This window comes from Molothrus aeneus, chromosome 6, assembly GCF_037042795.1.
Source record: "Molothrus aeneus isolate 106 chromosome 6, BPBGC_Maene_1.0, whole genome shotgun sequence".
Classification (NCBI taxonomy): domain Eukaryota; kingdom Metazoa; phylum Chordata; class Aves; order Passeriformes; family Icteridae; genus Molothrus; species Molothrus aeneus.
This window is the reverse complement of record NC_089651.1, coordinates 38,185,619-38,257,707: the sequence shown is the minus strand read 5'-3', so window position 1 is coordinate 38,257,707 and position 72,089 is coordinate 38,185,619. Positions and strand designations below refer to the sequence as shown.

The 72,089-nt window shown below is 43.6% G+C and overlaps 1 protein-coding gene across 1 annotated transcript; it reads left to right on the top strand.

The window, feature by feature from the left end:
- Window positions 1-19,514: 19,514 nt before the first annotated feature.
- On the top strand, window positions 19,515-45,670 carry NKX2-1 (NK2 homeobox 1). The gene is made up of 3 exons (XM_066551314.1): window positions 19,515-19,531; window positions 40,689-41,065; window positions 41,836-45,670. Exons 2-3 carry the CDS (start codon window positions 40,699-40,701, stop codon window positions 42,504-42,506), a joined length of 1,038 nt encoding a protein of 345 aa, XP_066407411.1. The 5' UTR covers window positions 19,515-19,531; window positions 40,689-40,698; the 3' UTR covers window positions 42,507-45,670.
- Window positions 45,671-72,089: the final 26,419 nt, after the last annotated feature.

The following is a 72,089-nucleotide window of genomic DNA, read 5'->3' as shown; positions in this document are numbered from 1 at the left end:
TGTGAACATTTATATTTGCTACCTGGTGGACTTCAGGTAGCAGAATGCAAATTATCACCAGTCTAGAGCTACTTTGCTTTCAGATAATCATGAAAGACCCCAATCAATCAGTACCAAAAAGAAGGTTTTGCAGCAGGTATAGCTAGAAATCGCTTCAATGCTCTAGCTGCATATGCCAGCCACCAGGTAAATGACTTGCCTAGAAGAGTTGCTGAATTTGGGGTAGACACAGCTGCAAAGGTAGTTAGTGGGGAGGCTGTGCAAGAGCACAGGCTGCATGGTGTGGTCCCACAGCCCACAATGCTGATGGCAGGTGTGGGCTCTCCTGGGCTGCCTGAAAACTCTGTGCCAAGCTGCACGTAACACTCTGTGTTTTTATTTCTAGCGGCCCCAACCTACAAGTGTGCAGCTCTCCTAAGGCAGTGATGATAGCAGAAGGGCAGATCCTCACCCTTCTCCCCAGCACCCTTTTCCCTGTGTTATGGCAGCATGAAAATCACCCATGCTGTCTGAGGTCCTCCTTCTGGTCACTGTCCTTTCTCCTTCTAGCACGGACTTCACAGAAAATGGGGGCTGCTAAGGACATCTTCAGACTTCCAAGGGCACCTTGTAACAGCTGGGAAAAGAGTTGAAAAATCAGGAGGCTGAGGAAATGTATGTGTGACTGTCTTGCTTTTTCTTTCCTCTTTCCTTGCTCTCTCTCTCCACCATCAGGCTATGCCTACTATGGAATCAGGCCAGTAGCTGCTCCTAACAGCCTCACTTTGCATTTTTCACTATTGTCACTGTATCAGCCAATCATGTAAAAAAAATCACATATTGACTTGGCAGGTGCTTCTGTTTTGAACATGATTAAATAACTTTTTATTGTCATCTTCAAAGCATTTTTACGGTCATTTACTGAGTGAAAGGGGCTCTGATTTTGTGAGTATCTGCCAGAATATGTTTGATCCTGTCATCATTTCTTCAGAAAATCACGCGCCTGTAGCTAGAGCGCAAGATATGGTAAGTGCATGAATTGTCCATTGCACTCTGCACTTACAACACTGCCTTCATTGTCAATGATAACAACAGCAGGGGAGAGATCTTGGGAGTTAAACTACCCGCTGTTTTCTCCTTGATGTTTGAGCTCTTGGATGCTGCATGAATCTCAGAGAAGCGAGGAGTCACTTCTTTGTTGATGCCCGATTTTATGGGTTGTTTAAACTGGTATGCTGTTGTAATTAGAGCTGACAAGAATGGAGGATTTCTATTTCAGAGGAGATGCTGGGTGTTTCATTGTGCATCCGCATGGCAGAATTACAGCACTGATGGAGACCTGGGCCATGCTTCACTGCTGCTCTTGGAGCTGCTCTGTGGCCTTCCCTTGGACACCCCATTTTGAGTTTCCCATCAAGCTCCCACATATTGAGCAGTATTCACATGTACCCCTCAAATTTCCCAATTCCACTGAATCAGCACTTTGCTGCAAAACACCAGTCAGAGCACTCCCTGTCAGCATGATCTATCTATGCAACAGCCTTCATTGACCTTCATCTGGGCTTACAGTTTTTGTGCACATCAAAATAGAAGTACTTCTTTCTAGATGAGTTAGGCTAGTAATATTGTGTGCATGAAGCAAAGAGAGTTACAAGTAGCGCATCTCTGTTTAAATTTAGCAGTAACCAGCTGGCCACATTCTGTAGGAAGCAGGAAGGGAGGAATCACAGGGAGGAAGGGATCTGATGAAAAATCAAGCAGAGGCTATAAAAACATTTCTCTAAAATGGCAGCATAATGAAAAAGGGATGCCAAGCAAAGAGCTTACTGATCATCTGTGTATCACTCATAACATACTCCAGCTAGCTCAGCCTTTGGTTTGGAGGGGACATGCAGGTGCTGGGAAGGATCGCTTCCCACGCATGGCATTTTCTGCGGGATTCTTTTCCACAGACAAAACTTATTTGTACTTCATTAACACCCTTTGAGAGAGGGTGTTAAAGCACAAGGTGAAAAAGGCATAAAGTTGATGAAAATGAGTGTCAGCATTCCTGAGAACAACCAAAATGAGGCTGAAAGCAGAGGTTTGACTCTCAAAAAAACCCCTATGGACTAAGTGGCTCCATCTTTCCCTCATTTTCATGATCCTTAGTCCCCCAGGACTACTGCACCTGAACTATTGCTCTGCCATCTGTATTTCTTACAATGCTGGCTGTGTCAGAACCTCCCTTTGGCAGCCATTACTTTTCCTCTCATAAAATTATTAACAGAGAAATGAAGCTTGTGTAAAATCAGTTCTCATGGAACAATTTGAAAGACAAAAGAGGCAGTTAATAATAACAATGACCTTTGACATAGCAACAAAGCAGCTCCTCACATCAGGAGGGAAAAATAATTTGTTTTCAGGACTTCTTCCTTTTGGTTGGAAATGTAAAAGGAACGAGACTGTAAGAGATAGCTAAGACTCACTTGACTATCTCTAGCTGTGCTGGGTCTGGCTGAGCTGGAGTTGATATTTCCCACAGCAGCCCTCACAGTGCTGTGCATTGCACAGGTAGCTAGAAAGATGTGGATAACATACCAGTGTTCTGGCTACTGCTGGGCAGGGCTGGCACAGCATCAGTGATGTCTCTCAACTTTCCCCCCACCAAGGGGCTGGGAGTGGGTGAGACCCTGGGAGGGGGCACAGCCAGGCCAGCTGATCCTAATTGATGAAAGGGATATCCCATACCATGTGACATCAGCTCAGATATAAAAGTGAAGGAAAGGAGGAGGAATGAGGAGGGGGTAGGGGTAGGGGTAGGGGTAGGGGTAGGGGTAGGGGTAGGGGTAGGGGTAGGGGTAGGGGTAGGGGTAGGGGTAGGGGTAGGGGTAGGGGTAGGGGTAGGGGTAGGGGTAGGGGTAAGGGGTAAGGGGTAGGGGTAGGGGTAGGGGTAGGGGATTTGTTATGCTGAGTGTTTGCCTTGTAGAGCACCCACTGCAGGTGCTGAGGCCCTGTTTCTCAGAGAGTGGTTGAACATCACTTATTGATGGGAAATTGAGAATAAACTTTTTTTTCTCTTTGAGTAAGAGCATGCAGACTTCTGCTTTAGTAAACTACCTTATCTCAACCTGTGAGTTGTTTTCTGTCTTATTTTCTCTCTCCTGTTCAGCTGGGATGGAGAGTGGTAGAGCAGCTTGGTGGGCACCAGGTATCCAGCCAAGGTCGACCCACCACACTAAAGGAATATTTCTGGCTCTGTTACTGTGTTTATGTGCCTGAGCCACATGTTCAAGACCATGTACAGTAGTATTAAAAATCAATGAGTCAGATCTCAAAAATCATAAGGCTAACATAAATAATCATGAGATTTAAAGAAAAAGGGATAACCTTTTTGCTTTCCAGTTTCTGTTTGAAGAACAATTTTGTCACATTTTAAATGTTTGATCTATTTTGCCTTTTCAGAAGAGCTCTTCAAGCTCAGTGAGAACTAAAATGGCTTGTGTTTGCATGTATTGTCACTTCATCATTTGACCTCAAGGACTCGGACACTGAAAATATTACAGTGGCAGACCTGTGAAAATCCTGGGTTGATGAATTTTACATTTTCAAAGTCCTGCTGTAAAATATTCTTCCCCTCATGTGGCTGCAGTGGAAAGGTCCCTTCAGCCTTATCCCTACCTTTAAAAGCATCATAAACCAGCTATTCAGATGGTGCTCATCACCATAGCAGCAGGAACATCATCCATCCATCCATCCATCCATCCATCCATCCATCCATCCATCCATCCATCCATCCAAACCCAGATGAGGGTTTGACCTGATTAATTTACTCACCTGACATTGATGTATGCTTAATATACATTTTCCCCCATTTAAATGTACACAGCTCTAGTCCACAGCCTTTGACTAATGTGCTATCTTTATTTCTCAGAACAGCCATTTGCCAGTGTCTGCATTCCAAATTAGCAACAGATCCTTTGAAAGAGTGATTCCCCACCCACATATTTCCCTTCAAAACCCAACTCATGGGTATTGACCCTCTGGATTGATTGGAACAGCATCCATGAAGTTGCAGGCCCAGCCATGCCACAAATGTGGAAAGATTCACAGAACTTTGACTGTGCCCCTTTCACAGGCCAGAAGCCACATGGCATTCCTAAAGCCCCTTAACACCTGGTCCTCCAGGACACTTGTATGTTACAACAAGTGTTGGACTCCTTACATTAACAGCTAATGCCCTACTGTCAAAATGAGAGTGAAATCAAGGTGAGAGAAAAAGTAAATGAAAGTGAAAGAAGAGAACATGCACACAGAAAGAGAGGAAGCAAAAGTGCATTGTCCTGGGGCAGCCACGTGCAGTTCTTGGGAAATCTGGAGTCTAAGAGGTGACCACTGCAGGGACAGACCATGTGCAGGTGAAATGGCTGAAGTAAGCATAAGGAATGCAGTCATTGAGGGTGTGATTTTTGTGTGCTCTGTAACTGTGGGGCAGTGCCATGGTACTAGCATTTCCAAACACTCCTGTCAACCTCTGCTGCACTGCAGAGAGGGGCAGTCTGGACAGCACATTCACAGCTGACTAACCAGGGCTGGTCGGGAAGCCAGTCTTTACCTCATGAAAACTGTGGATGATGGAGAGATTCATCCTGGCCTGTCAGGATATGGTGCCTCCCATGCTTGCTTGATCACAGGACTATCCAAAAAAGCTTTCCTCCTACTTTTCTGGTCACCCTTCTGGGTGCCTTTGCTATTTGATCTGACTTTGTGAAGTCAGAGCAGCATATATAGAGGTAGGTCGTGTGGAAGAAGAATCTGACATATTATATTTGCTGAAATATCTTTCTTATCTACTAATTATTGTACAGAGTAAAAGCAAAGGGTTTTTTTCCACCTTGCTAATCAGGAAAGAGGTAGATCTTAGCAAAGAGACAATTATGAAAATCAGGAAGCAATTTAATTGTCTGAAAACAGCTTAATTACGAAGAATATAATTTTCTTAAATGATAGTAATCATTTTCCTGGGGATTAAAGAATAGCAGATCTTAACTTCAAGGAAAATAACTTTTGCTATCAGAAACAAATGCAATTGAAAAATAATGGAAAGAAATAAGTAAATATTAACACTTTTTTCATGTTGTAGTGTGTCTGTGGTTTGGGGGGTTTTTTGTTTTGTTTTGTTTTTTGAGGTTTTTTCTGTTTGTTTGGTTTACTGTCTAGATATGGAACCAGTATTTATCTGTAGCAGAACAGCTTCTAAACCTATCAGCAGGGGAAAGGCTCCACATTGCTGTAGGAGCTTTCTAAATGTATGGCAATAAACAATCATAACCCCCCTCACTGGCCAAAAGATAAGAAAAATAGTACAGTAAGCAAGTAAATGCCTTGAGGATGCAGTGTTGCTGGACACTACAGACTTCAGAGAACCAGCACTCAACACTGTTAGGGGTGTACTTAGAAGCCTAAATATACAGCCTAAAAGCTCCTGCATCGACCTGTACTTTTAGAGTGATAGGTAAGGCCTGTCTTGTTCAGGGGAACACTTAATCTCTTCCTTAACTTCAGTGAAAACCTCATGATCTGCCTCATGCTTATCCAGATGCTATCTCTTGGGAGAAATAAATATAAATAATGACTGTTCCATACACAAATGCATTTTAGTGTCTTTATTTGCAAAGTTCACCCTTCAAACACCAGGACATTGCAGAATTTTGGCAGCCCCTTGGGCTTATTTACACTTATATAAACTTAGGCTACTGATCATACTGAATTTCTGCAATGGAATCTCTGCCTCAGCACACAACGTGGCTGGAATTCCTTAAGAAGACAATTGCACAATGTTTTGTATTTTCCAGCTCTTCACATTATTTTCCCCAAGTTAAAACATACGCACATGGCAGAAAATATTTTCTCTCTCCTGTTAATAACATGGTGAGACATTGGAAGAGGTTGTCCAGAGAAGCTGGGAATGCCTGAACCGTGGAAATACTCAAGACTAGGTTGGATGGGGCCCTGAGCAACCTGGTCAAGTGGAGGACGTTCCTGCCCATGGCAGGGGTTGGAACCAGAGCATCTTTAAGGTTCTTTCCAGCTCAAACCATTCCATGATTCACTGATTCAATGGCAAGATGGCTGAGTAATCTATCAGTTTGTTGAAGCTAGAGGGGCCATCCATTTCCCTTCCCATCCCTGGCAGTCAAAGTGTACAGGAGAATGTGAGTAAAAAGGGCAACCATGAAATGCAGTCCATGTTCCTTTGAAAAATGCTTCTTTAAAAAATATGTTTCCATGTTGCCACAGGAAAGCAGTATATCAAGGATTGAAAAATACTGGTCCTACAGAAGGAATAGGGAAAAGATAGCTGGGAAGCAGAGTCTGAAAGAGATCTAGTAAATCAGTTCAGTGGAAACTGACCTACAAATAGAGGGTAAAAAGCTAACGTAATCCTTGGATTTTGAAGAAAAGTTAGAAAGCCAGAGGAGGAAAGTGATTTCTCTCCACCTCTGTTTCTGACGAGATCAGTGCTAGTTCACTATGACGACTGACTGTATCCATATCTTCTGAATACATTGCAGGAGAACATGCAAACAAGATTCACAAACCAATCCAAATAAAAAGCTAAAATACTTGAAAAATGATCTCTGTTCAGCTTAACAAAAGCAAGACTGAAACATCATTTCATTGTATCATAAAGATTTCTTCCCAGAGACACATAGAGTTATCATGAAAATAATTATGATAAGAGACATATGGGATTTTATTCCTGAACCTTTTGCAGTAATAGGGCTGATCCACAGGATCAGCTGTGCTCTAGTCTTCCTAGAGGACACCCTCTTCATTCTAGGCAGAAAGAACAAAAATGGAGGCTGAAAGCCAGACAAAGCCAATCTTGGAGCAGCTCAGGCCATCAAGAATGTGCAAGTAATTCGCCAAGGTAAGAACTCTTAATGAAGATGCCCCTCTGCAATGCACGTTTAGATCACACTCAAGGCTCAAGGCAGAATGACATGGAATGACTGCTGACACACAGGAGGCCTGGCAACACGATTAATTACCTTCTGATTTTATTCTTGTCAGTGTAAATCAGTGCACAAGCAATACTACTAATAGGTCTGGGCTGAACACTGGGGCTCTGAGTCCAGTTTTGCAGGCTAGATCTTCACAGCAGGCAAGCAGGACGTCTTTGAGGAGAGCTGCAGAAAAGAGGATCTAACCCCACTTTCCAAGGTAAACTCAAACTCAAGCATTGCATCTTAAATCTTAACCTTCCCACTCAACCATTGTGATTGGAGAAGCTGTTGTTTTGGTTTGCATTTCTTCTTGTAAAGCAGGTTCTTTTTTTCAGGCTGAGTAGCACCTTTTACCAGCAGTGCTCAGGCTGAGACTAAAAATCCTTCTTGTAGACTAAGTCACTACTTAATGCAAGAATGGCTGTGGCAGAATCTGGCTGCAGTGCTGCTCTTGTGTTGAGGAGCACTTTAGTCACCATCAACCCTTGTTTGTTTTCATCAGAGAATCACTTACAGAGTCAAGAAGTTCTTCATGCAGGCATACAAGATCTAAGAAAATATATTATGTAAAATGTGTCTTAAATTACATTTAAAGGAGTTTTTTTAAGCCACACAGGTTCTTAACTGGTTATGTGAATGCTGATGTTTCGTTTTTATCCTTCATGCCCTCTTCCTGCTTGGGGTCGGCAGCACAGAATGTGAAAAGCTCCTCTGACACCTGCTCAGCCTCACTGAATTCTTTTTTAAGATGCCAGTGCAAAAGCATTTACTTTTTTGTTTCAAATTGCAGCTGTGGGATTCCCATAATTTTCTTTCTTTTTTTTTTCTTTTTCTCCCCAGGACATTTCTAGTTGTTTAACTCTCTTTCTGAACTAGAGCAGAGATTTTGTTGTTGTTTTGGATTTCCTTGCAGAATATGGATCCCCAAGCACAATCCCTCCTTGCAAAGAGGCTGCCTATGTGGAAACCAAGGGACAGGTGCATGAGGGAAGAGTTGTTGAAATGTGGTTGCCCATGTCTTGAACTCTAGCTGAGGATGCATAATTTCAAAAAGCAACCCTCTCCCAAGGAAGACAGTGCAGCTGCATTCATACCTCACACAGGCTGAAAACCACAGTGGGAACAGATCTGCTCGTGGGATCCATAGGGATGAAAAGGCATGATCAGTTCACAGAAAAAACAGACAACCTGAGAGCATCTCTAGAGATGTCAACAAATAACTGCAGGAGCAAACCCTGGCCCTTTCCACCGTGCAGGGACTGGCACAGCCAGGCATGGAGGACACACATATTTCCTGTGAGAGCACTCCACTTGTGTTGGCACCTCCAGATCTGCAAGGTCCCACAACCTGGGGAAAAGAGCTGTTTCAGCAGGGGTTGAACTGTGCAGTCAGACAATGCAATTTCCACCAAATCATGGCACTTTTCAGTCTGTAATCCCAGTGAGAACAGCAAATCATTGGTAATCTACAGAGAGGTGAATAGGAGCATATTCCATAAGTATGGAAACTGTACACTGAGATAAGTGTGAGGGTGAAAGCAATGGCTACAGCTACAGAGAAATAATAGAAACTAATAATAAAAAGGGAAATATGGTGGATAACAAGCTGACCATCAGCCAACAGTGTGTCCTTGCAGCCAGGAGGAACAGTGGTATCCTGGGGTGCATGAAGAAGAGTGTGGCCTTTGGGTTGTTGGAGGTGATCCTCCCTGTTTACTCCACCCTTGTAGGGGAGAAAGGATTAAAACCAGAAGATTTGGCAGAGAGGAGGGAATAGCTTTGTGCAAAGTGACCAATGCTACTGGGAATGCTAAAAATGTTGGTGTGGGAAAACTCCATTTATTATGCCTGGTGTGTTCATCCTCTGCCTGTTTGAGTAGAATTGCTGCATAGACTCTCACAGACAGGTTTGAGTCTCCTGCTGGGAGAAAGAGAGATCATAAAAGCACATCACCTTATGATGAAGTGCACAAGGTAAAGCCCTTTGATATATTCCCCCTGCTGCTGCCCACTAGGATGAGCTAAGCTTAATGGAGCCTGTGTCCCCACATGTCTCTTTTCTCTAGGATGAGCTAAGCCCAACAGAGCCTGTGTCCCTGTGTGTCTTTGCTGCCCAGTGTACAAGGGAGGTAATGAAATAAATCTACTCTTTGCATTTCAGCCATGGTTTGGTGGTTGCCCTGGTTAGCTGCATGTCTATACTCACACAGCCCTAGTAAGGCCACCTCTGGGGTGTTAGATTCAACACTGGTCTTCACAGTTCAAGAAAGACAAGGACCTACTGGAAAGGGTCCAGCAGAGCCCACAGAGATGAAAAGGGCTCTGTGGCTTCTCTCTTATGAGGAAAGACTGCAGGAGCTGAGCCTGTTTAGTCTGGAGAGAAGACTGAGGGGGGAATCTCATCAATGCATATAAATATCTCAAAGGCAGGTGCCAAGAGAATGGTGCCAGACCCCTTGCTTGTGCCCAGCAATAGGATGAGGGGTAAGGGCCATAAATTAAAGCACAGGAAGTTCCTCCTCAGCATAAGGAACAACTTCTTTACATTGAGGGTGGTAGAGCACTGGAAGGTCATGGAATCTCCCTCTCTGGAGACATTCAAAACCCACCCGGACACATTCCTGTGATAGATGATCCTGCTTTTGTAGGGAGGTTGGACTAACTGATCTGCAGAGGTCTTTTTTAACCCTAACTCTTGTGTTTTTCTGTGAAAACTCTTGTGTTTTTCTGTGAAATCTCTTCGTGTGGGCATGAGTAATATGTGAGGACACTTCTGTTTGCCTTGCTGGAGTCAGTTCAACATAGAAAGAGGTTATCCTACCCCTGCTAGAACAAGTAGGTGGAGCATCTACACCAGAACAAACCAGAGACTTAACAGAGCATGAGAATTAATTTCCAGCCTAGCATATGATACAGGATATTGTTCAAACCACCCAGACCAAACATTTCTCTAGTTTGTGACAATAAGACAAGGCACAGCAGCAGGTAGACAAGTCATCAAGCCAGTGTACCACCTCAGGGCAGGTCCCATCAGTTACTATCAGTCGTTACTAGTATTTGTAAGAGGACCAAGAAACTTGAGCTAATAAAGGTATCCCTGCTCCTAAATGGAAAATTGAATATGAGGCTATCCACTGTTCTGAGATTTTGATATGATGAGGTGAGAACAAGCAGAGCCTCAGAAAAACTAGTTATTGTGGAGATACTGAGCATTGCACAACACAGCTGGGCTACTAGAAGTGGAAAAAGAAACCATCAGCATGGACTACACTACAGGTTGTACATGTCTGAATAAATGATAGGGCTGTCCTGATCAAATAAAAATGGCTTCATAGATGAATCCACACTCCTATGGCCATGCAAAGAAGCATGAAACAGAGATTTTGCCTAGGAAGGTGTAAGAAGAAATTTTATAAAGTGGATACAGACTTATTTGAAGTCTGTGGAGGCAGGAGCATGGCTGAGAGGATGGGGAGATAAATCTCTCATGAACCATTAGCATGGAATAGGATTAAGTATGCTAAGATTGAAATGAGAAGCCTAATCATTTGAAGCTGACAGCTTTAAAATCTTACAAAACCCCAGTGTGATGCTGGGAAGAGACCAGGACAAAATGGGGATATTTTGTAATTTTAGGTAGTCACAGTAGATGGTCCACTCAGTTCACAGTAAAATTAAAATTAATCAGGGTCTAATGAGAATTGCCCACAATATCTGCCTTTAAATACTGGTGAGCAGGATGAGGGCAGTGACAGCCAAACCTCCTACAGCCAAGAGAAAACCTGGACAAAGGACTCATTCTCAAAACATCACAGATCAGTGATTTGTGAGCTGCTGGACCAAAATCCTCTTTCAAAAGACCCCCAAAACTCTGCTGCTACACGATCTGGCTTCTTCAAAACAAAAATCCAAGCAGCAAAGTAGATATGGCTCCAGCTAGCAAAGCAAAAACCACAATGATGACCTGATGGGGCAGTCCCAGTTCTGAGTCTTATTGCTTAACTCAATCTGTCCAGCCAAGGTTATGCTGCTATTTTGGAATTAAAATGGAACGAAGAGAAGTCAATGGCAGGAATCAGCAGGGAGGAACATCAGCAAGGAGCAATGAAGGGGGCAAGATATTGCATTGTGGAGATGATTAGGCACCTAAATGCCTGGGCTTTTAGCCTTTTGTAGAAGGCTACTTTCCTTGCTTAGCAAGTGTTGACATCACTGAAAAAGCCTTTAGGTTTCTTAGCCTGCCTAACTGCCAACTGCATTAATAATTTTCTTTCACTTTTCTAAAAACTTAATTTCCTTCTTGTTACTTTTATTTTCCACCTAAAAGTAGTCACAACTGTTGATATGGTGAGTTTGCTACTGTGTGTTCTGTTTTAAATAGGTGAAGCTTTTTATTTCTAAAAACATTGAATGAGAGTTTATGCTTGATGTACAAATACATATGTTCAGGACATTTAAGTACATAAGTTTCTCATAATTTGCATGTAGTACCGCCTGAAATCAAGGGGAAAATTTCCCTGACTTAGCTGTAGTTCCTTATGTAAAAAGTTGAATATCCTGTGCATGGAAGGTCAATACCACAACCAGAAAGCAGATATTCAATGCTAATTTTTAAAGATACTTCCAAAAACAGGAATGAAAATTACACCTAAAATGCTAAATTACGAGCTCTAGACATGGATCAATATGTTCTACTGCAATACAAAGGAAGAGATGGGGCTTTTTTCCTGTGAATTAAAGGTTTGTATTATGCAAAACTCACTCGCTATCTGCCTAATCCCCTAGAGGGCAGCATGACCTAAAAATAAATTAAACGGAGCTAGGCAATTAGGATTTTCCAAAGGCTAGTTATGTTAAATAGGATTACATTTCCTCTTTCCCCTGGCAAATTTCCACAAAGGTACAAGAAATAGAAGGGAGATACTTAGAGTTTCCAAATTATATGAGAAAACCAATATGAAAAGGTTGGCAATATAATCCTACTTTAATTTCTTTAGCTCATATAATACACATATTTAATTTTGCAAACTGTCAAAGCCAAGTGTGGTGTACTTAAGCATCCTCTTGGGTGGTTTCCTAAGAAGGGTTTTATGGCTTTGGTTTTGGATGGTCTCTTTTCCCTGTGCTAGCCTTTAGATTTTGCCTGTCTCTACCATTGATCGAAAGGCTTGATCCGGAGGTATCCAAGCACAGGGGAGGTAGGGAGCAGTGGCTAATTAATCAGGCATTTCTGGGATTTGGTGCTCTAAGGTAGTCCAAATGTTCCTCACATTGCTACAATCACCCAGTCCTCCAGGCTCCTTTTGTTGTCTGAATGAGGAGGGATATGTCTTTATCAAAATGAGGAGGTCTATATCCTGTGAGCGTTGCTTTGTATTACATAGTGCATGAGAATCACAGAACACCTTTGTTTTCCAAGTATGAGCTTCATGTTTGACATTAATGGAAATAATGAAGAGCAAGTTCAATCACATAGAGACTGTTTGTCTAATATAAATACAGCTCCCATTAGTTTCATTCACTTCCCATCCAGAGCTCTACTTTCTGGTTCACCAAGGTTCTATGTCCTTAATTTTCTGAGCAGGGAGAATTCACACACACCCCGACAGAGCATCTTTGGTACACACAACTTTGGTACACACAGCTCAGCTATAATTAAATTTAACAATCATAGAATCATAGAATCCACTGAGTTGGAAGGGACCCATCAGGACCATTGAGTCTAATTCCTGACCCTACAAAAGGCACTCCAAGAATCACAGCATGTGCTAGAGAGTGTTGTCCAAAGGCTTCTTGAACTTGGACAGGCTTAGTGCCCCTTGACCACTTGACCACTTTACTGGGGGTCCTCTTCCAGTGCCCAACCACCCTTTATGTAAAAAACCTTTTCCTGATACCTATCCTGACCTTTTTTGGATAAACCCCCCCTGACTCGGCTTCATGCCCTCATGAGAATGTTGAAGATTGCAATGAGATCTCCCTTCAATCTCCTCTTCTCCAGGCCAAACAGACCAAGCCACTCCTCATACAGTTTCCCCTCCAGACCCTTCAACATTTTTGTGGCCCTTCATTGGATGCCGTCTAACTTAATGTCTTTTTTATATTGTGGCACCCCAAACTGCACATAGGATTCAAGGTGAGGCTGCCCCAGTGCAGAGCAGAGCAGGACAATCCCCTCCCTTGCCTGGCTGGTGATGCTGTGCCTGATGCACCCCAGGGCAGGGCTGGCCCTCCTGGCTGCCAGGGCACTGCTGGCTCAGGTTCGCCTTTTCTTCAACCAGGACCGCCAGGTCCCTTTCTGCAGTGCCTGACCTGTGAGCCAGTTGCTCACCCATCCCATGATGTGTTTATCCAGCTGTGAGCTGACATTTTGTCCAGAAGGATCCTGTGAGAAACAGTATCAAAAGCTTAAATAAATTCAGAAATTCATCTACTGACTTTCCTAGATCAACTAGGTGGGTTATCCTTTCACAGAAGGAAATCAAGTGCAATAAGCAGGGCAATGGAGGGGAAAAAAATCCAAATGGACATAAGTTTTGTAAGCAGCCCTTAAAAAACACCATCATCCTGCCAGAAGTTACAACCTCTCAGTTCACATGAAGTCCATGATGTCTTTTTGTCAGTGTTTTGGCTGAAATGGGTTTTCAAGGTCTGAAGGCTATCTTCTAGAGGTGACACCTCTGCTTGGCTGTTTCAAAAAATTGCAGCAAGTGTAGCCAGAGGACTAGTAACAGTCATGACTTTTTAAATGGCAGACCCCATTCAGTTAACAGCTCCACAGGAGCTTTTCCAGCCAGCTGAAAAACAAGCTGGAGAAGGAAGGATAATGGTCCAGGATTATCTGATTTGAAGTTAAATTGATGGAAAAGAAGGTAAAGATGCCTTCTAACAAAAAGGTGCTATCTAGATGTGCACATTTTTATGCTGGTGTCAATTGCAGAAAGTATTTTTATTTACACTGGTCCCAGACATGCTCAAAGACAAATATAGAGATTCTTTGCATGAGGAAGAACAAAATAAATATGTGTGGGCAAATTAATAAAAACCCCCTACCAAGGGCAAGATTGATTATCTCAGTATATTTGGAACTACTTCACTCAAATTCCAACAGGAAAATATTGCTTCAGTCCTTTTATACTGCATACAGAAACACTCTGATATAATAGCTACAAGGTTTCTGGAATACCCTTTGCATGTGAAAAAGCATTTCTGAAGAAGTAGCTGACATAAAAAATTACTTACATTGCTAAATGTGACTGTTGGATTTGATGACACGTTTTAGGTTAACTAGTTTACATTTCTTTTGAAGTGAATTTCCTAGCGACAATGTTTGCACTATTCACCTGCCTCATCAAGGCCTGTTTAGAATACAGTGCTTAATACAGTTTTTAACCCATTATAAAGCCATGCACAGATAATTTAAAATGATCATAACAACTAACAAACACGTAATCAAGGAGCTCTTAAAATGTATTAAAATTCAGGTCTCTCGCTATTAGCAAAACCGCTTCATTAACATATTAAGACAATGTTCATTTGATAATTAGCTTCTGTTTCCTTTGCGTCCTGGCAGCTAAATCCTTCCTATGAAGCCAGAGGGGAAAAGTTTATGCTTCTACAAGGTAAAGTTTAGGTTGCATCCTTACTATTTTTAATCAACTTCCACATTTCCTTCTGGTACTCTGTTTTGGAAATGCTGCAGATTAAAGCCCACTTCATGGTGAACGTGGGACTTCAGAACAAGGAAAATGATGGGCTCATTTTCTTCTTTGGATTCATGCTACTCTAGTAACATAGGGATAAAGGGAATTTGGGTAAGAGCATTCCTTGTGTACTCCCTCTCTGGTGCACTTGTGCCCCATGTAGAGATCAGAAGTAGAGGAGAAAAATGAATGTGTCTCAGCCCACAGATTGAGAGCAGTATCATTGCTCTCTGTCCTTCTCCTAATCACCAGTTGCTCATTCCAAACAGTGTTTTTCAAGAGAAAAGAAAAATTAAGAACTATTATTCAAGCTAAAGAATGAAGCATTTGATTCCAGATTTTTTCTGACTTCAAATGTCAGCCACATCTGCTGAGACACCTCTGAGCTGCACATGCAATGTTGCATATGTTGCCACTGCAGCAACAGCCAAAAGAAGTAGCTTGTTTATAGTGAAGGAAGAGAGCAGGATTTATTTACATGAGAGGCTCCAGCTCATGCCCTGGATGCGTCCCTCATCACCATCACATCACCAGCAGTTTCCAGGGAAAAGTTCTCTTCTCATCCTCTCTCACAGATTTGCAATATACAAATAGCCTGGCACTCCTGAATATACAAACTAGATAAGGAGGCTATGACTCTCTTATGTATTTAATTTGAATATGTTCTGAAGCCTAAATATTAATTACATACATGTTTTACTCTTTAAAATAACAGTTACTGGATGCTTCAAGTATAAACATCCAAACTGTTTAGGAGGGTCTTGCAAGGTGGCGTGGCTGGGTTCTAAACAGAAATGGAATAAGTGTAGGTGAACATTAAGTGATGCACATTAAACAATCCTGTCATAACTTCACATATAATATTATGGGTTCAGAGATGACTACTCAGGAATGGCATTTTAAACCAGATGGTTATGAAAGGAAAATGCCATCTTAGTGCTTAGTAAGGGAAACAATGTTAAAATTGCCAAGGAGAGGAAAAGAAAACAAAGAGGAAAGCATATAAAATCATCTGTATCCTGAACAGTATGTACAGTATAGTTCTGGTTGTCCTTCTGAAAAAGGACATAGAGAAGGTCAGCATAGGTATGATTTTTTATTTCCTACACAGCCTGAAAAAAAGAAACAGAGTGACAATATACTGGAGGCGTATAAAGTCCTGAGTGCCAAGAAGAGGACAGATAGAAAGTGATGATTATCCCTCTCCCAGTAAAAGAGCAAGTGAGCATCCCATGATTTTGGCAGGTATAAACAAAAAAAAAAAAAAAAAAAGGAGGTGGTTCTCCACAGAATTTCATTAAACAAAAGAACTTTTAAATCAAAAATGTGTGCTAAAACTGTGCATGAATTCAGGAAAAGACTGGAAAAGTTCAAGTATCAGAAACTCAAAAAATATTAAATACCCATCTGGCTCAGGAGACTTCTGAGCCACAAGTTGCTGGAGAACTGGAAAGTTATTTTGGAGGCACATCACTACATGTTTTTCTTTTTACCCACTTTTTCTCCTTCATATATCTACTGTAACCATTATAGGATATTGTCTAGATGAACCTTTGATCTGACTTAGCACTGAAGCTCCTATATTCTCAAAATCTTATATGAGATGAGATTCTGCTCTGGGAAAGCCCTCGCAGTAAGAATTTTGACATGCCCTCAGACAAATGACTATATCTGTCCAGTTTAACAGAAATTAAATGGGGCCACCAGAGAGAGGAAACTGCACTAACTACCATTCAGTCATTTTGGTTTTTCTTTGTTCAGACCACTTTTTGTAACTGCTTCAGATATCTGCTGTAATGATGAGGAGATACAGTAGTGTCATTGATGTGTTCTCATTATTGGTGATTTTTTATTATATTTTTGTTTCAATTTTTGTTATTAAATTACATGCACTGAATTACAGAAAAGCTAAAAAATTACTTTGACTTCCACTAGCACAGACATAGACTGAAATGAACAGGGAAGGGGTTGTATCTTTTCATATATATGGACACAGAAGTTAGATGTCAAGCAGAGGTGTTAGATAATCAGTCTTTGCATCTTTTGTATCTTTTCCCTTAGAAAGTACTTATCTCTGCCTTGATATTAAGCACAGCTGGAGAAGAATCCATCTATTTTCAACCATCCATTTGTCTCTGAGATGTATGGGAACAGCACTTACAGAAGACAACAACCCAGAACACAGCACAAAAAATAAATTAAAAGAGGGTAAATGAAGTTTTTAAGCTTATGCCACATTCCCTTCCTTTCTTCTGACACATCACTAGAAGTCCTAAGTGGACATTTTCTTTCCTCTTCAAGGTTTTCCCAATGTCTTTCTCTGGGTCTGCCACAATTTTTGGGGCATGGAAACAACCTTCGCTGGTCTGCTGTGGGCTCCCCTTGTAAAGCCCAGCAGGGACCAGCCTGGTCACCCACTCTGGCTCAGGCCAGGCTGTCAAAGTCAAAGGAGGACTCAAATCATCACAGAAAACACTCTTACCACAGTGCCCATGACAGCTCACTCTCCTTTCTCCACATCTTGAGCATTTATCACACAGTTGTTTCTGTTTCTAAAGGAACATGGGCCTTGGACAAGAGGAATTGGATCAGGTGGCTCCTGGGTATAGTGGAGGTGAATCTCTACATGAGGGAAAGCACTTTGGGGCAGTGTTTTTTGAGGAAGCTGCAATAAGTTCAAGTCTTTTCCTCCCATGGAATGCTGTTTGGCAGTGGCATTTGGGAAAGCTACTGTTCATACCTTTTTATTTAACCAGCCAGGTCCTGGTTGCCCTCATGAACATGAGGTCATGGCATGGAGGTCTGGAACCACTGCTATTGCCTTTGGAGACCAATTCAGCTACATCAGGGAGCAGCCATCAGTTCTGAGGTACTCACAGTGTGTAACCGATACAGCAAGTTTCAGGTAACTTTCATTAATTTCAACTGGCATTGAGAATGCACCAGGAGGACAAAGACTTTCCTCCGTCTAAAAATGCAACATACTTGACCTTGGCACAAACAGAGTTTTTCCAGATGCTGTGATATATTTAACCTTCAGTTTTAGTTTCAAAAACTAAGTCTTGAGGTGTTAAAAACCCTAAATGTTTTTTAATGGAAAGTGAGAGAAAACAGCAAATCAGCCACAGAGAAGGCTCTGCCGAAAATTGCAGCTGCATCACTGTGACTGGGTAAAAAAAAAAAAAATGTTTTTAAAACAGAAACTGCTGATATGGCTTTTGATGAAGCCTCTGCAGCAGCTGTGATGGCTTTTAACTTTGAGTTTTCAGTGAGGAAAACATGATATTTCTTGCATTGTCATTATTATGAATAACACAGGCGGGTTTCAAAATGTGAGGCCAGGTTGAGGAGCAGATGTAAAGTTAGCTGTGCCTTGAACTGGACCGAATAGCAGGGGCTCAGCAGCTTGCTGGACGTGGTAAGTACAGGAAACATTGAGGTTGTCAGTACACAGCTCAGTTTAACTTCAGCACAAGGTGATGTTGGTGTTGGCTTGCAGCAGTGACACCCAGGATAATGTCTTTGAGTAGCTGCCTCCAGGGATGCCAAGGTACCACACGGTGAGAACAAAGCACAGAAGTACAAACCCAGTGTGAGAAGATGCCTGGTATGCCTCAGGGAATGCTCATCCCTTCCTGGCATATAAGAACATGTGCCCAGTGCCTCACGTGCTCTTCCTCTCATGGCAGAATTGCTCAGCCTCTTGACTCTCCACACAGGAGACAGTGGATCCAGGGCAGAGTATCCCATGAAATCTCTGCAGAAAGGGAGATTACCCCTTCCAAATTGGACTCTCTTTTGTGCAAAAAAGAACAACGAAGCAGTTGGTTTCAAGCATCACGTCTCTTTAATAGTATCTGCTCTTGGGAGAACAGAGGGCTGAGAAATGCTTCTGGCAAAAGGTGGCTGAAGAAAACATAGCTTTATGAAAAGTGCTGGCTTTGAGAAATGAACATTTTCAAAAATGAAGAAAATATTTCTGATTTTCTGGCTAGTTTTTCTTGAATTTCTCCTAAGGAGAAGGAAAGGATCTTGAAACTCATAGGTTCTTCATATTGATCTCTCAAGAAGACCCTGAATTTTCACCCTGGAAGCACATCTATGCTTGCATACCTATTCTCTGTCTAAGAGAGCTGGCAGTAGTAGTTGCTTTCTTTGAATATGTAAGTTAGCAAGAATGGCAATAGGGGTATACTACTGGAAAATACAGTTCAGTTTTTCAGAGATGGTAACCTTGAACCCATTCTGATTCCCTGCTAAGACTTATTATATAAATATGATTTGGGATTCGTTCATGCATGAGCTACGGATCATTCTCCAAGTAACATTTTGTATTTCTTCCACCTCTTTTGAATTTCCTTCGTTACTCCCCATGCAAAATTCCTAGACCTGGCGAGAGATGGTGGAAGGAAGAAAGGGTGTGGCCATGTCAACAGCGCTTCATGCTAATAGCAAAGGGAAAGATTGGTCAGAGATCAACAAATGCCAAGGACACACATCACCTATTGAAAAGTTGCAAAGGCAGCAAGTCTCCTTTGTCAGTTATTCTGGGAATAGATGTTAACGCTTCCACTGCAGATCTGCTCTTTATTGGCAGCTTGTTGAAATAAGAGAGTAAGTTTATTGGAGCTAGAGTTCCTGATTGGAGGAAAATGAGGTAAGGGGATTAGGCCTTTTCCCTTTTTGGAGGGCTCTGGAGGTAATTTTGATCATTCCTGTATTTTTTGTCTGTAGGAATGGGAAAAGCAAGACACCACTGAAGATCAATGGATATGATATGAGACCACCAACTGACCAAAGTCAAGACCCTGTGCCTGACTCAGTGCTGAATCTTTGACACTAAATTAAGCATTATGCTGTGTAAGATGCTTGCATTTATTATCTTTAATCAGTATCTTTGTTTAGACTTATTTTTTGGGAGTCACTGAAGTGATCTCACCAGTGTCATGGTGAGACCTATAGGCAGCTAGGTACCAATATAAGCTACCAAATACTGCACAGAATATCTGGTCCAATGCTTTACTTTGAACTTTTAAAAACAGCATTTCTTGGAAACTCAGGTGAAGGAAAAGAGAAAATATTAAGAGAAAAATTGTCTCCTTTTTTTGTCCTTCCTCACTGAACAGGGTAGAAATTGAGCTACAAGGTTTTGGGAGCCTTTGTTTCCAGTGCCCTGTGCTACATTTTGAACATGAACCTGAATAAAATTCCACTTATGACTGCTTTTCCCAGCACACTTGGGAACAATATGAGGCCAGGATAATGTCATCCACCACAGCTTCGTGAGCACTGCAGTCCCATGAATGTGTTGTGATCCCCTCTCCTACAAAGGGCTTTAGTTCAGGCATAACACAGCCCTAAACAGAGGAAATTATGGGAAAAATCCTCTAAAACTCACAGTCTTATCTAATGATTTCACATAAAGCTGATGATAATGTGATAGAACAAAAAAACCATTATATAAGACAATGTATTTCTTATATGGATTATCTTAGCTTGAAAGACAAGATGAAATTCTAAACTTAATAGAAGACGCAGAAATTAGATGTATATGTGCACACTAATGTTCATTAGCAGATTTTGAGTTATACAATTCAAGCTAGAGATGACAATGCATGCACACACACAGAATGACAAAAAATGGCAACAGTAACCCAAACAGCCATTTTTACAGAAAGATCCATAAGTGAGGTCAGGATTTATTTACTGAAATGTAAGGATTATATAATTAAACACAAAAAACAGTGCTTCAGATTTCTCTCTGACAAGAAAGCAACGACCTCTGGTTACTGATGTGTATCAAGAAATAGTATTTAACACTGTAGGAACATTAGAGTGTGTTTTCTTTTATTGCAAAGCCTATTTAAACCACTTTGCAAAGCTGATATCATGAACTAAACATACAGAGAAATAAAGATTCTTTTTTGAGGAAAATAAAATTTCTCTTTCTTCATATTAATACAAAAGATTTGAAAAACAACATGTTCTGGCCTTAAGCATCAGACTTACATTTTGTCTTTTGTTATCACTTACAATAGCACTGCTGCTTGAATACCCAGCCATATCAAATGTAAGTTATTTGTATATCTCTATCCTCTCAGGAAATCTTGACCTTGAAATAGAATAAATATGTAACATGGGTATTGGGTTTGTGTGTTCATAGCTAACACCACCAGTTCTAAAAACCATAGACACTGAACAAAAACGTGCAGAAGATGAGATTGTGCAGTGCTGTTTGACTCATTGTTGCAAAATGAGAAATTACGGTTTAAATGTTTTGCTGCCTTTGAATGACCCTTCATTTGTAATTGATTCAGCTCAACAGACTGCAATTCTCAAACCATCAAGATACAGAACTTATTTGTCCCATGTTTAAAGTATGCTTCAGTTACTCTACCAAAGTCAAACTGTACAGGATAGGACCTTTTCTGCGTGAGTGCTTTGGTAATGTGACACATTAACTTGGGGTCTGAGATGACTGGTTATTGAGACTGGGATTCTTTAGAAGCAAATCATATTTAGCGTCTGTTGACCAGCTCTGTTAAAGGAAGTGGATTACACATAACGCAAAACCTATAAAGAAGTCCACAATGGGCAAATCAATGGAAATTCTTTTGAATTACTACTTGAGGCAACTTTGAAAATTCCTTGTGAGTAGCCATTCTTACAGACCAATAAGAAAGCATTCCTTGCATTGATAACCAAGGACATTATCAGCTGCAGTCAAACTGGGAAACCTTGAGGAATGGGATTTTTACATGAAGACTTCAATGCCTGTGCTTCAGCAAGGACACAGCACAGACCTCTGCAGGCAGGAGAGTGGGGTAAAAAAGCTATGGTACATGACATGGGTTCTCCCTTTTGCCAATAGCTCAGTGTGAAGCTGGGCCTGAACCTTAAAGATACCCAAACGACAGATATCAACTTTAGACCTATAAAAGGTGAAATAAACAAGGTTTGACATCAAGGGATCATATCACAATAAGCTGGACTCCTATAAGGTATACAAAGTCTACTAAAATTGCTGCCTGTTTTCACCCACAAAGAGGAAGACAGTGTATAGGGAGGGCTCAAGAGCTTTTTCCCCTCTTCCCAGTCACACACAGTCGATCCTGGGCACATATCCACTGTGTTTCTTGCAAGTATGTAAGTGTGAGAACATGAGCAAGTGAAGTCTGCAGGAGAAGGAGCATGAGTGACAGAAGTCAGTTTTCTTTAAAGCAAATAATCACCCTTGCTTTCAAAAGGCCTAGAATTTTGCTTCGTACATTAATTTTCTTCTAGAGTACTAACACATGAATTATAAATCAGCTGTTGGACTGAAATGATAAACACTAATGTGACAAGCTGGGAAAGGTATCTAGAGACCGAAGATAGGTCTGATTTTATTTAATATCTGTAGTGGGATTAGGGGAAAATATTGGAAACACACTGGAGGCATTTGCAGAGGATTCTTCCCTGGGAAATGTTTCCGTCCTTTGCTGGGGACATCATGTTATACAAATGTATAATATGAAAGGATTAAAGGAGTCTTGGGAGATAAAAATAAAGCTACAAGACTAATCTAGGAAAAAACGGAAGGTGGAAGGAACTGAAGAAAGCCCAGAACATGGCTACTAAAGGCTCTTCAATTGCCATCTATTGATGATGCATATTGATGATACAATAACAACACTCAGTGAAGCTTGCTGTCCAGCAAATACTTCTTATGCTATGACTAATGAAATACTGTATCTTCTTACTGATTCTATGAACAGCAGGAAAGCCATTTATACTAGAAAAAACATCCTAATTATGTACTTTTCCTCAGGAAAGGAATCTTATTTGTTAGGTTTGTGACTTCATTTAAAAGAATGGGCAAGAAAAGGGTAGGGAGAAGGGATATGAATTTTTCACAGCAATATACTGTGCTCATGAATGTAGTTTTAAAAGCTACATTTCTACAACTTGGAAAAAGAAAGAGAAAACAAAAAAAAATAGGAAAACTTTTAATAAAGGCATATGAAAAGAGAGAGTGAGATTCATTCATGAGGAAAGAGGTAGTGATGAGCAAGAAGAAAGGACCAAGGGGGTAGCACTTAACTCCCTAGGCAGTTCTACTGTGAGAAAGAGAATGTCAAAACACCACTGTGCCCTGTGGCAGTCATTGTGCAAGGATGCTGGTGTTGGCCAAAAGAACTTGATTTAACATTCCTAATCAGCAATATCAGTGAGTAGATTTTTACCCAGAAACAACTACATTAACTACATTTCACAGTCTATACAGGGAAGCAAGTCTTTCTATGGTGAGTCAACTCCTCACAGTGTAGGTAAACTAGGACAAACGAGGGCATCTGTAGCAAAAACATGATGGACCACACATGGCTAAAGTGACGGAATAACAAGATGTGTGAATAAAAGCAGGTACTTGCAACAGAAAGAAAAAGAAAAAAGTAAAATGAGAGGAGGGAGAAAAACCTCAGGGGAAGCAATGACGAATCCATCTAAGACAAGATAAAGCATAAGAGAAAGAGTAACCAACCCTCCACTGTTGAAGCTATGCTACTGGGGGTAAGCCACACAACAGAACCAGACATTTGGGTGACCATGCTTGTGCTGTCCAATGGAGGGTCTGCTGTGCTGGCCTCTGACTGCCCCTGCTCCAGCCTGCATTTCATCTTCAACAGAGTAACAGTCTGAGAAGAGGCCAAGGAAGAAGTGAGCTGCTGTCTAACAGGTACAATGGGATGAAGGCTCTAGCCTTTGGGACTAGTAATCGTATTTAGATTCCCACAGGAATCTTAGTCCTATATTTTAATTAAAAAGAAGACAATCCAGTTATGTTGTCCACCTAGTTCTGTTATTTTGTGCAATTTACACCGGGATAATATAATTCAAACTGATACTGTATTTTCCAGCAAATTTCTTGCTCATTAAAATTACATATTTGGGCAAGTGGAAATTATAGAGTTCAGATTTGTTTTCTGTTATTCATGATTCATCTATAAGTACTCAGATAAATTAGGTAGTCACAGGAGACCATCAGAGCTACCAGAAGCAATTGTTCAGGAGAGTTTCCTAGTCTGGGCTAGTGAAGAAAAGAGTTGCAAAACTAGGTGATGAGAAGAGGAAATCCCACAAAATATCAAAGTTCCCAGCTAGCAGAAGGTTGCAAACAATAAACCATTACTCTTTAAAAATTAACATTTCCTGACAGATCACATATTGTGTCAGAAAGCGCTAAAGAATCATAACAATAGGCTTTGCTTTGTTAAAAATAGCTTGTCCCTGACTTTTTACTTTTTTCTCAAGCATTTCTGGAGTAACTACTGAAGTCAATACAGTTATATTCCAGGCACCTACCCTTTAGGAACTAACCTTGAAAGAAACATGAATATAGGTTATTTAAACATAAGAATCTTCTATCTTCCTCCCTCATACAATCACTTTGACAGGGATTTTATCATGTAGGTGGATACTGGAGATGGTTTTTTTTATTCAAACACTCAGGGAAAGCTTCAGCCACACTGAGTTGTCTTAGACAATGGAAAAGGCACATTTTCCCCCAGTGCCCCATGAAAATCTTGACAAACAAGAACCAAAAGGAGTATTGTCCCCTAAGTCTCTGTGGAAGCCTCTGTTTGCTACAAGTTGTATTTCATGAGGCTGCTGGCTGAGAGTCAGCCATACCATCTCTGACCTCATCCTGTGCCTCCTGGGCAGTGTGACAGGGACAATGAGCTGTTTATGACCAGCTTTCCAGGCTGTCTGAGGACAGCTGAGTTGGAGTTTAGCTGAATGGACACAAATAGCAGCTACCTCACCAATCCAAAAGTCAATCCAAAAGCTGTATGTCAGATGTACACATGGGGGACACACGGGGAACCCTGTGGAAGAGCGGATGCCAGAGAAACACATCTTGCAATACTCTATTTTCTCACCACTGTGTGTCAGCACAGAGACCTCCTAGGATGCCCTTCCCCCTGCACAAATGGCTGGAGAGAAATCTCCATGCTTTCTACTTTCCAGACCATTTAGAGACCCTTTGAGCAACTCATGCATTCATTGAGCAGCCAAAACAAATCTGTGCCTCTAAAATGGCCTTTACTCGTGTATGCCACTTTCTCCCTGATTCCTTTTCTCCCCGGTTCATCAGTTCTGCAGATTTCTTAGAAGAAGTGGACATGCAGCTGAATTTGGAATAGAAATATATTTGACAACTATGTGTCCTTCATATTCATAAAATTGTCTTCTCCTGGACTATTACTTGGTATCCTCAGCTCTCTGGGGAAAAAAAAAGAGAGAGAGAAAACCCATGCATGCAGATGACAAAGGAAGAATGAGGCTTAGGAACAGAAAGAAACAGATGAAAGAAGAGACAATCAGAGACAGAAGAAATTTGTTTCACTGAGTGGCATTTAAAAGAATTACTACTTCACTGGTCACTACCAGGTCACCCCTTAGTCACTACCAGGTCTCTACCCATTCTCAAACCTGTGAGATTAATACAAGTTATGCATGCATAAAAAGACTGGGAGGTTTGGGAAAAGAGAGATATTATACAAAGATAGTATACAAAGAATAATGGTCATCGTAAAAGTTGATGGAAAACATTTCCTGTGGAAAAAAGAAGACAAGACGTTTACTTAGGCATCTGTGGAGCTGTTGACTTGAAAACAGATTAATTTTATAGTGTAATAGTAAATTCAAGCTCGCAGACATTTTATGATGGTTTGTACTGTGTCTGTGTGCTGTCTTATCCACAGTACTCCACAATTCTCTGTTTAAAATTGATTGCACAGAATGGTCTGGTTCACCAAATAAAAGGCCAACATGCTTCCATATGGAGACAGTGGATTTTGGTTTTTCAATAACAGAATAAAAAGCTAAAGGCATTATTATCCCCTGTTGAGGACCAAGCATTTTGGAAGAGCATCTTTTAAAGTAAAAGTCAACAATACTTTCAAAAACACTAAAGGAAGCAAATATGCATGGAGGAAACAACAGCTAGAAAGAAAAAACTACCACTTTTTATTCAATTATTTTTAACCAGTAGAGAGAGAATTATATGTTTAAAAAGTCCCAAGATCCACATTATGTGTCTTCTAGATTTTCTATGCTGAGTTCTGGGATGTCATGACAGTCTCTGGTGTTGTATCTGAGATGGCTCCACAAGACTCAGGAGCATCCCTCTGGGGAACAAGGGCTGCTGCAGATACGAGGAGCAGGATTCCTGCCTGTGGCAGCACCCCTATCTTGCCTCAACAGTGATGAGCATGCAGTCAGCTCAGTAATGATTATCTGCAGGCTTTCTAATGCAATGACACAATATGGCTCAATCAGACCCTGTACTGCTCAAAAGAGTTCTGCAGTTGTTCTGTATGATAAGGGTGTCTATAAACAGAGATGGGTAAAATGTAGTACCTATAGCTGCTGCCTAAAATCTGGTTCAAGCTGTTTCCCAGCTACATTGATTTCCACCTCTCTGTCTTCTAATGTAAGAATCTAAGCCATGTTGGGCTTTGGATACAAACCTTCCTACTAGCTAAGAATGAAACCCTTCTCTGACAGGTAACAAATGTGGACACTGATGGGCAAAGGCAGGTCAGACACCTTTCAGTGCCTGGAAAGCAGTCATAACATTCCTGATGCTAAATAAGACCCAGTAAGTCCTGCTGTGGTGGCAACATGACTGATTTCCCATTCTCACCCTAATAAACTATGTACATGAGAATTAGTTATTCATACAAGAGGAGAACATTTGTGTCAACTGCTTTGACTGTGTGATGGAGCAGAGTTCTGTCAAATATTTGATGTTCAGGTGTACAGTTTAAGATTTTTTTTTTCCACAACTTTCTGCTCCCCAGAAGGAAGCAGACTATTAGATTTTCACATAGGCTTTACCTACTCAAAATTTGTTTAAGACTTCTGATCAATTGTTTTTTGGGTTTTTTTTTTTATTTGAGATGTTTGCAAACTGAAATTTCTCTCTCACAAAAGAATTTTATACTCCTCCTGAATTCAGACCATTTATCTAAACCACAAAGTTCTGGTGAAATTTCTCCTTCTGAAAAAACCCTAACATCTGAGACTTTCTTCACTTCTGTACTGAAACTGAGAAAAGAAGATTTTTTGGGAGATAAAATTTAATTTTTTATAACATCAGATTTTAATCAACAGTACAACTGGGCAATGATATCTACCTAATGCACTGGAGGGCAGACAAAAATGTGTCAATCAACACTCCTAAGGAGTTTAAATTAGATTTGCTCAAGAGAAAAGGATGACAATTCAGAAAAAAAAATCTACTGAAGATTATATGGTTTAATCCAGCTTTAAACTTGCCCTCTTTAATTATAGTGTAATATCTATTGAAGGGACTTTAATTTGTTAAATGTAGATAACTTTTATTGGGTTTGCATGGTAAGTTTTGGTAGCAGGGAGTGGGGGGAGGCTACAGAGGGAGCTCCTGTGAGAAGTTGCTAAAAGCTCCAGCCGTGTTCAACAGAGCCAGTGCCTGCCAGCTCCAAGGGAGACCCATCACTGGCCAAGGTCAAGCCCATCAGTGACAGTGGTAGCACCTTTGGAACATCATGGTTAAGAAGGAAGGAAAGAAAGTTAAGGAAAGGCAGAAGCAAATTGCAACCAGATAACAGAGGATTGAGAATATGTGAAAGCAACAACTCTGCAGACACCAAGGTCAGTGAAGAAGGAGAGGCAGGAGGTGCTCCAGGCACTGGAGCCGAGATTCCCTGCAGCCTCTGGTGCAGACCATGGTGAGACAGGGTGTGCCCCTACAGCCCAAGGGGGGTCATGGTGGAACAGATATGCACCTGCAACCCCTGGAGCAGCTCCATGCCAGAGCAGGTGGGTGCCCAAAGGAGGCTGTGAGCCCGTGGGAAGTCCACATTGCAGCAGGATCCTGGCAGGACCTGTGGAGAGAGGAGCCCACATTGGAGCAGGTTTCCTGGAAGGACTTGTGACCCAATGGAAGACCCACACTGGAGCAGTTCATAAAGAAGTGCAGCCTGTGGGAAGGACTCACCTGGGAGAAGTTCATGGAGGACTGTCTCCTGGGGGATAGACCCCATCCTGGAGCAGGGGAAGGGTGTGAAGAGTCCTTCCCCTGAGAAGGAAGCAGCAGCAGTGACTGTAACCCCATTCCCATCCCTCTACACTTCTGAAGGGGAGAAGACAGAGAGCTTGGGAACAAAGTTAAGCCTGTAAAGGAGGGAGGGGTAGGGATAAGGGGTTTTTTTTTAAGATTTGGTTTTACTTCTCATTATCCTATTCTGATTTGCATGATAAGACATTCAGTTAATTTCCCCAAGGTCAGTCTGTTTTACCCATGAAAATAATTGGTGATCCCTCCCTGTCCTTATCTCGACCCAAGAGCCTTTCATGGTATTTTTTCTCAGCTGTGTCTAAATGAGGAGGAGTGTGATGGAGCAGCTTTGGTAGATACTTGACACTCAGCCAGGGTCAGCCCATCATATAATGTAGGAAATAAAATTTACAATGAAAACACAGAAAAATCAACAAAACTAGGTGAAAGAAATCCAACTGGTGATTGAAATTCACCCCAGATATGATGTTTATTTGTAGGTTTGACTATATGGACAATAATTCTGGTAGGTCTAGTTAAAAGCTAATGTAAAAAGCTTTTTCAGTAACAGTCACTGCATGTCCAAACCCTTTTCTCCATATTTCTGGGCCACAGATTCCCTGAGATGTTTGCCCTAATTTGTCTCCAAACCTACTTCTGCAGTGGTTTATTCAAGGTCCATGAGGGTGAAGTACAGAGCCATTGGTCTCCAGCTCCTCTCACAAAGCCCTACCATGGCCCTCAAGTGCTGGGAAGTGTAAACACAAGTAATACCAACTTTAGGGAGATAGCCACCCTTGCCAGGTAAAGTGTAACAAGGCATTACACTTGTCACAATTTCATCATGAGAAAAACGTTGCCATTTCAGAATATGAACTTTCAAATGACCCTTTATTGAGGGAAGAACAGAAAATTGCTATGTTTGACTTGTCATCCCCCTTCTTCCCCCAAAGCACATTGGATGTTGGATCATGTTTGATTCAGCAAAGTTTACACCTACTGAACAGACTGCATCATTTATTATGGAGCTTACACATTTATTCATCTACAGAAGACACTTTGTGCCCCACAGGAAGAGGTACTTTTTGCTTTCTCAATGCATTTCATGTAGATGTGTTTGAGAGCATTTTCTGTGATCTTCTTAGTATGTGTGTATAGATGAGCATGTTTTGCTCAGCCATATGATTTCTTCCTCTTTTTATAGACGTTTTATATAAATAGCATTGAACGCTGATTTAAAAACATGCACAAAAGAATACTTCCTGTTTTAAAATCAGAGGTAAAAGACACTGCCTTATGAGAAAAGGAAGAAATACAGAAAATGAAGCATGTCCATTTAGAAGAGAGATCAGAACTGAATCTTATCTTCTAAGTAGCCAAGAAAACAAATCATGTAAGAATTCAGACCTCTGACCACCTCTGAAGGGGAAAGCTAATGGAAACAGCACCTCACTGGGGACATTACTGCATATCATCACCTAACAGTGACCCTGAGGGAAATGAAACTGAAGAGAAATGGAGCTGGATGTGAGGGAGGTGGAACTGTTCTCATTTCTGAATGCAGCAGCATAGTCTAATTAGATATACAGCACGGCAAAATGAATAAATACCAGAGGAAAAATATTTTCAAGCTTTGTAAAGGAATGACATGCAGATTGAGAGAAAGGCAAAGTCCTGTATTTCTAGCCATTTTTGATAAATGCAAGATACATAATGACTTAGAAAAGGAAAATTTAGAGAAGCCCAGCAATTGAAGGGGCTGCACATTCAGTAAAGTATTATGCCTTGCAAGGGACTGGCTATGCAAAACTGAGCATCCAAAATCCATTGAAAAGTTTCTACAGAAACCAGAATTTTGCAGATGTACAAACATTTCAGAATTTCAGACACCTCTTTTTTTTTTTTTTTTTTCTTTTTTTTTCTGAAGTGGTTGGTTGCTTTAATCCATCATTTTCCTGGGCATGACGATTCTGCAGCCTGTGTAATGCTGCTGGTACTCACAGTGCTCTGTGCCACGTAAGGAAGGTGCTCAGCTGTGAGGCTGGTACCTGTTTGCAAGCTGTCACACAGCCCCTGCCACCACAGCCAGCTCTTGCCAGTACACTGCTGGCACGGGTCAGCTGTGAAAGGGGGACAGGAGGAGGAGGAGGAGGAAATGCACTGTGGCTGGGGAAAGATTAGGAAGCTGATGATTTTCATCCAGGTGCTGGGAGAGCGTTGATGAGTGGCTGAGGAGCAGGAGGTGGAATGAGGGTGGAATGGGCACAGGTTTGGTACAAAGTCAGTGCTGGCAGCCCCAAATTGCTGTCAGGAGCTTTGGCCACAGCTAATGCCAGGAGCCTCAGCTGCCATCCCTGCCATCAGCAAGGGCTGCTGCAGCAAGCAGTACCCAAAGGAAGATCTGTTTGGAAACCCCTGCTTCATGTAATATGTATTTCAATTTAATGTTTCCAGGCTGTATTCAGGACCAAGTATTTCCACTGTAAAAGCACCAAAATTCTATAATGAAAAGCAAGTACTCTTTGATAGGTTTTGCAGTGCAAGCTTTAAATGCTGTAAGTACCAGAGACTCTTCCCACTGATTTTAAATGCATCCTTATTTCCCCTTCCATCAGAGTTCAGGGCCACAGGTGACCAAATGGCAGGGTGGACCCCTGCCTGCCTGCAGATGATGGCAGTGTACATGCTCCTGAGGCACCATGGGCAGCCCTGCCTGCAGTCACACAAGGAGGGACTGTGGAACTGCTGGGCTACCATGGCAGTTTTCCTCTCAAAATGTTTTTAGCAGCTTTGCAGCCAGTGCAGGCACAGGGACCACTGAGGGCTTCATTTGTCTGCAGCACTGAGCTGCTCTGACTGTGCATGTACTTTTAACCAGAAGTTCTGCCTCTCAGTCTCAACAGCAAACTCTGCTAGTTGTGCTGGCAGGGAGGGCAGTGTGGCCAGATAGGCAATGTGTGGATTTGCATCCCTTCATTAGTCAGAAAAGATTTCTAAAAGATGATCTGGACCCACCTATTGCCCATATGACCATGGGCTACCTCTTTGCATCTTATAACAAGTCATAATAGGTTCTCACCCTAAAACTTCTGATATTCGCCACATGTTTTGAGCTCACACAAACAAGATGGGATGGAAGTGTCACTTCTGTTCACCTGTGAAGCTTGCATCTCACAACTGGACAAATCCTTGATGCTGTCTCTGCTGTCTGGTCCTTTCCCAGGCCATACAGAACCTGAGGCTGGCACCCCAGTGGAATGGCAGAGCTGGCACACTAGTTTTGTATGTAGGCAGTAAAATTACTTCCTCCTTAGCCCTGTGCTAAGTGCTTGCTGAATGAGTTTGACTCTGCAGACTCAAGGACAGCCAGCTCAGGTTGTTTCCTCCAACATTAATACGTAAACAAGTTATTCGCTTGGTTTTTTTCAGTTAATGTTATTCAGAGAGAGTAAAATGCTGTAGAGCATTCATTCTGGTTCCAGTTGTGGAAATGGAGCATGTATAATTACCAGTGTGGGTAGCAGTCCATCTCGTAGCCTTACTTATGCCAGTGAAGGATATTATCTCATTATGTCAGCTTAGCAGTCTTCTTTCCCTGGAATTCAAAATAAGCAAGGCTCATAAAGGAATGAGAGAACAACTAATTATAAGGGACATTATTTTAAAAACTGAATAGTAGTCAAAATCAATTAATGGACTATTTTACATGATTAAACTACTTTCAAGAAAGTATCTAGGCTTTTTCAGCATAAACATTTCTACATTGAAAATGTAACTTGAACCTAATTCTATGGTCAGCTATTTTTTGAGTAAGTATAATATGTGCTTTCATTTCTGACAGGGCAAAGATGAGTGAAATTTTTAACTTCATTATGTCTACCATCCAAAGTAATTTAGAAGATAATCCTGCTACATGGAGACTCTTCTGTCCTACAATGTTAAAAATGACTAATGTCTGGGAAAACAGAAAATAGAGCTGCTAGCAAGGACTTGTTTTAGCATATGTTTCAGGATTTCTATTTGAATAGAAAGTGCTGTTCTTATTCAAAGATGAGATACCTCTGGACATTCAGAAATTTGTTGGGTGCATTTTTTAGGTTACAATACAAAGAGGCTTTGGTTTTGCTTCCCGGCCTTTGGTCCTTCAACCCAGCTGAACCTCAAGCTGAAATACTTTCTTTCCTTCTTGCTGATCAACTGCAGGAAGAAACATTCTGCAAGGCTGAGCCCATCTTTTCTTAAATCTGGGAAACCTTTCAATAAACCCTCGGTTGCAAGTGGAACTGTGCTACCCATTCCCTAGAAGTATGGGACCCAAAGAATCCTGCCAATGGATAACCAAAGGGAAGAGAGGTTGCTGCTGGGGCACAACAGAGGAAGACAGGGACATCAGCTGGTTACAGGAAGAGCCAGCTCATTTAGGAGCAGCTCTGTTCTTCACATAGCTGCAAGGGTGAGAGTTCTCTTTCCAATTTTGTCATTTCTTTTCTGGGTTGCTGGTTCTTCTTAGGATGAGGAAAAGGTGAAACGTTTTGATGAACCCATTGCTTCACCTTTCTTGGCAAGAAAAACATCCTATATTTTACACTGTGCAATTCATATAAACAAATGTATTTGGCAGAGCAAAAATTACAAAGTTTGAGCAAAGATACAGAGTACATGCAGTTGCAGAAAAACACAGATGCCCATTCGTCCCAGAAGTAATTCAGTGCTGCAAATAGTTGTAACTCACTATCCCCCATTTCCATTTCTTGTATAAAATACAGGAACTCTGCTATGTATGACAATACAGGTACCACTGGTGCTGGACTGAGCAAGCCACATACACTGCTTTTAGAGCAGACTCTGTGAAAGATGGAGTTTTGCAGAGTATTGCAGGGTAGTCCTGCTGGTGGAACCTGATCTGGTTTGAGATGCCTGATGTGTAGATTTAGAGATGATGGGAGCTATTGTCAGAGTTGTCAAATTCCTGGTGCAAGTCTCACAGCTCAAGAGCCTTTCCTGACATGTATGCCGTGCATATATCCATCCCACTGCACAACAAACTTTTGAGTCCCTGTTTACAGCAGGAAACACTTGAAAGACTGGTATTTGAAACTGAACTAGCTGAAACTGGCAACTGAACTGAACCCTTTCCTGGCAAGAGGAATGCACCTGTTAAATCAGCACCCTGGGCCATACACGTACATCAGTAACTGGTTAACAAAACCCAGCCCCAGAAACAATGCTGCAGAGTGTAGAGCTTTGTTAATGGGTTTGGTAGCAGCACCAATAAAGTTCATTGTTGAGTTTAGCTACAAATGATGTCCTTTGTGATGCAGCTTTTTACATCAGCTTTTAACTAGACCTACCAGTTGTACTAGCCAGACTGAGGGCATGATCTTCCCAGAGACACTGGTTCCCATGAAATGTAAAATGGGCTTCTGAAACATTTCTAGGTTTGCCCTAGGGCTTCTGAAATGGACCTCTTTGCTTAGGAGATTTCTGTGTCCTCTCTTCCAAGAAAGGAGCAGAAGAAAATCAAGGCAGAGTAAACATTGATTGGGTTTTTTGGTTTGGTTTTTTGTTTTTTTTTTTGGTTGGTTGGTTGGTTGGTTGGTTGGTTGGTTGGTTGGTTGGGCTTTTTAAGACCTGGGAAATGTTGATTTTTAAGGCTCACATGACAGATAAACAAACCACCTACCATTCTGAGTGGGCAGCTGAGTCACTCTGGCCCTACCAGGCCAGCTCACTGGCTCATGTCAGCTCTTCCTCCCAGGGCATCAGCCCTGGATGGCATTTGCATCTTCAGTTCCCACACTTAGAGAAGAGTGTGGGGCAATTGGGCTGCTCCTGCAGAGCAGGGACTGAGAGCAGCCCTCAAGGGATGGATTCCTGGGCTACAAGCTGAGAAGGTAGGAAGCAGCTGGGGAAGAGGCAGTCACTCACAAAAGGCAGTTTTTGAGTGAGAATCTTTTGTGTATATGACCATCAACTAGCAAGAGCACAATTTGAAACCGTTTGACTGTGCTGCTGTAAAGCAAGCTCTTGGAACAGGCACAAATTATTCGACAGTTCCTCTTGATCCAGGAGCGGGCAAATTTTACTTTACCCAGGGAGGGGGAAGAATCTTGCTCAGAGGCAGAGCTACCTCTATGGGAAGGTGTTGAGGAGGAGCTGCAGCAACAGTAAAAGAAGCTAATCCTTCACCCTAGATTTGGAGAAATGCACAGTGAAAACAGATGAATATCCATAAAATTACATCCCAAGGGCAACTGAGCAAATTCCCTTTCAGTTTCCTCATTGATATGATTTTGCCTCGGCTAGGGTGGAATTTCAGCAGCAACAGCAGCAAGTGTTCCGGCGCAGGTGATCGCCTGCCCTGGCGGCCCGGGCCCGGCGCTGCTGCGCTTTCCCCGGCGGCCAGCGGAGGGAGGGAGGCCGCCGCAGGTCCCTCCGCCCCAAGGGCCGCGGGCTGCGGCCCCGGCGCGTCCCTCGGCACGGGTGGCCCCTGCTCTGGCAAAAAAACCAAGGGCACAACGGGACAGAGGGCAGCTTCTGTCCGAATTAAAGCCACTGGGGGAGCTCAGGTCAAGCCGGAGACGGGGGAGCAGAGGAGAGGCAGAAAAGAATTTAGGGGCAATAACCAAAGCACTCGGTCACTCCGAAATCAGTGACAGCAGGGCATCCGCGGACGGATCCGCCCGAAGCCGCGCCGCTTGCGCGGGATGCCGGGCTGCCGTGGGCAAACACCGGATGAGTCGGCCCTCGCTGGGTGGCTCTGCTTGGCACCCAAGGGCGACGAGGAAGGGCCGGGGTTCCTGTCAGCGCTCCTGTAACTTGCCCTCGAGTTTTGCTGTGAAAACAAAAGCAAAATAAACAATTCCATTCTCCCCGTTACGAAAATAAAGCTCGGGCACCACACGGGCTGGTCGAAAGGACTCCATTGTCGTTTTTAAATGAGATATCTTTGCGACCGCTAGCCCTCCCCCGAGCCAGCGGGGAGCCACCCGTATCCCTGGAAGCGAGAGGTATCGGGGAACAAAAGGCAAACTCCGAAGTGACATTGAAAATAAAAGGGAGCTTTGGTTACCCCCAGGGTAAGGTCGAGGGGGAAAGGTCGCCTGTCCACCAGCGCGCACACTCCCGGCGGGCGCGGGGCAGCGCCCCCGGGCTCGGCCCCGTGCGCCGCCCGCGCAGCCCCGAGGGTGCGGAGCCCGCGCCCCGCAGCGCGCCCAGGACAGGCTGCGGCTCCCCGAGGGCGGTCCGGAGGCACGGGGGGGGCTTCGACACCAAACTGGGGGGCAGTGAGCAACGAGCCCCTGCGCCGCCCGCCGCCGCCAGCCACGCTGAAACAGAAAAGGTCTGCGGAAAATCAGACTGCCGGGGGCGACCCCCAGCCCGCCCCTCCACTCTGCACCCGCAGGCACGGCCATGTCCGTGTCCAACCCCACCCGGGAGCCGAGAGCCCCTTTTCCCGGCGCCGGCGCGGCCGCAGGCCTGGGCGAGGGAAGGGGAAGGGAGGGCGGCGAGGTGACCCACTTAAAAGCTGAGTTCCTTTTTGAAACACTTAAGAGACGACAGGGTTGAGGACTGTGAATGTATGCGTAAATATATACTCATGCATACCCACTGCCGGAGGTATGCACCCCCACGCTTGTATGTGTGTGTAGGCATGTCTGGGAACACACACAAAGCTCATAACTCCTAAGATAGCTAATGTAACGAACTAACATTTATACCTAAAAGCAGATAAATAGATAGATCCCGGCGGGATTCTGTTTGTAGGTATATACCGATTAAAAGTATTTTATATCTAAACAAAACGTGCTTGTATTTTTAACTATCTCTACAGCCTAACTTTTACCAAACTGTCTCAACAACCACCTTCAAGTAATCCTCCGCATAATCACCACTGTCTTGGGTGTATCAAAAACGCTTCAGGGCAACAATAAGTCTTGTATGTGTGTACTGACACTGCTGCGGCAGTGACAGTCTACTGACACTAAGAAAGCCAGATGTGGAGGGCTTGTATTAACTGCTGATAATGTCGGACAAGGCGATCCAACAGCAGTTCACACATCGGGGCGGGGGATGCTGCTACCCACTCGAGACTACCGGGGCACCCACGCCGACAAAGAGCCCTTTCCCGCGGGTCCCCACGCCGGCAGCCGCGGAGGGGCGCGGTGCGGCTGGCGGGCCGAGGCGTGCCCCGGGCCCCGCCGCCCCCGCCCTGGCACGGCGGCCCCTCCGCCCGCCGCCGCGGCTCCGGGAGCCCTGCCCTGGCACCCCGTACCTGGCCCCACCCTGGCCCTCTTGGCCGGGAACGGCCCGGCGAAGGAAAGGACGGGGAGGGTGTCGAGGACTAGGGCAGGAGGGCTCAGCCGTGCTACAGCAACTGGGGAAGGAGGGAAAAGAGCTGAGCGGAGGCAGCGCTGCCCTCGCTCGTACAGAGCTTTGCGAGTGGGGCCGCCAGGCACCTGTGGCGAAGGGGCCCGAGGAGCCCCAGCTGCGAGATGCTCCACGCCCTGGGCAGCTGGAGGAGCAACTGTGCGTGCTCTGCGGAGGGGTGAGGATTTTCGCTTTAGCCTTTGGTGGTCTCGCTGGTTGCCTTAGGTTCCCACACCAGGGGAGAGGTTTCGCCCGCTGTACTGAGGGATTTCTCGCACCCTAACGAGATAACCAGGGCAGGGGGGCTTTCCCACGGCGAGGAATTGTCCCCGTGAGCCACAACAGGCGTTTCCCCCCACACACACACCCAGAGCGCGCCGTGCCTAGGTAGCGCTCGCAGGGTGCGTCTCTGGGAGGACATCTGCCTTCTTACACGCCCAAGCATGTGCTTTCCAGGCGGGAGCAGCTCCCAGAGCCCTGCCCGTGGCCGGCAGAGACACAAGTCCGCCCTACACTCTATCACTACGGAAACCTCCGCTCCCGGCGTAGGTGTACTGGGCACATCTTCCATTCTGGGGGACATGGGGAACCAGAGGGTGTATTACACCGACATGCACAAGCAATCAGATGAGGTTTCTATGAGCTCGTTCAGAGTGGGTCGAGAGGGGCGAGTTGCGGCAAGATGCCTCGGTGGGGCCATTTTTCCAGGTGGTCATTTACATCTCTCCATGAACGCGTTAGATTTATACTGATGACCAGACGCAGAGAAAGAGCCCTGTCACAGATCTGCTGTTGCCACCTCTAACTCGGATCTCTCTGGGAGCGGCTGCTCCCGCGGCAGGGCGGGCAGGGCAGCGGGCAGGGCAGGGCAGGGCCGCCTCCTCGGCGCAGGGAGCGGGGGCCACAGGGCTGGGCAGGGGCTGGAGCCAGACGTGCACCCGTGAACTGATCCACAGGGAGCACGGAGCACCTCATGGCTTTGTATCAAAAAGTTACACCTAGAAAGCGTCTTTCTTGTTGAGAAAGAATTTGCGTGCGGTTTGCGTGGGACCCTTACCCTCTGCCCTCCGAGCCCTCCGAGCTCTGTCTGGCCGAACATATTTTATTTCCCTTGGGGAGGCACAGCAGCTCGTATAAAAAAGACATTGTTGTCTTTGGAGAGCCCTGTGCGCACTTTCAAAAGCTGATTCTTGAGTTCCCAGCCCCCGCAATCCAGTTGATGAGGAAACGCTCTGCGGTCTTGGTGGCACCGTTTCCATTGGGATTGGCACCATTTGATTGACAAAGTCTCCCATTCTTCCACCTCTCGAGTGTTATCAAAAGGATTGTGTGGGGTCAGAAGCTATTGAAGGGACGTCCGTGTAGCCGCATTTCTGCAAACACGGGGTGAAAACCGTGCCTTTCTCATGAAAATGCTTCCACCAGGCAGAACGCATCTCATCTTCCTTGCTCTCCTCCTTAGCATTTCTTTTTAACTCGAGTGTTTTACTGAGCAGCATCACCAGGTAAACGAGAATCTCGCTCAAGGCAGCCTAGGCAGGTCTCTGTCGGGACGGCCACCCTCCCCGGAAGCTGGGAGCAGCCATCTCTGGCAGACGAAACTCCGGTGGAGGGTTTGGAAGAAAAAGGAGAGTGCAGGGAGAGGATACCAGCGAGGAAGTTTTCTCGCCCGTTGTCCATGGTCTGACTTGCCCCGTTTTAGCTCATTTGGGGCGGGAAAGCAGGTGCAGAGGCTGACCTGTTTCCTTTACACCGCGTCCATCTAGCCCGGCTAAAAAGTAGCTAGACGTAGGCGCGCCGGTGTGCTCCTAACTCAGCGGTCATACAAGCCCAGGAGAGTTTCACCTGCTCCCCAGCAAAGGTGAACGAAGCGCTCCCTCATTACCTTCCCTCTACCAGACCCCGCGCAGAGCCAAGGGCCGACTCGCTCGGGATAACCTAACCGAGCAGTGTTTCGGAGGCGATTTAACCTGCGCTCATGCGAGTGAGAGGATAAATAAGCTCTGGCAGGCGCAGCCGGCGGCCAAAGGGTCGCTCGGGCGGCGCTCCGGGGCCGCGCAGGGCGGCGGGAGCCTCGCCCGCCCGCCCGCGTGTCCGAGCGCCGCTCCGCGCTCCCGGAGCCGCTGCTCGGGCCTACCCGGCTGCCCCACCTCGCACTCTTGTGGATGGGAACCGAGTCTCTGCTCCTGCCCCACAAATTGCGCGGTCACTTGCCGCCTTTCGCCTCTGATTAAAACCGACTGAGCCGTCGTTTTGGTGGATCCTGCAGTATTTAATTTTTTTACCTTCCATCCACCCCCTTCTTTTAAAGGTTCATGAAAGAGGCATGGGGATTGAGTGTCTGAGAAATTCGGGGTAAAAAAAACAACCTCAAACCCCAAGCAATCAAACCACTACGGCAAGGTCGAGTCTCTCTCTCTGTGTGGGAACAAAACCAAAGACCATACTCAAAAATATGCGCAGAAAGGGGAAAAACCGGGGCGAGGGAGGGGGGTGCGGGGGGAGGGTGTTGGGGGGGCGTGTAGTGTAAAGAAATGTTCCAGAGATCTGGATAGATAAGATTGAAAGGTTTCAAAAGAAAAGAGGAAAAATAAGAGGTAAAAACCAAACGCCTTTCTAGCCCAAAGTCGCCCTTCTCTGCCTTTGGTGACCCAGCAGACTCACAACCAGCCCACTTGGGGTATTCAGCCTTGAGGGAACTAGTGCCGAAAGAAGCAGCTGAGATGATGTAAGAGAGCTGGAGGCCTGATTGAAGGAAAGTTCCCCCGATTATATTTGTGTGGAAAAGCTCACCTCTTGCAGAGCTCTAAAGTGTAATCAAGACTGAGGCTTACACTTGAAGGATGTTAACTCTCATACGGGAACCTACTTTCTCCTAAACGGTTTCTTGCCTAGTGAATGAGAGCCTCCCAATTGAAGCAAAATGATCCTTATGTACTAATATCAAGCACAGCCACAAAGCGACCGGCTATTTATGCTGCCACTTTAGACAAAGATATTTAGTTATTCCCGGGTAGCAAGTGCACTTTTGCATTTTTAAGCACAAACCAGCCGAGCACAAACATATTTACAAGTGCAATTACTAAATAGTTACTTGACACTTCAGAGTCCCAGGGTTAACTGTACCTTCGCTGTAATTTTCTTAATATTCAGGTAATCGCTGTATTAAATTGTGGTTGTCAGGGCCGTAGGCCGGGGTGTGAAACACTCAGGGGAGGTTTCTCTCCTCCGCCCGGATCACCCCGAAATATAAGCTTTGGAGACACTAGGTGTTGGAAGATTTCTTCAAAGACCCGAGTGACATTAGCTACTGGCTGCCTGTACGTGTGCGTGTGGCTGTGAATGGATCGCTTTTGTTTTCACACCGGATCCGAGAACAGATCCGAAAGTGCCAGAAATTGCAGTTTATTGGAAACTACAGGGAATTCATTGGCAAGGTCGTGTAGCAGATGACCGAAGAGGTCTTCTCCATCCAGCTCCCGTGCTGTATAAATAACCATAGAAAGCAGCTTCAGCTTCAGAGGGACCACGAGAGACTGTGAGAGTCTTTGCCTTTGAGAATAACAAGCGACATTTTGCGCTAACCTATTTTTCATCGGTCTCTCGTCCCAGGCAATTAAATTACTGCTTGATTTTGCAAACTTGTGTCTTCCACCCCTCTCTGAGATATTTAAAAAAAAAATCCCAAGCTGAAAGGAATTTGTAGGTTTAGGGAGACAAACGAGCCTTGCACTGAGTGTCTTAGGAGACATAGAGAGTGTTCCCGAGATGCGAAACCCCAAGCGCTTGTTCAGCCCCAGCCGGCCGGGGCATCTGACAAGCCAGTGCGGGGAGTGCGGGGCGCGGGGAGCTGTGGCCCGGAGAGAAACCTCTGCCCTCCGAAGAGTTGTCCTCCCGGCGGCGGGGCTCCTTCTGGACCAAACTTAGTGGGGGAAGAGGGAGATTCTGTCCTTTGGCGTGCTGGCATTCCACCCCGTTTCCCCAGCTCTCACAAAGGCTGGGCTGACAGCCTTGCCACCCGGGAGCTGTTTTTAAATCCTTTCACCCACTCAAATGGTGGTCTTTTTTTGCTTTGCCTTCCATTTCCCGTCCACGATATTGTCACCCTGAGGAAAAAAAAAAAAAAAAAAAGAGTTGTGCTCACGGGGGTCTTTCTTTCTTTTTTTCCTCTCTTTCCCGTCCTCTCTGTCTCTCTCTTTTTTTTTTCTTTTTTTTTTTTTCCTAAAGACATAAAAAAAATTCTGACAAGTAAGACTTAAAGGTGTTTACCTTGTCATCAGCATGTAAGCTAATTATCTTGGGCAAGATGTAGGCTTCTATTGTCTTGTTGCTTTAGTGCCTATGCCCCGCCTCTGGTGGCAGCCTAAAACCTGGCGTCTGGCTAAAACAAACGAAAGGCAGCCCTGAGCCTCCACTCAATCCAATTAAGGCGGACTTCGTCCACTCGGTTACGTGTACATCCAACAAGATCGGCGTTAAGGCAACACCAGAATATCTGGCAAAAAAAAAAAAAAAAAAAAAAAAAGATTTGCCTCCCCTTCCTTTTTTTTTTTTTTTCCCCAGCCGCCGAATCATGTCGATGAGCCCAAAGCATACGACTCCTTTCTCAGTGTCTGACATCTTGAGTCCTTTGGAGGAAAGCTACAAGAAAGTGGGCATGGAGGCCAGTAACTTGGGGGCTCCCCTGTCAGCCTACAGACAGTCTCAGGTTTCTCAGCCGGCCATGCAGCAGCACCCCATGGGCCACAACGGAACAGTGACTGCCGCCTACCATATGACAGCGGCAGGGGTCCCCCAGCTCTCCCATGCTACGATGGGGGGCTACTGCAATGGGAACCTGGGCAACATGAGCGAGCTGCCGCCTTACCAGGACACCATGAGGAACAGCGCTTCGGCGACAGGATGGTACGGCACCAACCCGGATCCCCGCTTTTCCTCAAGTAAGTCGGCTCGGGGCTGGGTGGCCGAGGGGGGCTTGCCGCGCAACTGCCCCGACACACCGCGGGCAGAAGGCACGGGGGGTCCGCGACAGGGCAAAAGTCGGTCTCAAACCCAGACGCGTCCCCCAAACCCCAAATTCCTTCTCCTGCCCGAGAATCGTACCCGGTCTTTCCATCCCGGCTGGTCGCACGTCAGCCTCCCGCGGCTGCTTTTGCGGGGCAAGGGGGTTGGAAGCCCGGCTGTGGCGGGGAGCGGGAGCCTGGCTCTCGCCGTCCAGCGGGGCGGGAGCGTCGCGGCCCGGGGTACCAAAGGGAGCCGGCGGTGCCCGTCCGCCTGCGCGCCGCCCGGCACCGGGCGGGCGAGGGGGGAAGCCGGAGGCGCCGGGGCCGCGTCCCGGGGAGCGGCAGGGGAGCGAGCGGCAGAGTCCTCTTCGGCCGGCGCCGGCGGAGCCGCTGTCCGCGGCTGCTCCCGCCGCGGCTGTCACTTTAGGTACTTTCCTGGCCGTGCCCCGGGCAGGACGAGGGGTGAGTGGTCGCCCTTATTCACCGGGGCTGGGCCGGGCGAGAAGGGGGCCACCGCTCTCCCCAGGGACGTGAGCCGCTGTTTAGAAGCGCGGGTGCCCGAGGCCGCGGCCGGGGCTGGGCTGCCGGGGGGCTGCGGAGCTCCGCTGGGGGCAGGCGGCGGCGGGGGCTGCCGGAGCGTGGGGCCCCACTCGGGCCGGGCCGGGCCAAGCCGAGCCGCCTAAAACGTGCCGCCTTCTCCCTTGCAGTCTCCCGCTTCATGGCGCCGTCCTCGGGCATGAACATGGGAGGCATGGGCAGCCTCGGCTCCCTGGGAGACGTGAGCAAGAGCATGGCCCCGCTCCAGAGCACGCCGCGGAGGAAACGGAGGGTCCTTTTTTCGCAGGCCCAGGTTTACGAGCTGGAGAGACGTTTCAAGCAACAAAAATACCTCTCCGCCCCGGAGAGGGAACATTTAGCCAGCATGATACATCTCACCCCGACTCAGGTCAAAATCTGGTTCCAGAATCACCGCTACAAGATGAAACGCCAGGCCAAAGACAAGGCTGCGCAGCAGCAGATGCAACAGGAGAACGGCTCCTGCCAGCAGCAGCAGTCTCCCAGAAGGGTGGCAGTGCCAGTGCTTGTGAAGGATGGCAAGCCCTGCCAAGCAGGCTCCAACACACCCACAGCAGCTATCCAGAGCCATCAGCAGCAGGCAGCTACAACGATCACAGTGGCTACCAATGGCAACAGCCTCGGACAGCATCAGAGCCACCAGACAAACAGTGCGGGGCAGTCTCCAGACATGGGACAGCACTCGGCCAGCCCTTCCTCTCTGCAGAGCCAAGTCTCCAGTTTGTCTCACCTAAACTCTTCTACTTCTGACTATGGCACTGCCATGTCTTGCTCCACCTTGCTATACGGTAGGACCTGGTAAAAGGATTAAACAAAGAAGAGGGGAAAAAAGGCAAAAAGAAAAAAAATCCAACAAATTTTCCCAGTTACACAAATCTCTGTCCTCTCCAAACTACTGTGTGCTTTTTTCTTCTTCTTTTTTTTTTCTTTTTTTTTCTTTTTTTTTTTTCTTTTTTTTTCTTGTCAATGCTCTTCTCCCTTTCCCCCGTTTTACTGAGTGGTCTCTGAGGACCTCTAAGAGAGAGACACTTTTTTTGTTCCATTTTATTGTTACTGTTGATGGTTTTGGGTCTTTATGTTTTTTCTCCCCCAAAGTTGTCCTATGGGGTGTATAAAAATATTCAGACTAATAACCATGGAACAGTCTGCAGAAAGGGGACCATCTTTAGGCATGGTCTGAAGACTTGGATATCAGATGTACACTTTGCCAGCGTCTAGGACTTGCATGTAAATACAGAGATTTTGGGGGATGGGGTGGTTTTCCCCCCCAAAAAACGCATTCGCGTCACCCAGACACAAGAAGCAGCTTCCCCCTCCCCGGTGTCTCCCAGCCCGCCGCCAGGGCCAGCGGATGGAGACGTGGAGTCATCAAAGGCTTGGCTTTTATTTTCCTCCTTACGTTTGATGTGAACCTGTAGCTGTATAATGCTGTCAAAAGTTGGACTAAACCCATAGTTTTTAGTAGCCTGTATATTTTGTTGTAAAAAGAAAAGGAAAAAAATACAATCAACCAAACCAACCCCAACCCCCACCTTTTTTTATGGACACTGATCACCCCATCGTAAATCCTCCGGCAGTTTGTTATTTGCGCACGCCGCCTTTTCCTGTTGTAACTTATGTAGATATTTGGCTTAAATATAGTTCCTAAGAAGCTTCTAATAAATTATACACATTACGAATATTCTTTTTTATTTCCCCCTTTGGTTTCCTCTCCCGACGCTCCTATCCTTACATCTTTCTCCTTTTTTTTTCCCCTTCCCTCCCCCCCCCAACCCCCGCCCCCCCTTTTTTTAACTTCTTGGTGGAAAAACAAGCCGGGATGTTGTGAGAGCCCGGAAGGCCCCTGTCCCTCCCAGAGCCCAGACCCTATTCCCAAAGGAGAGCTGGCCAGAGGGTTAACGGGATATAGGATCAATCCTCAGCGTGCAAACAGGACAAGCAAACGCGTGGGATTCACGAACTCGAGACCGAAGGAATCGAGTCCAAATTCATTAGCCCGATTATTTTTTGGGGGATGAGGGTGGGGGCGGGGGGCACCTCAGCGACTTCTTGCTAGAGAAAGCAAAGTATTCCGGGACTAGAAATTCAAATGCCAAAGGCACGGAGGAGAAAGAAGGTAAAAGTCTAACGCCATTAGAAAAAAATAAAATAGCGAAGAACCTGCTGTCAGTATAGAACGTGAGTCCAATTTAAAGTGTCCAGTTTTAATACCTTGTAAGAAAAAAAAAAAAAAGAAAGATAATTTCTACCAGGTTTTCCTATGTACTTGTATTTTAAGGGAAGTACAGTCACCTTATTTATAATCAAAATAAAAAGATAGTTTATTGTGTACGACACGTAGTTTGAATTAACTTTCTTTATCAGGCTGTGTTTCATTTTCTACATTTCCATATATTTAATTTTGTACATATCCAACCCCACACGCCCGCACACGGCCGCGCAGGTTCGCCTGCAGAGCCCACGCCACTGCTCATGCGGAGGTCAGCCGCACGCTGCGGCTCGGTGGAGCACAGACGGGCTGCGCTTGGTCCGTTTGGGTGCTGGTTTTCGTGTCGCATTGTTTTTCTAAGAGGGAGTTAGTTTGTTTGTTAGCTTGTTTGTTTGTTGGGGGTTATTTCGTGTAGCCATGTGGGAAGTTTGTAAAGAAGGAGATGAGGAGAAAGTGCGTGCGCGCACGTGGGTGGGTGCGCATAGGTGCGCGCCGGGCTTAGGCACAGAACGTAAATATTATCGGTAATGCAAGGCGGTTAGACGGTAACTTTTCTGTAAATATATAAAGTATATGAAGCTAAACAGCTCGTATCTGACGAGTTCTAAATCCCAGTAATTCTCTATTTTTCAGGTCCCAAATATTCCTTTTGTGAGTGTAGCAAAATAAGAAGTATCCCCCTTCTAAAAGACCTCGTAGCGTGTTTTCCTTTGCATCTGCTGCTCGGTTTCGTTTTTTTATTTCCAAATCCATAGAAAGCGACCGCAGTCATTGAAACCCCTCGGAATTACAGAGGTGTTACAAAATAATAATATTTTTGAATTGAAAGGAAGCAGGTTGCCTGGGATGGAAACAACCCAACTTCCAATTTAAGTAGCAGCTTTTGAAAGCTCCAGTTCTTTATTTATACAAGATAGTCGGTGTTAGTCGGACACCAAGTGCTAGTCTGGCTGGAGAAAAAGGGAAGTACATGGAAGAAAAAAAAAAGTATCGGATTCTTTCTGACCCCTTCCCCCTTATTTCTAACTGGAGGACATCACGTGTGTCAACAGGAATTTCGAGACCTTTCATTCTTTAGGTTATGTCCTAATTTATACAGCGACGTTCTTAACCACCCCAAAGATTATTCAATTTTTTTTGTTCTTCTTCTGCGCAGAATATTCATTTCAGATCTATAGCATCGTGTTAAGCATGGCAGGGGGATGGGTGAGTGGGGGGCGGCAGAGTGTCTGGAGCCTAGTGCTGTTATTTCTGCTCAAAGAAGAAAGTGTTGGACATTCCTGGTCCGTGGTGCAGAGCTGCCAGCTTCCGCGGAGGAAGCGAAAGCAGGGTTAACTTTGAGGTTCTTTAAGGATTTTTTCAAAATTAGGGTTAGTTTCTCCCGGAGTTTATACGCAAGACCGAGGGAAAGTGCTCCGGTTAAGTCGACATTTCCCTTTCATATGTAATTAATGCGCGTTCTTTCAAACCTGGGAACGTTCAAAAGTGAGGAGCACCGAAAGGCATTAATACAGCCGAGAAATACTACAGCCCCCGCCCCCGAATATTGGAGTTAGCATGTTTGATACAGATCCAGTCAGTGACTTTTCATTATAGACTTCGGGGGAAATAAAGTAATTTTATTGTGTCTCGACAACCTCATAAACACATATTTGGTGGTGGGTGTAATTACTGTAATGGATTATTATGTACACTGACTTATCTTTCTTAAACTAGATTTAGTTTCGATTAAATAAACTCGTTTCCACTTTGTCTGATGTCGGCTTAGTTTAAAGTCTGTTTACTTGTTCCACAGAAAGGTGAATTCATCTCTTTATTAAGCACTAGAGACCGAGCAAACACAGTTCAAACTGTATTTACATATCAATCAGGAGAAATGCAAACAAACTGCTCTTTAACAATTTTTATAGAGTTTTTTATGACATTGTGATACTGCCTTTTATCATATTTTTTTTTTAGTAAACTAGTTATGCCTTGATTAGGGTGAAGATATTTGAAGGGAGGGGTGTAAATACAGTTTAGTCTCCAGTCTCCCTTGAGAACACTTATGAGAACTTAGTTACTGTATAGCTTTTAAAAATTGAAATTAAAATATGTTCCTCCATCTAAACTCCTGCTTCTTCCAATATGCTGGTTTCCAGTCTCCCGGTAATCAATGCAGAACTTGGATAATGGGATGGCAAAGGGGAGGGGCAGCATGATTCAAATCTGAAATGATGGAAGAGACGCACGTTTCCCAATATAAATGCTTTATCCGCGCTAGACCATGGGCACCCCGTATTTTGAGAGATAAAAGGATCTAGTGAAGAATGGCTATTCCCTCCCACTCCACCACTGCCTGGCACTACTAGTAAGCGTAGGAGAATCACGGAGGGCATTTTTTCCTGCTGTAAATAGGAATTCATTCTTAAGTTCCATGAAGTGTGCATGAAGTGGCACAGCAGGCTGTGGGAATAAAAAAAAAAAAAAAGAAAACAACAAAAAAAAGAAAACAACAACAAAAACAACCCCAAACTAAACCCCAAACGAAACACAAACCCAAACAAACAAACAAACAAACAAAAAAATCCCAAACTCTAGCAAAACCACATCACTGCTACGGCCAGAACAGCAACAATATCAAAAGTCTTGTTCATATAGGCTGCTTCATTTCAAAACGGGCTCTGGAGCCGGGGGCGGCAGGGCTTGCCCCGGGCTCTGCTGCGGTGCCGGTAGCAGCGGACGGGCGCGGCGCGGTGTCACTGTACCCACGGAGAGGCAAGGGATGAGGAGCTGATCCAAAAGTACATTGCCTGCATCTCGGTTCAAAAGGCAGTGCAGGACCTTAAGACGGTGTTGAAAGTGCGAATCCCAAACAATGTAATCTGAGACAGCCCTGAGATGACACCAAGAAAAGTTGCCACGGCTGGGAGGGGAGGGAAAAAAAAGTATTTTAGGAGTTTTGTAGCGCAGCGCAGGTAAAGGGGCCTCGCCGGGAAGACAGCCCCTGTTCAACTTTTCGTGACCGCTGCCTTTAGCCTATACAAAGGGGATCTGGAGTTAAAGACTGAGTGACTTCTGAAGAATTTAAGTCCTTTCATAGCCGTGTCGGGAGCAAAGCTGAGAATATTTTTCTCTGTCTGACCCGCTGTTCCTCTCATGATCCCCATCAGGGGGGAAAAAACCCCTCAAAACTCTAAGTTAATGATAATACTGTTTATATGTATCAAATGTGTACAGACATCTGACCCAGTGCGGCTGCTCCTATGAGATAGAGAGACGACTGTCCCTGGCAAAATGGTGAATAATATGAAATTACTTTTCTTCCCCCCCTCTCTCTTTTCTGGCTGCAAGCACATTAGGGAGCAGGTAAGGTCAAAGTTTTCTATATCCTATTTCTCTCAAAGGCTTCTGGTCAGTGTTATAAATAAGATGGTGTAAAAGATGTATTGATGTAAAAAGAAACTGAAATTCGTTTTGAAGCTTAAAAGAACTTACAACAGAAAAAAATTCATGGGAAACCTATAAATTAAAACATAAAATATAACATTTAATCTTCGATGTAAAGACCTTTGTTAGAGGGGGGCGAAGAGGGAAATAGTTTTGGTTTTTTTTACCATGACACAGATTGAGAAGGAAAAACATTTACAAATGGCCGAATGCATTACTTCCGAAAGACAGTGTAAATCTACTGTCCTGAGCTGGCGTATAGAAACGGAAAAAGAATGAAAATATATATTCTAAAAATATTTACCAAGATACTTACGTCTGTTTTAACTGGCTGGCTCCATATCTCAGGTTAACAACTATATCTGAATGAAATGACAACTTTTTCTCAAAAATGTTTCTATTCACTAAACACAGCAGGACTTTCGGAGTAATTTTAAATTATTTTGTAGGTTGTGCTTCTTTAGCGAGTGAATTGACATGGCAAGTTTTAGTGATCGTACATGACTTATTGAATTGATTCAATGAGAACTCCCCATATCATTCTGAGTAGCGCTTCATCAATACAGGGGCTCCTTAAAGTGTAAGGAGTAAAGGAAAAGAATAAAGCGCGTGTTCACGAGGTGGGTTGGTTTGCGGGGTTCTTGGGGAGGAAAGGGGGCTTTGTTTGTTTGGGTTTGGGTTTGTGATTGCGGGTTTTTTCGGGTTTCTTTTTTTTGTTTTTGTTTTTGGTGGGTTTTTTTCCCTTTTTAAATTGGAGGATAGTTGCGTTGCTTAGAAAACTGAACAAAGTATGAGATCGTCACTTCCATTTGTTCTGGTGGATTTCACCGGAGTTCTTCTCGATCAAGCATATTTGGGCAAGTAATAACGTGCGACAAGTAATAATGTGCGACAAGCATATTTGGGCAAGTAATAAGGCGACAAACTTACAAACACCTGGGATCGTAAGGGGAGCAGACTATTTTGCTTCACATCAAAGGTGTTACTGAAGTGGCTGAATAATTTCAGCGTGTTACTGACCTAATAATGTGAATCTGGGACACAATTTTTTCCAAGTTCCTCTCGCTGCATTTGTTTGTTAAACTTTTTGTTTTCAGTGCTGCTGCTTCTCAGAGAAGCTCTTAAAATAATACCTTTAACTTCACCACCTTCTTGGTCTCTGCTTTTGCTCTTACACTGGGCGTTACTTAACAAACGTACTGTTGCTACTGCGAACTAGGGTGCTCGGAGCTCGTCCTCTGCACCTCTATCTGCATTAGTTCACTTCAGAGAGAAAAAAACCATATGGATGGCCGATGCGGAGCGCTTAGTCTACACGTGTGCGTCTATACACGCATTATAGCTATAGATGTGTACGTCTGATAAGTGTACCTAAGAGCTGATGTGCACGGCAATAACTGTGGAATCTAGGGAGCAGAAGCAGGCAGGAAAACTCTTACTTTGAAGAAGCACTGCCCGCCGGCCCGTGTCTGCCATCCGCTCTTAATTTTACAGTACGGAGACCCTCCCGCAACTTTCCGCCTCGGCCCACCGGGGCTGCCCCGCCGGAGGGAGCGGAGCCGCAGCGCCTGAGCCGGGCCGGCTTCCCCAGAGCGCCGGTGGAGCCCGGCAGGGCGCCCGCTGCGCGTCCTCCCTGCCCGCGCCGCCTGCCAGGAATGCCCAGCTCGGTCACAGCTGCCGCCGGCGCTCAGGTCTCGGTTCCCCGTCGAGGGGAGCGGGGTCGATCCTGCCCTTTGCCAGCGGGCTCTGCACCCCGGCCGCGGGGTCCCTTGCGTGCCGAGGACAGGCTCTGACACAGCCCCGAGGCTTTGCTGCCCTCGCGAGCCGGCTGCAACCCAGCGGGGTTCCTCTCCCGGGGGCCACAGCCGGTCGAGAGCAGCGATTGTCTCCCTCTGCACTCTCTTAATGCCGACTATGGCAGGCTCTGCCTGCGCTGCCAGGCTGCCAGGCTGCAGGTGCTGTCGGGCAGACCCAGCTGTGCGCACCCACCGCCCCTCTCGTCCTTGGCACTGGGGCGATGCCCAGGCGGGAGGGCTGCAAACGTCGGGCCAGGAACCCCTTTGACTTTCGTCCAAGCGATGCTCCCAAACGCCCTGACAAGGTGTTGACCGCCTACGGCGCCTTGCCGTAGCTAGGGCGAGTGGCATGGGGCTCGGGGACCCGTCACTGCAACACACACCACACTTGCCTAGGGGGTAAATGGCAGGGAAGTGCGTGGCACCTCCACGGTAACCCAAAAAAGATCGAAGACCGGATGCGGCGGACGAATTTACGTCTTCCCAAAGGTACTGTGCGAGTGCGGCAAGGACGGAGGATAGGTCCCAGCACTGTCATCTTCTGCGCTGCCAGGAGTTTCCTGTGGCAGCCACTTTGGAGGGACTCTGCCGGGTGGTACCGGGCCGCCGCTGCCTTCGCGGTGCTCGACGGATAGGCGGGCCCGACCCCTGTCTGCCCGGCCAGCCCGGCCGCGGGGGCTCCCCGCGCCCCGCCAGGCACCCCCACCCCATCCCAGCTCGGGTTGCGTTTGGTTGCTTTAGTTGGGGCAAAGCAGCTCCCGAGGGAGCACCTGAGAAAGTTTGGGCGAGCAGAGGCGGGACGATGGTGGGTGGGAGCGGGGCAGCGCGGACGTGCAGGGCTGCTCCCCTCCCCCCAAGGGGGCGCGGCGGGGGAACCCCTCTTCCTGCCACCGATTTTTCTCCCCAGGGGGAGGGAAGCTGTCCACTTTCTGCTCGGTCTAGATACCTCTTTTCTCTCATCGTTTTTTAATTACTTTTCCGAATTCGAATGGATATTCTTCGGGAGATATGACAGGGTTAAAAGCTCTCATTACATGTCAATAAGATAAACCTTTGCATGGAGGTTGTCCCCATTCTTCAGTGTGCGGGCAATAGCTGTTGCTGCCTGGCTCTGACTTTTCCATGGACACACATACACAATCTGCTTGTCTTTAAATATGTCTTCCGCTCTCGAGGCGGAACCCAGACCTGGCAACCGTGTTGTCCCGTGGGGCTCGGGAGGGTGCTGGTGGATCGTGTATTTTGTGTTCGGTGTCACGGGGAGGCTGTGCGTGGCGGTGGCGGAGCGCCGAGACACGCCGCGCTTGTGGCAGTGGCGAGGCGCTGGAGCTGCGCTGCCGTGGGGAGGCCGGGCGGGTTCTTGTCGTGGAAGTCTGGGCACGGCGTGGGCTGTGCACAGAGTAGGCTCCGCGGTGGCGGCTGTGTGTGTGTGTGCGCGCAGGGGAGTGTATGTGTGTGTGTGTGTGTGTGTGTTTGTGTCAGTGCATCGCCTTTCCACAATGGTAGTGTAATTATCTAGCTGAAACATTCACAAATGGCAAAAAGTTGCAAAATAGATCGACCTCCCTGAGATGAGAAGGAGCCAGTTACAGAGCTGTGCAACCATCATGGTTTTTTTCAATACATTTTATACAAGAGGATCTAGCGAGTGATTCCGATTCAATACACATAATCAGTTTGGAAGTCCTATTTCCATTTGAAAACAGGCCTATTTGCAATCATGAGGGCCGGACACGCTATAAGATACAGGACGCATTCAGAGTAGGTGGTAGGTGAGAGAATCTACAAACAAGCACCAAATATTTTCTTCCTGCTGCAGACCATTTTTTTCCACGATGGTATTAATCACAACGTATTTTTGATCTATTTTTTTAACATATCCTTTAATTGCTTTAGAAAGCAAGGTTTTGACCTACAGAGAGAGTCCCGGTGGAAAAACACACACACACACACACACACACACACACACAAAACAAAAGCCCACCAAGTAAAAATAATGATTGGAAAAGCCTGTTGATTGTCCTATAAATCGCTTAGGGTTAACAGTCATTCAGTCATTTAATCAAAAATTTACCAGGTAAATAATCCCTAGGAAACGATCATTTTTTTTTTTTTTTAAATAAGGCCCAAAGGTGGGACGGGTGCAGGGGGTCTTAAGAGGAGCTACCACCCGCCAAGCCCAGAGTCCGGCACCGAAGCCGGCTCTCCTTCGGAGGAGCCCCATCCGCCGGGGCCGGGACCCAGGGCAACACACGCACCCGCCCGCGGGTGCCGAAGCAAACCGAGACTCCCCGCGGTCGTGGCCCTCGAGAGCCGCGACCCGTCCTGCTGAGAGGGTGGGGAAAAGGATGCACAAAAGTCAGACCGCAAAGCTTTGGGGTGATACGGTATCAGGGAGGGCAGACCCCCTCTCTCACCTCGTCCCCCCACCCCTCCCGCAGCCATCCCTTCTCCAAGCAGGCACCGCACTTCCCCGCCTCTTCTTGCTCTAGAGCAGTTTTTCTTATTCCTCAAGTACCCGTCGCCAGGAGAAAGCCAGGAGGCCTGCGCGTCCTCCACCATAATTATCCCGCCGATAGAAACGGGCAAGGAAGCCGAGGCTCGCCTGGGGCTACCCAAAGGCGGAATACAGGCGCTCCCAGCCCCGCGCGCAGTGAATTAATCGGCGTTTCCCATTTCCCTCCTTTACGTGTTTTTGCGGCGGTGCGCACAGCAGACAGCGCGCCGGAGTTGCAGGAAGCGGCCCGGCCCAACCCGGCCCCGCCCGACCCTTCGCCCTGTTCTCTGTTTGGATTTTGAAGGCAGACACTTGTTTCTTATAGTTAAATAGCGTTCCCGTCCCAGTCACAGCAGTCCTGCTTTCCCGGGCTCCCACCCTCCGCCACACTGTTTTATTCTCTTCCACTCTAAAACACCAAATCAGCTGTCGGGAAGGGCGGGGGGGCGGATATGGTAAATAAATAAATATTTGAATAAATAAGGCAATGTCGTAGAAATCTGAATTAGCCCTACAAGAGGCACAAACTGTTATTACTGACTTGCAAGCTACATGCACACTGACGAGGACGACAGGTGGATTTGCGCGGAGCACCGGGGCTCGTCCCGGGGCTCGTCCCGGGGCTCGGCGGGCCCGGCACTCCCCCGCTGTCTGGATCCGCCGGAGGGGCATCTCCGGACAGAGCTCCGGGACCCGCTGCTCACCCAGCCCCTTCTCACTCCGTTCCCCACGACCGGCAGCCCCTCCTTCTCCGTGCTTGCTAATAAAGAGCCGGGAAACTTCTCTCCACTGGGATTTTTAGTTTGCTTACTCCAGCCCGCCAAGGAAGACCCACATTCCTCCCTCCGCGCCAGTTCTTTAGGTTTGAGCCCTAATTAGGACTCGGGCCAGACAGCCCGGCAAGGGGCCGGGTGCTGGAGGCCCCGAAAGGTACTTTGAACAGAGTCTTCCCCGGCCCAAGGTTTCACAGCGACAAACCTATTCTGTCCTGTCCCTCTTTCAAAAAAAAAACAAACAAAATAACCAAAAGGCTGGGCACTGATCACTCGTGGGACCCTTCCTATGACCAGCCGAGCAACGGGGACAGGGAGCTTCTCCGGGCTGGCTTCACATTTATGATAGAAATTTGGTCGTGGGGAGAAGCTGCTAGCCAGTTTCTAGAAGGAAGGGGCCCTCGGAGCCGGCGAGCGAGGGGCGCCGCGGGGCTCCGAGCCGCAGCGCTCCGCGCCGCTCAGCGGGGATTGCCACTTGCTGAGCCCAAGCAGGGCTTCGCGGTGGCCGCTGTTTCCAAGGGAGAGCTGATTTCCCCCTGCCCAGTGGCTGGAGCTGATTCACCCACGAAGATCACGGGGTGGGGAAGTGGGTATGGGGTGCGAAAAAGGAGAAAGGAAAAGGACCAACTCGTCTTAGGAAAAGTTACTTCCCAGCACAAATACCGATGGTTTTATTCATGCGACGTGTCCCACCAAAATATATGTGATAATCATGGGGTGCCAGAAGTAGATTTTGGGCCCACGTGTTTTTCTCCTCTCCTTAAGACATCCAGTTGAATCGCGCCGAATTTCTCGTCACCTGGGAAAAACACTCCAGGGTTCTCAGCAGAACAGGGAAACGACTCCGATTCGATTTCCTTTTTTACGCAATTCCCAAAGAACAGTCTAGTTCTTTGTGCGTGTGTGTGCGTGTGTGTGTGTGTGTGTGTGACCAAAATCCAGAGATATATTGGGGGTCAAAACTTTACCCACATCGGTAACAGTCCCGAACTAGGAAGACAAGTTACCCCCAGAAGCATCGCGTGTTTTCACAGTCTCTTATTCCAGTTGTAATTTAAGAACTACTCCCACCCCCATGTCCACCGCGCTTCGGCAAAAGGAACAGGCGAACGTTTTAGGAACAGAAGCGACCTAAAAATTAGTTATGCTACAAGTGTATGTGTGTGTACTGTGTTAATGCAGACCTTCTGCAAAATCGTGGTGTATGCATATACTCAGGTGTGTGTAGATGCGTCTTCGCAGGAGTGTGTTCGTGTAGAAAAGCGTTTATTTTCCTGTTGAGTTATTCAAACATACAATAGAGAGCCGCACTAAATCAGGTTGAGATTTGCCGGGAGATAGGGTTAATTCAGTATAGAGAGAGCTATGAGGGGAAAAAAAGGTCATTAAACCCAAAACTTATCACAGGGTCATAGAAAAAGCTGTGTATTTCTGTGTATCGCTTGCCAAAGTGCAGACGGACTTTTTATTCTTCTTTATTTACATATTCGTTTGATTTAAATATTCACTCCTGGACAGTGGTCAGACTATCGATGGGATGGACGTATTCCAAGGCATTTTGAAAAGATACCAACCGTTGTTTTAAGGTCCCTGCACGGGTTTTTAAATGAGGGAACCGGGAAGAAAAGAAAAGAAAAAAAAAAAAAGAAAAAAAAAGAAAGCAAAACGGCACTCGTCCAAATGACTAACATTAAAAGAAAAAAAATCTGTTGCTAATATTTCAAAGAACAAAGGGATGGATAATTCTTATGGTCAATGAATACAAACTAAATACCAAAGCATCTTCAGGAATAAAAGAGAGCAGATGATGGATTTCATTAAATATTTCACATTTAAAAAATTATACCTTTTATATGTACTTGTCCTTAACCTTTAAAAGGAACTGCTGTAAATACAAGATCCGTACTTTCTCTAATAGATTTTAGTAGGAGCTGGTGACAGAGAACTGATTTCTTTTCTATTAGGCTTTAGTACATCTTTGTTGAAGGCCTGCAGAATGACCAGGGATTAGATTTGCATCTCTTAGACTCCCTGTGTGGTCTTTGTAAGGAGCTTGTAACTGTTAAAAATGACTTGTTAGGAAGCGTGTGGGCTCTCATCTCTTTGCTTTTGACAGAATGATTGTGAAATTCAGATTGTTCTTATAGGCTTTAGCCTGCAGATTCCACCTGAGCCTTAAGCAATTAGAGCTTAATCTCAGTGCAATCATATTTGAGTTAGAATTTATTGCACTTTGTTTACTTCAATTAAAGAGCTACAGAATATTTCGGAGCAGTTTTTAAGTGATATTCTCCAGGCAATAGTTAATTTTTTCAACCCCTGAATGTTATCCTTACCGCCCCATCGCTCGGCGGTTTGGAGTGCAAAGCACTCTTCGGGTTTCCCGGGCGAAAATGAATAGGAAACAGCAGGAAAGAAAAAACAAGCTGAAATTCCTTGCGACGCGGAGGGGAGAAGATGCCTGCTGCATCCCTTTCTTCTAGGAGCCGGCGGGAGTAGTGGCTTGCCCCTTGGCCGGACCCCTCTGCCTACGAAAGGGAAAACCTCGGGGCGGGAGGGGGGTGAGCCATGCCCGGGATCGGGCCCAGGGCTCGCTGGCTCTGCAGCGGTGGCGGCCGTGGCTGTCGGCGCTTGCGGAGCGTGGGCCGGGTCGGTTCCCGAGAGGAGTCTCCGCTGCCCACCCCCGCCCCGCCGTGGCAGCACTGGCACGGACAGCCCGAGCACATCCCCCTGCAAGGCGGCTTCCCCAGGGCAGCCCAGCAAAGCGACACCTAACCACGCCACCTGCCTGCCGCTGGCCGAGACTTTTACTGGCAGGCTACGTTGGTGAAACGGGAAAAATACACACTCAGAGGGGTTATTTCCTCGCTCGTATGACAAGTTTCTATTTGTGTTCAGGTTTCATATGGACAGCCCGAGAGGGATGCTTTTACTACTGACATTCACATAATTACGGTTTTCAAGTGCCATCCACTCATTCCTTTCTTCTTTTTTTTTTTTTCCTCTTTTCTCCCCACCCCCCCAACCCCCCAATCATTAGGGCTTCTTGAAAAGTCTTTATCAAATCTCTGTGAATTTAACTCAAAACTTTTCAAAAGGCTTTAAAATTTGAGGTTATTCTGTTTTAAATCTGGGGACAATTTTTTTCTCCTCATGTGAGAGAAATATTTGCCATGGATATACTCTCAGGGCCCGATCCTTTTCCTGCTGAAGTTACTATGAGAGACCTCCTCCAGCTCTTAGCAAAATAGGATCAAGCCCTTCCATGCTAATAGAGGTTTAATAGCATCAGCACATGCCCAACAACCACCATTATAACCTTGACCCGGTCAGGTGCAATGATATTACTCCTCCTAAATTTATCCTGCATTTCCTTGGTGACAGCAAACAGCTCTCTATCACCTCTCACAACCCACAATAACCCATAGGCAGTGATACCAATAACTCACTGCTCTTTTGTTATTCTTTTCCCTAGGAAGTCTAATAAGTAATAATAGTGAAAAATAAAAAATAATCACATCCTTCATCCTATCTGCATCCTTCAGCCCCATCAGCCTGTGCTGCTCAGAATGTTTCAGCCTGATGGTGACTGCTGAAGTACTCAAATTGCCATCTTTCTAAAAATGAGCGAGTTACCTCTGAGTAGCCTTTGCCATGATGTTGAGTGTGGAATGAAGTGCTGGAGCACAAGAGTCCCCCTGTATACCCTGCTCCATAACTGTACTGCTAGGCTTGCTCCATTTGCCCTGAAAATTTCTTTACAGGGAGCATTGGGGTAGTCTGGCATTATCACTTTAGAAACTTTGTTTCAGGCTGTTCAGCCTGACCTTTCTTTCTTGCAGGATTATTTTTAAACCTCAGATTTTTACTACTTTCTTGGACATGTCATGATTTACAGTTTGTCTTTTGCTTTCAGCCCAATAGCCACAGATGCAATTTTGCCTAACAAAACTTGATATTTACTTGAAAGGATCTATATATATTTCTGCATAATAAAGTGCCCTTCAGACCTTTCCTATAATGTGGAGATACATTTACCAAATAATCAGTGCTCTAAGAAAATAAAATAGTAGAATCCAACAATACTCTCTGCAGATTGTAGGATGCTCCAAACCAAATTATTTTAGTGCTAAAAAAATATTTTTATTAAAACGGTGTCATGCAGGCGAAAACATTTTCTTCCTGAAACAACAAGCAATTCTTGCCTTGAAATATTGTTAAACAGATGAAACCAACTCAGGCCACAGCTTAATCTGTTTTACATCAGGCTTCAACAGAGCTGAACTAGTTCAAATGACAAGACTATTTTGGTTATCAGTCCAAGAATAACCCTGTATCTCTGCTGCTCCTCATCTTTCCTCTGCTTGCAGCACCTGTGCTTGTGTGTGTGTGGCTTATTCACTGAAGGCAGACAGATCTGGACTTATGGCAAAGTAAATACAGCAAAGGTTCTACTTTGACAAAAGAAATTGACAGCTTCAATACTATCCTTGCTTGAGACAGAACCAAGAACTAGAGAAACAATGAAGGAGAGACTAAAGCTAGGAGGTAGAGGTGACACTTTTCTCAACATGCATGTATTGAAAAATGCTTATAGAAAAGGAAAAAAAACCAGGGAGAATCAGGCATTTTCTTCTAGCATTATCTCACACAGGATTAGGATAATGAGAGAGGCTGCTGTAAGAATGGAGAGCAAGCATGAAGAAACAAGCCAGAGCAATGCTAACATGCACAAAGCTCTGCAAAACCAGCATGGCATCCTGTTCTCTAAAAGACTCCAGACTTTATTAGAATTAGGAAGCAGCTGATCAGACTGTAGGCAAGTGAGCTCAATTCAGTCTATTTGAATGATTTTGACACTTCATGAAGGAAGAACAGGTTTCACAACACAGTAACACGGAAAAGTTACGTGCTGAAATCGAGGAGGGAGCAAAGGGGTCTTAAGTGATAAGTCCCTGAATTATGCTAAGAGGCATACCAGCAGGCTCTTTTGATATGGAAAGTGAAATACGACCTGCAACCAACAACTTCCTAGGATGTGGAGGAAGTCCTTCCCACTAGAGAAAGGGTGGACCCAGCGTTATCAAAACCAGGTCTGTAGAGAAGTTTGAGAAAGGTCTTCAAAACATGCAAAAGTGGCCTTGTTTTCCTTGTGCTGAAATTAATGGAAAAGCTTTCTTGGCTTCTAAAGATGTAATTATGTTATTCCTTTAGTGAGTATTTTTGGGAAGCTCAGAGGTGAGAAGAGATTTGACTGCCACAGAAGCCAGTAACAGCCAGTCAAAAACCCTCAACACAGCTGCACACAGAACAATGTTTTTTTATGGAGGGTTTTTTTAAATTTTGCTTTATTCTGAAGTCCTCTGTGCTACAGGTACACTTAAGTGAAGAAGTCAAATTATGAGTTTTCCTGCTTTTTTTTTTTTGCTAGGGTTGTTGTCCCAATATCTGTCTTGGACAGATCTATTCTGGAGTGAAGCCTGATGCATCCAGTTCTGGCTTACAGATTCAGTGCACTGGGATTTCTTATGAAACAATGAGGAATTTGTCTGTAGAAAGGAAGACATCAGTGACAAAAGCATTTCAGTATTTTTTCCTGTTCCTCCTATCCAACAATTTAGTTAAGTGAACCCCAGATGTCAAGACTGCTTTGTAAGACATAAGCTGCAGGACAAACATGTCCACTAGGGATATAAATAATGGAAACACATTATTTGTAATCCTTGACTTTTCAAAATACAATCTATGCAATCTTTATTATTGATTGTTTTAAAATTAATGCACCCAAAGCAATGAAATAAGTCTATTTGTTCACATTTTTGAGTAGAAAAATGTATTTGCAGTCATATTCTTTCTGGGTGCCTTGTCTCATCCAGGCCAGCCTATTCCAAAATAGTAAGGAAAAAAAAAGTGAATGATCCAGAGTCTGCTTGGCAATGAAGAGCTTGCACTGTAATATACACAAGTACCAAAGCTTGGAGGAATAAGGAAAGTGAGGTAGTGTATTCTGGAAGTTCTCTGCTAATCTTCACTGACTGAAGTGAGGAAAACTTCTGCCACTCATTTCCAGTAGTGTGCTGCACCAATAAAACCCGGGCTCTAATGAAAGGGTAAGGTTCATGGAAGTATATGAGGCTATTACAGCTTAGACAAAAATCCTGGCAATACTGCAGGGGCAGGAAAGAAATGAGGATGGTGTGAGTACTCAAAGGTTCACAGAAACTAGAACATTATTCATAGAGCAATGGTTAGGCTTAGAGAAAAGTCTATATAAAAAGGCAAAGTCAAATCAGACCAGTAGCTCATATAACTCAGTGCCCTTTCCTTGGACAACAGTACTAGCTATTACTTCTAAAACAAGATGTTCAAAGTGGCTAAGTATAGAATAATTGGCTTCAAAGAGTGCTATCAGAACTGTGTCTGGAAGCTTTCTGAACTTCATTAATTCTTGGACTTTCCCAGCTGTATCTGGGTGTACCAGGAATATCAACACCTTTGAACCATGACAATTCATGTTTGGCTGTTCAAGGTCTCACTTTTCCTGAGTTCTCAAAGAGGCAGGCTTCATAGGGCAACTTCTTTTGTGGTGTTATATTAAAGTTAGGGTTCCTCTTTCTCACAGTACTTTTTATCTAGGAATCAATTCCATCATGATGTTCATGCAGTGTGTAATGCAACTTTTTCTCTAGAAGCTGCAGAAATTGGAGGAACCTGTAGAAAAACCACATTTTTCCTGCTCAGTCAGTAAGCAATCTTGTAGGATCCAAAGGTTTTCTCTTATTTCTAACATCCTCTTTGGTGTTATCTTGTTTAGAGCATGAGCTATATACACCACTATTTTGAGCAGTACAAATATTATCCTGAATAGTTGGTATGTCCTCTGAAGAAAAAGAACCACAAGATTTTATGAGTCTTTTCATAATAGGAAGAATCACCACTTGCTTGTTTACTTCATATAGCAAATGGAAACAAAAATACGTCCCACAATCCAAACTCTTTTCTCTTCCTATATGATACTCTTAGGAGTATTGGGATATTTAAAAAAATTTTTTGCAAATACAAGTAGTATCTTCCTTTTTGTTCTTTCTTATGTACTCCATTTCCACCCCAGTTCAGAAGTGACATTTTAGTTATATTTATTCATGGAATACAAGCGTTTTTTTTCTGTTTATGAAATCAATGAAGTGTGTTTTTCCAGGGCAGTATCAAAGAGGTTGAGGTGATACAGTAACTAGGAAAAAAATTCATATAGTAGATGTAATTTTAATTAAGTAGAAAGAAACTTGACACCCTAGAGCCAAAAGCTTAGGCTAGGCAAACTCCAGCTGAAATAAGATGCAAGTCTTTACCAGTGAAGGTGTAAGAGTGATAGATCCTCTATCACTTTAAATTGAAGGTATATGTCTTTCTGCAGCAGGCACAGAACCCTGATGTAGAAATTACTGGCTGACATGTGGTCACCTGCTGTGTGCAGGCAGTAAGACAGAAGATACACATTGGCTCTTTCTTGTCTCAGTTTCAGTAACTCTGAGGAATCCTATACCAACAAAGCCTCTTTGTCCTTGAAAGGTCTCAATGCTCTCTTTTTCAGAAAGGGTATTACTGGAGATCAAGACCATTAACCACTCAATTACAGAGGTAACACTTATAACCTGACATCTACATCTATGCTACACCCAACCTGAATTCGATATATAGAGAAGTTATAGAACTTATAGAACCCTGGAACAGGAACAAATGTTTCCATTGGAGAAAAGTACTTCTGTCCCTATGTTTATGTTCAGTATACATGGAAGCACTGCTTATCTGTGCTTACTGTGTCATCCATGACATGTGTAGTCTCAACAAGCCAGTGAACCAATCCCAGCCACCTCTCTTCTCAGGGAGTGGCATTACTCACTTATCTCAGCTGTTGACAAGTCCATCCCATACACCTGTACTTCACAGCATTTGAACTCCTGGGGTCTTTCCAGTCTCATGAACATGGGTTTCTCAACAAAACAAGACAAACTGCCATAACACAGGCACATGAATGTATTGAAATCCTAATTTCCACTGAAAAGTCCACACTAAATCCCCCACTAATCCATAGTGCCTGGTACTGACCAGTTGTTACAGGGGTCCCATACTCAGTCCTGAGACAAGTTCCCTGATGGTTTCAGTCTGTCTAGAGAGAGCAGTCATATGATGGAAACACATGGGAGCCATTTTTCTTGACTCTATCCAAGCTACAGTTATTTTGGGCTCTTTGTGTATGTGACTCAAGAGGAAGAGGCCTCCAGAAAGCTTTTACCACCTGTCTTTCACTAAATTTAATACTTCTCTTTCTCACTGCCATAGCTCCATTTTTCTGCCCCCTATGTATCTTCTCTGTTTCCAGTCAAAGTGTTTCTGCAGGGAAAGAGGGAAAGAGAGGGCACAGGAGTCAGCTCTACTGCCAGTTCGTGCTGGTGTATCAGGAGATAACTGGGGTTGAAGAATGTACTTTGACAGGCTGCTCCAATAAGCCTCTAACACCTCAAGTGAAAGGGCTTCTTCAAACCCAACACAGTCAGGAAAAGGAAAAATCTCAATTAATCTGAAACATGGTTTTCACTTGTATGCTAAGAATCAGATTAACTTTTCAATTCAAACTTCATATCCAGTACAATACAACTGAAATAAGATTTGAGGGTTGTTTTTAGAAACCTTTGCTCCCTCAAAATATTTCCAATAAGGGGACTTCCAGAAAAAAACAGCATGGTACTTTCTAATGGAATAGTATCATTTGCCCTCAATGTGAAGCACTACTAGACCAATATTATTTTTTAAAAATGCACATGGTTTGGAGACCTGAGATGTTAGATATATGGTCTATATATCTCAGAGACCCAGATGATATATTCTGTACAGGACTGTACAGGAATTACAGTCACATTTTTCAGATGCCTCTAACTCTCAGAGTCAACTAAGTATAAACATAACAATGAAGTTAATGACTTCAGAAAACATTTCAATTTTAGCTACTTTGTTTTCAAAATTATAGTAAGTAATGACAGGAAGGAGACAAAGAGGGGGGAATGCAGATGGTAATAATGGGAACTCAAATGGCTGCACAGGAAGAGGAAGATAAGAAACCCAAAGGAAAATCATAAAGCCAGAGGAAACAGGAGGATATGGAAGAATTGGACTATATACTGGTTGTACTGAAGGAGAGAATTCTTCTTTTTGAAAACTTAATTCCATAGAAAGGCATTTAATATAAATAGGTGATTGAATACTGATTTATTACAAGCAGTATCTATTTTCTTTGAAACCTACCACAAATTGCAATTTCAGTATGTATTTTTCTGCAGATGAAAAAGACTGAAAAACTGTCTGAGCTCTGAACTGTCACAGATTTCTGCTTTCTCCACTGTGTGGATGACCACTGTCACACACAGGGCCTTTCTGGTGCAAAGGTGACAATGATGTATAGATTAAGGGGAGCTTAATCATCTGACTGTAGTATCTAAACCCCAGAAATAGGCCCAGCTTCAACCAGGGAAAAAGAGTGAGAGAAGAGTTTTACCCAAATGAAGAAAACAGGTTAGAGAGAGCTGAAGATACGGGCTCAGTGATCTTCTGGAAATTTGTAGCATGAGGAGGAACAAGAAAATAGCCTGCTGAACTGTGCAGCTAACATCTCAGTCACAAGTCTCTCCTTATTCTCTTTGCTCTCAAATCCCTAGAAGCAGCAGGAGCAGCGTAACAGAAACAAAAGATGTAGTACACTCTCACTGACCCTGAGCCTGAAGAGGCCTCTCAGCTCCAATTCCACTTTATAGAAGTGTGATTTCATAGGGGTCCAAGAATATGTCATGGTTGTCTGAGGGCCATAACAGCAGATGGAGAGAAAGGGTAGATCCTACCTACTGTCAGCATAAAATATACACAGTATTTCAGCTGGTATTGATTTCTTCTGCAATCCAACAGCTGACAGACTTCATTCTGGTGTTTGCATTCTGCAGTTTGTTTTTGCATATTTTAGCCAACTGCCTGTTCCTACTGTCCCTGCATCCCTCCTTAGCATAAGGAGAATGTGATGGCCCAGAGGGTCAGTGAGAGCAGTGAGCACAGACTGATCACAAGGTGCAGCTTCAAAAGATGCAGATTCCAAGTGGGAGATAGAGCTCCCATTGCAGACTGGGGATAGGCTCCTATATGATGCAGAGCTGAAGTTCTTGAACGTCAAATCTTCAAATGTCTTGTTTTAGACCCTCTGGGTTTAGAAGGGGCCTTGTTCTGGTTTCTTAGAGTCAGGATGGGCAAGAATGAAGAAACTTTCTAGGAAAAAAACCCCAGCACTTTTGAAACAAGAATAAAGAATTTGAAAAGTGGCATGAAGAGGGGATAGATAAATTAGCAGTGAGATGAAAATTGCAGAGATTCCTTTTGTGTGTGTGCATAGTTAATGGGAAACATCAGATGTTTAAAAGCAAATGACTTAGAAGTGGTGGTTTGTTTTAATATTAAATAAAATTAATTGCACTGCATATCTCTAGATATTAAAATTCCAGGGGCACCAACTAAAGTCAGATGATGAATTCTTACACATTCCACACATCTTTAATATTTAAACAATCTGATTTGCAAAATAAGAAAATACATGCTTTTACAGCACTGAAATAGCTTTTTATTATTCCAATTTTTAACTCCCTGAATGTATGTATCTCCACAGATAAACAGAGATAAAGATAGGATGTAGAGGATAGCAGCATTTACTCCTGATTCAAAATTATCTTGTGTGTGAGAGAAGGGAAAAAAAATCCTTTATTTTCTTCCAGCTTTCTCTATGTCTGGATTTACTTTCTTCGTACATTTACCTTAAAAATGTAGCTCTGATTTAGAAATGCAGTCACCAAGTAGTATGTTTCACATATACACTGTACTTAGAGAAGGACACCAATTCACCAAATTACATTTTACTTTAGAACATAAAAAGCAACATGCCAATGGAAATATTTCTAGTGTATCCACCAAGAATGTATTAAGAAAAAAAAACAGTTTAAAATGTAAGGATATTGAATTTATCTGGTTTTAAGCAAAAATCTATTGAACAGCAAAATTAAAGGTATTGTACTGCATATTCCTGCTTAAAACTGAGAAAAACACTACAGCATCGCTGTTAATTAGCTCCAATCAACATGAAATGCTTTACTACACTTCTCACATCAATTCTTCACCTGAGCTTTAGAATAAACATTTACCATACTCTACATAAAGAAAATAACTAGAAAGTATATAGATTTTTCATTCAAATGATGGAGTTATTTCAGACCGTATTTCTGTAGCAGAGAAGATATTTTTTAAAATTTCCATAAAACCAGAGATTAAACCACTGAACAATGTGGCTTATAATTTTATTTGTGTGTGTTAATATCTATTCTTATAATCAAATCATATATATTGCTTTTTAAAAGATCTTTTAGCCTTTCTGTATTTTTTTAAATTTTTGTGTACTTCAGTTATCTGCTATGCAAGAGAATAATTTGTAAAGGCATCATATAAAAATCTCCATTTAATGCATTATAAATAATGAAGTGCTACATTATAATAATTATTTCCATATTAACTGAATGCACAGCTGAGTCACCTGTATTAAACGTCTACACTTTGCTTAATGCCTTTAAATAGCATCTAATATTTCTTCTTATTGCAATTATTCAACTGATATTCTGGCCCAGAGGAAGGTGCAGAGTTAACTTGTATAAGGCCAACGACTTTCCAAGGAGAAGCACCCTATTTAATGCATTATATCTATGTAATTTAATTTTGATTGTGCAATGTGTGTATTTAAAAGGCTAAGACTCCTTGCATCATGCATTTCAGAAAGGCACTAAACAGCTTCCCATTTTACATAACAGCTGAGATGAAATATCTGAAATGCTTTCTTTCCAAAAAAGTGGCTGTAACTTCAGAGTGAAGGATGCCAAAGCTTGTCTATGGATTAACATCAGTTAAAACATCAGAATATAGTATTTGCTTTTACAGGTATTATTTTAAAATCTGGGATTCAGTATTCACTGTGTACATATTTATAAACATGTACATTTGTTGAAGTCAGAGGCAATGCTTCCAAACTCAGAATATTTTTTTTTAACAAGGATACATAGACAATGCAGAATACAAAAAAAATATTTTGTCTAAAAAGCCATACTAAGCAAGACAGATCTTTTTGTGAACTTTCTGAATCCCAGCAGACATTATTTATTATTTGTTCACCGATGCTCTTCATGTTGTAACAACAAATAAGTAGTACTAAGATATTTTCTGCCCCTCAGTTGTAAATACCAGACCCAACCGAAAAGGGGCCACCTTCATTACAAAAGTGAATGGGGTCTGGGATTAATTAGGAAGAGAGAATGCAAGGATTCACACTAAAAAGGAAACTACCTTGTATCATTAGTTTGATTGATTTTGGGGGAAAAAAAAGAAAGAAAGAAACAAACAGTAAAACCAATCCCAAATCCCTTCAAATAAGGAGCGAAAGCAGAAGTAAATGAAATTCAAAGACTGCTCTTAAGCTTCTCTGAAGTCTCATTTGTACTTAATAAACTACGGCGATAGAGCATATGCCTTCAAATTATTTAATGCATCTATTACAGGAGATATTCAAAACTGACCAGCAGGACAATTGTGCCATTCATGTTCATGTTTCAATTAAACATTTGTGAATGAGACACTTTGCTTGTAAAAATTGCAATGTTCTTAACACATTGGCAATTTTATGATCAGTGGCTAATGAAAAATCACATTGCTGACCCCATTTTTTAGTAAATACAATGTCAATGCCTCAATGCCAACTTTCAGTATTAAAGTAGTCACAGAATTGTTTCTGAACTCATTGTCTCTTAAAGCAAATATATCTCAGGGAAAGGTCAAATGGTTTAGGTAAAAATATTTGAATCCTTTTGATAAACAAAGTTGTAAAGCGAGTTGTGGAGTTACAGAAAGTTAATAATAGACTCTGGCTCAATAGGAGGATATACTGTGTGAGAAATTTTAAAAGAGAAAATTCAATCACCTAATTTGTCATAATTTTCAACAGCGAAATTGTCTTCTGCTAATGTGGAGAGAATCTGCTGCGCTGTGTACAACTGAAAAGAAAAACTTTTAGAGAAAAAAAAAAATCACAAGCACAAAGCAGTCTATCAAACACTTCTATCTAGAAAATACTCGTACTTAATTCTGGTCTTCTTCATGCTCCTTGGCTGAGGATCAAAATTCTTATTTGGACAAAACTCTCACAGCTGTCTTTCTCTAGATTTTTGCCTAAGCAGAAGTGACAAGAATTTGCCATTTTGTACACCAGCCTGGTTTTCTGCACTCTCGTACAAATTTAAGCCACTGGCTTCAGCTGAATTATTTTTGGTATACATTATTGAATGAGAAAGAGCTGATCCCTTGGATTACACATTTTATTTACATAATGTAAATGTAACTCTAAGTCTTTTCACGAAATTACCACTAATGAAGCCTAGGAAATATATTAATGGACTGGTGAAATCTTTCTGTCCTAATCTTCTCTTTTGTGTGTTACTTATTGTAATAGAATCAATAAAAACAACAGTACTGAGAAAGGAAGTAGAAGAAAGAAAACTACTTGGTGGCTAAGCACACAGGACAAAGGCACAGAAAACAGCAGCACAGGGATGAAATATTCTTTACAGAGTGCTCCTATCCAAAATGAAATGAATGAGCCATATGAAATCCTGCTTCAACTTTTATATTAGTATAAAGAAAACTGATTTTTAAAGTGTGCTGCATTCATTATGAGAAAGATTGAAGCAACAGATATTTTAGAGTTAAAAGTAAAAAAACAATAAATGAATGAATGAACATTACATGGTAATCTATTTAGAAAATCTATGTAAGCAGGCCTGACACTGAAACACGTTTTGGGAAAGATCCATAAATATGGTATTCAGCTGTAAGAATTGCAGGAATCAGATCCAACAGCTATGCCTGCAATTCTTTAATACAAATGAATATATTTAATTTCTGTCTTTCTTAAGTAAAACAACTCTTTTCCATAACAAACGATTTCTTTTTCTGGGAGAAATATGTTTTTTAAGACCATGCCTATTTACCTTTTAAGGTCTTAAAAAGATTTCTTATGCAACCTCACGAACAGGTGCCTAAATAGGGCAGGGAAACAAAGAGAAAGTGTTGATAAAATACAAACTCATCAATAATATTTGTAGTTATTAACAAATATGAAGTACAGAAAGATGTTCCAAATCCTCTTTATTTGGCCAACCAGTTCAAAGGAACTACTTGCACCAGGAGAGCAGAGTTTTGGTCAAATATGGGTTCAGACGCACCTTTAAAAGAAGTACAGAAAGAAAGAAGACTCTAGAGGAATGTTTCCCCTGGGAAGAGTGGTTTACTGCAAAAGCAGAAACAAAAATTGAATCTGAAATACACAGTTCTTGCTGAATCAAAGTAAAGTCAAATAAAGTCAAAGAAGTTCAGGCACACTGAAAAGTGAGTGTAAACTCACTTTTATGCTGTATATGGGGGGGGGCATGATATATTTCTGTCTGACTTGACTGAAGGCAGAAAACATTCTGAAGGACCTTTTGTTTGATCTCTGATGGCTGAGTACCCACCTTGGGCTTTCTCCTTATGTATGGATCTACTGAGACGTGCTGCTGTTGAATTCAACGGAATTGAGCCCTAACTGTGATTGGGATATGAGGACACATAATTAGCTGTGTTAGAAAACTGACCCTCAGTCTTTCATTAAGATGGAATTTTACCCTGTAAAATTTGAATTAGTAAAGACATTTTAATCAGGAAAATAAAATAACCAAATGATTCTCCTCTGTTGTTATTTTTACAGCGCAGTGAGACAATGGTAGGGAAACTCACTTTAGGTGATATCACTTAATTAGGAAAAGCATCCTAATCAGATCCCCCTCCAATTGCAATAACTGTGGGGAGTCAAGTACATTTCTCTATCAAAGTAGGAAGCTGCACTGAAGTATAGATATTGATAATTTAAACTGTGATACAAGAGCAATAGAAGAGAGGGCACAAACACTAAGACAGCAACCTCCTATTTTCTATACCCCAATTTCAGGTCTGCTTCTAAAAGATACATGCTACAGCTGTTATGACATTTCTGCACCTCCACTTACTAAAATAATGGCAGGATCACTACCTTCATATCTAAGACTCAATGGCATATAGACTACTCTCATTAGTGATTCAGTATGAGCAACTGAGACCACCTCACTCCTTGCATTTTCCTGATATTTCTATCCATCTTACTTAGTGTTGCATATTATATATGGGAAACCTGGAGCCTGTTATGGCCACAGAGAATCTCTTGCTGGAAAGTTCCTGTGGTTAGCAGCTATACTGCCTGGTACTTTTGGAAGCGCAATAACCCCACATCCTCTGATTCAATTAAGGCAACTGTGGACTAATGGTAAGTTAAGCCTCCTGTATTTATAAATATGCTTACAGTTTCCCTCTTTACATTTATCTCCAATACTATGAGTGCCCATTAATGATAGCATTTTACACCATTCAGTTTTTTGCATAGGAGAAGTGGCTTTGGCTTACTGGGCCTGATACTCTGCCTTCTGCAGCACACTAATGCAAAGCCTAGGAACTCCAGAAATCCCCTTCAGTTTCAGAGTAAATCTTAGGGTGTATTTCAGTGAATCAGGTTTTTAGTGCGGCACCTCCTCCCTAACTACAAGTAGCCAGGCATAACAAAAGCCATACAGAAGGGAAAAGGAAATAAATACTAAAGTACTACCAATTACATGCAATTAGTTGCATTGCCAACACCAATCATTGAAAAGTTACAAAACAGGCTTTAAGATCACAATTTTTAATACATGTGTAGAATCCTGTTCATGCACTTACTAAATTTGAGTGTTTGGTTTCCCCCAGAGTTTTCCTAAGCAAACAGCTGCTAGCAACTTCAGCACTAATTTGGGGGGGGGGGGGGGGAATTGACTACATATTGACTTACATATTGACTACACAGTGTTTAGTAGATTTGAAAAGAAAGTTTTTTATAAAGTTCTTCATAAAATACTCTGAAATTAAACTATCCTGGCATAAGATGGTAGGTTTTCTGCTTTGAGGACACGAGTAAATGTCTAGGTTTTACCATGTTGATGAAAAATATGGAAGTAGGTTACCAGTACATTCTAGCTAAACTCTGTTCAGAATACTCATAAATGATGAGAAAGTGGAGATGCTATGAGTAAAGAGATACTATTGCTGATACTCAAACTCTTCAAAACTAGAGCTGATTATGGAGAATTTTAGAAAGATCTCAAGATCTCACATTGAGTAAGTGGCCACTAAAATGACTACTGAACCTAATGTTGATGTATGCAAAGTAACAAATCTGAAGAAAAACAACCCCTTTACATACAGCTCTACATACGCAAAGATAGGCTCTAAATTAACCAGTGGTGCAGGAAGGAGCTTTTGGCCATCTTTTTGTATAGTCCTCTGAAAATATCAGTTCTATGGTCAGTACTGACATATGAGGAACATGACATGTTAGAGATTACTGGGGGAAATAGAGAAGAAAACAGAAAGTATATCCGTGTCAATGAACAAATTCATACTGCAGCCACACATTAGGCTATAGCCCTACACTGAAGCCACAACACAGGAAAATATCATTACAATGGATTCAGGGGAAAAAAAAAGAAAGAAAACCAGATCAGAATTATCAGTAAGATAACAGTTTCCTACCAAGTCTTAGTTCATTACACTAAGACTCTTCAGCTTGGAAACAAAGGCCGTTAAAGAATGACATGAGGAAGATGAATAAGGAAAAACAAGTGGGCATCTAGTGAAAGGATGAAATAGTAGGTTGAAAAGTAACAAAAATAAATGCTGCATAAACTTTTCGTGAAATTCATTGTTGCAGGGTTTTATTGGGCCAGAAGCGCAAGGGGATTAAAACACAAACAATTTTTTGTAATTAAACTCTTCATGTGTTTATTAGCCACAACATGACCTCAGTGCAAGTTTCTGCCCAGGAAATCATTAAACCATTGATTTCTTAGATGTCTAAGGGAAAACACAGTAGTATCATGCTGTATTTCCCCTATTTATTAGATTCTGAGAGTTTGCCATTGAACGCTGTCAAACATTGCATCCTTGATCATTTAGATCTTATCCAACAAAGCCATTTTCTCCGGTAATGTTCATATAAGAATTTCCTGAAAAAATGAAAACTGGCATTTTCAGGTAGTCTCATAATTCCAGGAAACAGAAATTCTGAATAAACCTAAATATTAGGAGTTTCCTCATAACATCACAAAATGTGAAAATGTCCATGTGATGACCTGGAGAATCTGTATATAATGGAAAATTCCAATTAATTTTATCAAACTCCTATGCCATTGTTTTATCTTAAAAGCTTCTGAATTGGCTATTTTTCATCATGGCTCTGCCATGTATCCAACTAATGAGAAACAATCAAAACTAATTTTCAAGAAATGAAATGGCTGCAACCACTTATTTCCAGCCTTTCTGAAGGATTTGAAAGAGCAGAGGAGCTAACAGGACTGCTTTTAAACCATACAGTTTGAAAGACTGCAGGGTCACTCGAAGGTAACTTGCAGACAGACAAAGGATGCTGGAGCAGAACAGATGGGCATACTTCCAAAGCAGAATGGTTCTGTTTAACTGCAAGATCAGATGAAAGAGAATAAAACAGAAATACAGAGGGAAAATTCTACAGTTCAGGGAAAAGCTTATGATGGCAGGATAGGAAAGACAAAAATTTCTGCAGAGGCACTCTTACCTGAATGTGGAGGGCAAAGAAAGACTGAGGAGGTAACGAAACACCTGTAAAAGTTTGTTATTGTTGTCAGCCCAGGTACAGAGTGACTAATTTCAAAATCTTCCCAAACTTTTGTGTTTCTTACTGCTACACATGCCCAGGAAGTGATAAAGGAGAGCCTGGAAAGTTGGAGCTTGAGGTACTCATTTTAATGAGAAGCCTGGCAAGCCAAAGCTGCTCTTGCTGGCTTATGGCAGGTGGGCATCAAGAACCCACTTTTGTAAAGGGATTAAAGATGAAAAGTAGATGCCTAGGATATATGTCAGTGGTGCCAAGGAAAGAAGCAGTGCTGCAGATTACTCAGCCTGAGGAATGCTGAGAGCAAACTGATCCACAAGGCTAGGACCCAGCCACGGAGTGTGTACTGGGATGAGCTTTACTAAGACTGACTTAGAATCAGTGAAATAAAGAATTGAACAGGGAAGAGCAGAAAGCTTGGAGGACTGAAATTTGACTGCCTCTTTGTGTGCAGCCTGACACACCGCAGTGCTGATTTCCTCTAGCCTACAGAAAGTAAGAGAAAAACCAAGCCTCTGCTCACTGTTCCTGTGGTCACCTTGGGTGTGCGTGGCTGAAGGCTAGAGCTTCCTTCCTTCCTTTCTCCTTCCTTCCACTAGGCATGGAGTGACTGCTGTAGAGCATTCACTTTGCTCATGCTCACTGGACATCTGCACTTTTAAGTTAATGCAGGGAAGAAATCCCTTTGCAGATCCTCTGCTCTACAATGAATTTTACCTTGGGGTAAACAAATATGGTTTTACTGCTCTAACCTTTAAAGTGATTTTCTGTGACATGTATACTACCCATGCATTTTACTTGTAGCATGTACTGAATAACTGATGCCTTGGGGAAAAGATCTACAACTCAATCCAAATCTGCTACTCTGATTGACCAAAGGTTTTTTTTAATCAGCTTTTCTAGCCTAAAGGATCTTCTGAATAAGCTAATACCCTAGAATATCTTTGAAGCTTAATTTCTAAACAGACCATCATTTCCACATGCTCATGTACAAAGGCAGCTTTGTTTGCTCCTCTGTATATTCTAGGTCAACATGAACATGTAATGTTCATGTTGTTGCAGTGATGGTCTAAGAGTGCAAGTGAGAGCTGACGGACCTGGGAGAAGCAGAGACCTTCCAAGCACAAAACCTTGAATTGTCAGCATTTTTCTAAATAGTGGGTCTAATCAAAGATGTTATCTCTGCAAATCTCACTTCACATATCACAGACTTGCACATTGTTACTTTTATAGCGTAACACTGCCTAGATAAAACTCTTATGTATTTTCATGCTCCTTTTCACTGTCAGAAAAAGATTAAACCATAAATAATATTTTAGATTTACGCTAACCCCAGTAAATATATTTACTTCATTTTATGAAGTTACTAGAAAGTCTTTATTTGATTTTATCTAATTATCACATAAATGCAGGAACATTAAGTGGGCTGATGTCAGCAATCAGGACTGCTTGTTACACAACATCAGTAACAGGGGCTCAGGTATGAAACAACTGTAATTATAGGTATTTACCCAAAATGTATGTCAGTTCTAACTGATTAGCTGTGTAATTCCTTATAAGCAACTGAAATACTTTATAAATAAAAATTGCAAACTTAGCAACCAACCAATATAGTCATAATATAGAAGTTTGATTGATTGTACAGTGATACTTAATTCTCTATGTTTTTCTTTACTTATGCTGATCGTAAGAAGCTTCTTCCTTCTTAGAATTCCTTTATTGGATATTTTTGTCCTTCTTTTTTTTTTTTTCTTTAGTTTGTTTGGTTTGAGATTAATGTAATGGCTAAAGAAAGGTAAGTCTACACAAGGT

Excerpts from the sequence above, each read along its gene's own strand:
- NKX2-1 (XM_066551314.1), top strand. The coding sequence starts at position 40,699 with ATGTCGATGAGCCCAAAGCATACGACTCCTTTCTCAGTGTCTGACATC. Across the intron at positions 41,066-41,835 it reads GGATCCCCGCTTTTCCTCAA|TCTCCCGCTTCATGGCGCCG; the intron begins GTAAGTCGGCTC and ends TCTCCCTTGCAG.